General features: G+C 44.9%; 3 protein-coding genes across 3 annotated transcripts in view; 2 read left to right on the plus strand and 1 right to left on the minus strand.

Moving 5' to 3' along the window:
* Positions 1–3258, plus strand: part of LOC308135036 (hypoxanthine-guanine phosphoribosyltransferase-like) — a 9544-nt gene extending 6286 nt beyond the window's left edge. Inside the window, exons 5-9 of the mRNA XM_080502910.1 lie at positions 8–25; positions 1225–1307; positions 1395–1441; positions 1551–1627; positions 2799–3258. Coding sequence (XP_080359036.1) covers positions 8–25; positions 1225–1307; positions 1395–1441; positions 1551–1627; positions 2799–2846 — 273 coding nt within the window. The 3' untranslated portion in view covers positions 2847–3258. The remainder of the gene's footprint in view (positions 1–7; positions 26–1224; positions 1308–1394; positions 1442–1550; positions 1628–2798) is intronic.
* Positions 3259–10097: 6839 nt separating this feature from the next.
* arhgap21b (Rho GTPase activating protein 21b) lies at positions 10098–50811 on the plus strand. Its single transcript, XM_080503904.1, has 24 exons — positions 10098–10184; positions 20049–20231; positions 20386–20407; positions 27438–27530; positions 28376–28454; positions 28540–28594; positions 32705–32731; positions 33913–35467; positions 39123–39269; positions 39923–40025; positions 40102–40150; positions 40700–40825; positions 40960–41259; positions 42407–42468; positions 42558–42700; positions 42781–42923; positions 43004–43162; positions 43251–43329; positions 43779–43852; positions 43940–44029; positions 44125–44292; positions 44444–44549; positions 47006–47037; positions 47597–50811. The coding sequence occupies exons 1-24, from the start codon at positions 10113–10115 to the stop codon at positions 49106–49108; spliced, it is 5379 nt and encodes a 1792-aa protein (XP_080360030.1). The 5' UTR covers positions 10098–10112; the 3' UTR covers positions 49109–50811.
* A 2086-nt stretch (positions 50812–52897) lies between these two features.
* LOC308135557 (nuclear factor 7, brain-like) lies at positions 52898–54325 on the minus strand (the record flags this gene model as incomplete). The annotated part of the gene is made up of 1 exon (XM_080503609.1): positions 52898–54325. The coding sequence occupies one exon, from the start codon at positions 54323–54325 to the stop codon at positions 52898–52900; it is 1428 nt and encodes a 475-aa protein (XP_080359735.1).
* Between the last annotated feature and the right edge of the window lie 17046 nt (positions 54326–71371).

The raw sequence follows: 71371 nt of genomic DNA on the forward strand, positions 1-71371 counted from the left end.
TCGTAAGAACGTCCTGATTGTGGAGGTGAGTCAAACATGTAGCGGCTTCCCTGTTTTTCCTCTTAACTACCGGTACACGGCCCTTTTGTTTTCCAGGATGCGTTTGGTGATCCAGGCCCAAAAAAGAAAAAAGAAAAGAGCCATTTAAAAGTTTTGTTTCCTTCCCCAAGAGTTCAACATGAGGAAACTTTTTTAATTGTCTGACCTACATTCAAGAAACCAGACTGTTGGGGATTTCATACATGATGTCAAGCTTCTTTGTGAGCATAATCACCGGGTCGTCTGACACTTTCAAAAAAGGGCGTGCAAACGAAAGACAATGAACAGTTTGAAGTTGTGGCCGTGAGTCAGTGCACAACTATTTCAAAACACTTTTTTGCATTACCATAACTCAAATTAAAAAAAAAATTAAAAAAATCATTATGACTCATGTTTTTCAAATAACTCAAAAGATTTTCTTGTTTCCAATGAGATTTTTTTATTTTATTTTTTTTAATAATTGTTACTTTTTGAAAGGCTACAATTATATGAACTTTAAAGGGCTTTAAATAATATATATATATATATATATACGTGTGTGTGTGTGTGTGTGTGTGTGTGTGTGTGTGTGTGTGTGTGTGTGTGTGTGTGTGTGTGTGTGTGTATATATGAAAATAATATACTGTAAGCTAACTGACAACTATGTAAAAAGAGGTCTTGTAATACCAATTTTCACCACAAGGTGGTGTCGTGAGTCACCTTAGAATCTCATTTATTATACATATTATTGGTTATATTTATTATTATTATTTTCGCACTTCATGCTTTGATGGATTTTATTAGTAGAATTATGAATAAAGGTTTCTATCATCATAACGGCAGAGTGTGTTCAAGGCTAAAAAGGGGATGGAAGAGTGGTAATAGTGTAAGATGTTGTACACTTTGTGAAAACACAGGACTTCATATTTTAGTAAAAGAAAATATAAAACAAAACAAATGCAATCCAAAGAAAATAGAAATATTGTATAATGACAAAGATGATCCTACGGAAACTAGTGCAGCTTTTACTCTCAAAGTAAGCGTAAGTCAGCAGGAGGTGGTGGGATCTGGACAAGCGGGAGCTCCGTCCTGACTCCTTCCCACCCTGAGAGACGGTGACTCAGTGTGGAGTTTCACTTCTGCCTTCATGTCGATACTGTCCCACTTCTCACTCCCCCCCCCCCCCCCTTACTCTCCGCCTCGCAGGCCATCGTGGGCACCGGGAAGACGATGAAGACTCTGCTGAAGCACGTCGAGTCTTTCAGGCCCAAAATGATCAAAGTCGCCGGGTAACGTCAGTTTCTGGTCTCGGGAGGAAGCGGAGTGAAACATTCCGACTGTAACTGAATCCCCCTGACGGTGTGTGTTCTATGCAGGTTGCTGGTGAAGAGAGTGCCTCACAGCTCGGCCTGCCTCCCCGACTGTACGTACCCAGGAAATCTGACATGGCCCACCGGTGAGTCAGCAGACGGAGGAAATACTTAAAACGGCTCTCTTTTGTTTTGTTTTTTTTCTTCATTTCATCCTTTCAGACATCGGCTTTGAGATTCCCGACCGCTTTGTGGTGGGATATGCCCTCGACTACAACGAGTACTTCAGAGACCTGAATGTAAGTCACAGCGAGTGCAGACGGCAGCATCACTGGCAGATTTCAACACAACCTTTATTCTTGCGTGTTCTAAATAAATAAAGGGATCTTTATTAAGTTAGACAGTTATTTGGAAGAAAGATCCTCATTAATGTAGGTCAAGGTGATGTGAGTGTTATTTCAGGTGTAAACAGACCATTAAAGTGTAACTTATTATTACATCTGTAGATTAAAGGTCCAAGTAGCGTCCCGCCTACATATTCCCTCTTTGACTGAATGACTTTTACAATTTATCTCTGCCTCATTGCGATTAAAATATTCACATCGGACAAAATGGACCAATTAAATGTATTTAAAATCGAAAGGTAGATAGGTTTATTTTATTTATTTTATCATGACCCCCATTGCACTTTTATTAATTTTTTTACTAAAACATAAAGATGTTATTTTTGTTCAATATATGAGATTGAGGAGAAGGAGGATTATAAAATGTGATTGAAGAAAGGAGAAGGGGTAGGAGTAATTAAGTTTTACTTCTTACATCCCCTCTTCAGACATGTTGAATTAGATCTACAACTTTTGTGTTTAAGTACATAAATAAGTACAGGTGTGTGTTTATATATATTTTTTCCCTTTATGTTTATATTTGTATTTTGCATGTCTGGGATGAATTGATAATACGTTATTTTTGTTCTGATAATGGCTCTTACTATTTTTAAACTACATTTCTTGATTTCTTTTCCTGTGAGGCCCCAGGACTGAGCCCTGAGGAACGCCACAACTTCAGCGTTGAACTCAGTGATCACAAACTCGAGAATGACAAGAAAATACACATTTGTTTCTCAATGTGTGTTCTTTCATTTCAAATGTTGCATCATGATAAACTAAATTTGAACAAATCACAGTTTGTAGCTTTAAAATGAGGTTAATTTCCCCCTGAACTCCAGTGGAATTCCCTCCATAGCAGTCCTATAGCGGGCACACATCCGTTAATGCCCCTGGGCTAATGTATAGATGTTTCAAAATTCACTTGTGAAAGTCTTTGAGTGAAATTTCAGTCACTTGAAAGATGCTCTATAATTAAAAGTTGACTGATTTACGAAAAAAAAGCATTAATAATCTTAATACTTTTTGTCCTCTATAAATACTGTCATGTTCTTATATCGTGGCTGTTTTCTTTCTTCTGTTGTAGCACATCTGTGTGATCAGTGAAAAAGGGAAGACAAAGTACAAGGTTTAATCGGAGGCTGGTAAAAGAGTGGAGCTTCGCACGGACGTCACGGACACTTCCATTCAACTCCAACTCCGCTCTTACTCTGACATCGCTCTGACGGCTCATGCCAGCATGGGACAGCTGATAGTTTGAGCCAAACGCCTCGCGGCACTGGTTCACCGGGAAAATGTTTGAGCAAGGAAACCTGCTAGGAAGCTGTTACTAAAACACAATTGTCTCTACAACCTTCTGTGTGAGTGTTTTGTCATGTTGGTGAGTGATGATGAAATGAAAAGGAGATGTTTCATGCAGGAAGTCCCCCATACCCCCACAATGTTACTAGAGGTGCTTTGTCTCTTTTAAAGCTCGACTTTTGATCAATGTCTGTGCTAACTACCTCCTGTGTGTTGTTTTTATCACCATTTCACTTTTTATAGTTTCATGTACAATAAAATTCCTTGATAACCATGAATTGTGACGTTTCCATTGTGAGTGCAGCTGCCTCGCCTCCACTCTTCCATAGAGCCACCTGGAGGCAGGATTAATATGTAATAAGGCTCATTATATAAACATACCATATGTTGTAAAGCTTCAAATAAAACTAAATTTAATTGGTATAAATAAGCACATGAATATATCTTTTTGTCATTATTAAATGCATTTGTAATAACGTCAATTTAAAGCGCAATTCAGGTATAAATATTGCACATTTTCAGTATTCTGTTCTTTGTAGTTGTAATCTGTGGTTTGTTTTTCCTTAAACCTTGTTTTAAAGAGTGCTACGTGCACAAATGAGTGATATTGAGGTTATAAACTGAGAAAGGGGCCATGTTTTTCCTGTTACGGTGAAAAATTGTGTCACACAAAAAGCAGCTTGGGAGTCCTTTCCAAACTCCATGGTTGATGGCGCTGCACTGCTTTTGTTAATCTGGATTCCAGCCGTTAGCCGGTGGACGATCGCCGCCCTGTGATCCTCAGACAAACCGGAGTCGGAACCATTGGGTTACTTTACCGTGTGCTTAAAAAAGGAAAAAAAGGGGGTTCAAATGAGTGAGTCTTGGGAACAAAAGCGAGTCTGTTGTGTTGAGCTGTTGTCCTCTTTGTGTACACCTGACATCCGACTCCCAGCCGTTAAGCAGGGAACACAAAGTACCACCAAGATAAGACTGTTTTCTTTCTCCCCTCTCTGGACTCCCAGGTCTTCAGGGGATTACAGTGAAATGACTCTGACCTTCTAAGTACAATTAACTCTTACAATAATGGATCCGATACAACATGAGTTGCAACGTTAAGATCTACTGAAGTCAAAATATCAATGGAACCCTGTGAATGTATTTTATATGGGTCAAGGTACTTCATGAAAAGGTTCAAAAGCGACGCGGCTTCTGTGAAATGTGCTATTATCACACAATACTCGTTTATAGGTTAGTTTGTAAAGGTACTGTACTTTTTTGTTCAATATGGCTTTATTCGATTTAGTCTGCAGGAGGCAATCCGAGCTAATTACCTGTGATAAACCCAGAACAACTGTGATATACATCAGTATTTAAAAAAATTAAAAATAAAAAATTGGCCGGCGATGGAATATTTTCCAGTGCATTAAGCATTCATGCTCTGAAAATCCTAATGACAGTTGTAAACATAAAAGAAAATAGCAAATAATCATGATTAATTCACAAAAGCAGTGCATTTACCTAATAAACACGTTTTATTGGAATAACAACTGTTATTAATTTATACCTGGTGACCACAGGACGGAATTTACAAGCCTATATGTTTATAATATGTACAGACCCCAGTCTATGTGTCCATGTCAAAACATTGACACTGTTTTAAAAGAAACCAGAAACCAGCAGTTCAAACAATGCTTGAAAGAAGTCAAAATATAGTTCCAGGATAGTTCAAAACTAGCATCAACTGTATTTTGGAACACAGTTCACACAGCTTAAAGAAGTGAGGTAACTGTACACAGTCAGATATCATTCCAATACTATTCATGGATCTGTTTCCATAAGTGTCCACTTAAAACTTTGAATACAAGTTAGAACCCAGTCTAAAAAGTAGTTAGAAAACTGACTTTAAAGTAGCCGAAACAGAATTTAAAGCAAGTCCATACACAAGATAAAAACCAAGGTCAAACAAAGATTCAAAACCAGTGTGATACCAGTTTGTTATCAGTGAGAAAGCAGACCAAACAACAGCTGTATTCCATATTGACTATTAGAGACTAGTCTGAAAACTGAAAGAAAAGATATTTCTTTCAAATAGGACTTATGGAATCTTATCACACTTACATATAAATGGTTTTTTTTGTGTTCTTATAAATTTTATCTGTGAAAAGTGCTATAGAGATGACATGTACTTACATTTATCAAAACAAGATGTACTCCAAAAACTGGTCTGAAGGCAATTCAAAACTAGTTAAAGCCCAGTTTTACCAAAAAAATATAGAATGAACCAGTGTGATACTTGTTTTAAGATGTAAAATCCACCAGAAACCACTGTACTATGTAAGTCATTAAACAAAATTTTTTTTGAGGTAGACCTGGATTAAAAAGTCAGAATTGGTTCAAACTGAATGTAAAATCAGTCATTAAACAGATTAAGTAACAGCTGTATTTGAGTCTGTCTATTAAAAACCAGTCTAACAAGTGCAAAAAGTTATTTCTTTCTCATGGGAGTTATCTAAATAATCTTATCGTACTTGCATATCATTGCTTTGTGACTTATTGTGAAGTTCTTTGTGATATTGATCTGTGAAAAGTGCTTTACAAATGAAATGTTCTTCCTTACGTGTGCATTCACACTCAAAAGATGATACAATGAATAACTGGCCGGAGATCAATCTTCAATAGTGTGGAAGGAGTCATTAAGCAGATCAACTAACAGCTGTATTCCAGCTCAGACACAATCCAAAGAGTGGAGCCCGTGGAGGTAGAATTGTCTGGACAGGACATCTTTGTGAAAGTGTCCTCCCTGGACTGACCTCTGCAACAAAGACATGCCAACCCCAAGAACAGGTGGCCCCTTATGTTGGGGAGGCATAAAGGGGGGGTATTTGTCAGGGTCCTGAGAACCGGGGGCATTTCATTTTAGGGTAGTCGGCCGGGTCAATAACAGAAATTTGCAGCATTAAACGCTAAGTATCAGCAGCGGCAGCACCACGAGAGAGCGGAGATGATCTGCTGTGTGAACATTCCTGCAGCACGCAGCTCGACCTCACGCTGAACCGGGACATGTGACTCCCGGTTCGCCACCAAAAAAAAAATAAAACACGAAGAAGAGCCGCATAACACACAGTTGAAGACATTAGTGACTTTAAAACACACCCTGCGTGTACAACATTTGGACAGTTAAAAACAACAACAAGCAAACAAAACCACCTTTTTCTCTTTTTCCCGAGCGCTGTGGTGACTTTTTGAAAGCTGGTTCCTGATTGGTTGGATCAAATACAAGGCCGCTTGTGATTGGCTGAGAGTGTCCTGTTGACTGAAGGTGGACACACGCACAGTCACAGAGGGAGAGAGAGAGAGAGAGAGAGAGAGAGCGAGAGAGAGAGAGAGAGAGAGAGAGAGAGAGAGAGAGAGAGAGAGAGAGAGAGAGAGAGAGAGAGAGAGAGAGAGAGAGAGAGAGAGAGAGAGAGAGAGAGAGAGCGAGCGAGAGAGAGAGAGCGAGCACAGGGAACAACGCTGGGAGCGACAATAAACCATCCAGCCTCTAAAAAGCGCACCATGCGCCTCGCCTCCGCGGCTTGACCATGAGCGGTTTTGGGATTTATTGACCGGGATGTTTTTTCAAACTTTAAACCGAACGATGAGAGCGCCCGTGTTTACGCCGTGTGTGAAGCCGTGTTTTGTGGATAGCCGCCGCCCGCCCGGAACGACGCTCCTCTCCACCAACACAGGTAACTTTGGCTCAACTTTTAGCATGGAAGCTAACGCGGCTCGCCTCTCCTCACGGTGGCTGCTACCGACTTTCACCGAGTCCCCCCCCCTCCCTCCTCCCCCGGCGGCCGGTGTGAGTTTACTTCCACCGTGGCGGCGGTGTTTTCAGGAGGAAAAACGCCGAAGCTCGAGCTCCTGTCGTCGGGGCGAGTTGAGAGCAACAGCCCGACACGCTGCGCCCCGGAGGAGCAGGACCACCAGACAAAGCAGCCGCTTTAAAGCACCGAGCCTCGGCTCACTTTTCCCAAAGACTCACCGTGCCCCCCCCCCCCCCCCCCTCCTCCTGCCCCCCCTCCCTCCCTTTGTGTCTCTCGTTTGAATGTCCCCCCACTTGTTGCTGCTCCATTCATTATGCAGTGTTGTTGAAGCTGTCAGGTCTTTAAACCTCTGACGTTTAAGGTTCAGGGTCTAAAAACTTGCAGGACTTCACATTTTCTTTAAAAAAAAACAAAAAAATGTTTGGGGGAAAAATAAGCCAGAAAGTAGTTTGAATTGATTTTTTTTTTTTAAATAAACAAACTACTTAATACAGTTTATAACATGATAGAAATGGTTTGAAAGTGTCAGAAATAAGTCAGCCAATGTCAGGTTGAAAAGAATAAATACAATACAACAATGTTCGTGTACTAAAACTGGTCAAAATTAGTAGATGTTCAACTATTTACACTCTACATGTCTAAAACTGCAGGGGAAAGATAAAGATTTAAAAACAAAAGAGAACATCGGTCTGAAGACGCTTGATAAACAGACTGGGGTTAAAAAAAAACCTCATTCCTGGTGGTTACAAGGCAGCTTAAACACAATCTCAACCCATTAATCCACACAGAAACCAGTCCAAACACTTAAAACAAAGTTAGTTAAAAAGCAGTGGGAAGGAAAAAAACAAGTAGCAGTCTAATATACATTAAAAAAAAAACTTTTCATTGACCTCATCCACAAGTGGGATGTATATACAGTATATCAAATGTGTCCACCATGCTTTAAATAACAAACCAAAAAAGTTTAATTACAACCCATTAACAAAACAGTCAGAAACCAGTATAAATGTCGGTTTTTTTTCACCAGTCACAGTGAATGAAGTCACTTTATTCTCAGTAATCACTGACACCTCCTAACCCGAGTCTAAACTACTATTACTATGACTGGAATCCAAACATGGGTTGGAAACGACTATACGCTGTTACAATAGTGAGACACCGGTTACAAATGCCGTTAAAGGCCAGCTAAATCTCGAAGTAAACACAATTTATCAACAATAGTGGACCAGATTTAATATAGTAAAAGTTAGGAATCAGTACAAATTGTAATTCCTCTCAGCGGTCACCTATAACCCCTCAACCACAGGAGGTCGAACCGCTCTTAAAAACTCAGACTGCAGTCTTAATATTGTTAAAAACAAAACAAAGGAGGAAGTACCGGTAGGTACAGACGCCAGACCAAATACAGTGACAGAGCAGATGGATTGGAGTTCAATCGCTGATAACAAATCAGTCAATCTTAAAAAATAGACAGAAATTGGTGTAAATGATCTTTAAAAAAGCGATCTGCCGTGCCTTTCAGAGTCACTCAGTAACTGCGCTTTACAAGCAGTCTGAAGCAGAAGCAATTTCATTATAACTGATGTGAAAACACTTTTTAAAAAAAAGTCATGAGTGCGTCCAAGTTCTGGTCAGTCCCCAGTCGAAACCCCTTAATCCTCGTCTGATCAAAGGGCTGAAGCCAGAGCAGATCTAACCCAGAAACAAGTCTATACAGCCGTCGCCATTAGACTAGAAAGCACCTGTAAAAACCTGTAAGAAACCCGTCTCAACATCAGTCCAAACGATAGTCAACCACCAGTCAGAAAACGGCAACAAAGCCAGTGTAAACTAGTCATAACCAGTGTAAACATAATTGGAGTCAGTCAAAAACCACCCTGAAGCGAGCTCAAACACCCTTCAGAAACCTGTCTCAGCACAGTTTAAAAAAAAAAAAAAAAACTAGCGAGAAAGTAGTTTGAAGAGAAACCTGTGATGTGATAATCAGATTGGAAAGCGATGGAAACCCGTGGCCTGGAGTTTCTTTTACGTTCCATCAGGATCAGGCGAATGTAAGGAGTTCTAATGTGGCAAAGGCCAACAAAGAGGAATATGTCGAACAGTAATGGATGGTATCTCAGACAGAAACAAGCTTTTTTCTGTTTGTTTGGGCTTCAATGGTAAAGGCAGGCTGCTGGTGCTCCTGGTTCTGCAAATATGGTTCGTTTCCTAAGATTGGATTAAAAATAACAAAATGTTGCTTTGTTCAAATGATCAGAATGTTTCACAACTCGAGAGTTTTTTCCTCTTTTTCCTAAATAAAGTTCTCGTTCCTCTTAATGAAGTGAATCTTTCACATTCTCAGCTTGTTTGAAGGTGGAAAAAGTGACAATCTGGATACGATCAATTCTCGATCTGTTTATTTGAACTTTGAATGAGTTGATGAGCCTCTAGCTATCAAACTTTAGTCAAACGTGGCCATTAAAGGGGTTATTATCCCATAAAATGTAATGTAACTAAAGGTAAAAGTAGAAAGGCTTAAAAAAAACATTAAGAGGAAGAAGTTGCATCATTCTTATCAAAAAACAAACTTTGAAAGCTTCTAAAGTTAATATAATTAAACCTGTTTCAGGAGTTTGATAGGAGTGTTTTGTTGTTTTTCCTTCTCGGTAACAGATCATTGACTCATTACAATACATGTCACATTTATTCTCATCCAACTCTTCTAAAGGAAACGCATCAGGGAAACTTGTGTGAAATGTTCAAACTCCAGTTTTGGGTGGTGCTTCTGATGAAGCAGGACAATGTGGACAAGGACCTTGTCCTCGCATACGTATGGCCGCTGTCACACAAATCACTTCAAATCTGCAGGCCGGAACTTTTACAATCAGTTTTCTGCAGCTGCTGTTGTTGTTGTTGTTGTTGTTGCTGTTTGTGGGTCTTTAAAAGAGCTCAGTGTCGCGAGGTGGAAACTGGAGGTTGTTCGTGACCCCGTTACATAATACTGATTGTCCATGATTGAGCACGGATGGTCCACTGTTCCCCCCCCCCCCCCCCCCCCGACCTCATGGATTCATGTTTTACAGATTCTTGGTTGTTTTTCAGTCCAGTCATCAACTGGTTTGACAAAAGTCAATCTATTGCACTGATAATCAACTGGTTTGAACTCGTCTCTCCCACAGATGGACTAAGAAATCCTGCAGCCATGGAGGTCTGAAGTCAAAAGTCTGAACGTCTCTCCTTTTTTTTTTTTTTTTTTTTTTCTTTTTTTGCGTTCTGCCCGAGCTTCATTTTTCGATGCCGGCAGACGACGGGATTTTAACCGGACTCGAATGATGGCGTCTCGCTGGGTTCCTCCCTCGGAGGATGACGAGCGGCAGCGAGCGAGGTCGTCCTACTGCGAGGTAAACAAGGAACAAATGTGAATCTCAGCCTGGGTCAGGAATGTTGTCCTGTCGAGTGGCACTTTCATGTAATGCCACTGCTTCTACTGGGAAAATAGTAACTCCTCAGCGTCTGACAGCATCGAGCAAAGCTGTTGTCTTTACGGCTACTAGTTCATGAAGCTTCCTCAAATTCATTTTACTCTTCGTATTCGGGGTTTTTTTCTTCGGGAAGCACACATGCTGGGAAAATACAAGGCCCTCTTACTGCAGTTTTGTCCGATCGCACCCTAAACACAGCGACGTGCTCATCATTAAGGCGTCCTAATTGAGACCCGATACTGAAAGGAACACATGAGTTGTTTTTACAAACAGCTAATTACTTTTAAACTGCTCACTCAGTCCTTTTGAAAGCGCGGACTGTAATCAAACTCTAGTGTTCAGTAACTTACACAACATTTAGCTTGATTACGTTTTGCTCTTTTTTGTTTGAAATCGGAAGGTTTTTTTTGTTTCCTTTCCCTCTGTCCTTTGTGTTCACGTTTTAAGTTTGTATTAAAAAAACCCAACAGGTTGTGTTGCACTGGGAATATGTCTAATTTGATGTCAGGGCTGGGAGTGGGGGGGGGGCAATGACCCTGCAAAGACCCGTCTTTCAGATTTTTTTTAAGCTGTGACCCCGGTAACACCAGACAGGACGCCATCTGCTCCTCGCAGGGCCTCCAAGTTTCACTGAGGACCGTCGGGAGTAAAGCGTCTCTTTACAGCCACCGTAGATGTCTTATCAGCTCTAATCAAATATTCAGCGTGCCGCTGAAGCCTCTTGGTTTCTATCGGATCTGCTGTGAATGAGAGACCTAAAGCTCATTATGTTGTTACTTTTAACAGGCTGGAATTGGATTCTTTCTTTTTTTTTTAATCACTGGCCAGAGCTCAGCGAGCAAATAATACCTCAACTGGACAGTAAATCAATGACAGAGTAGTAGAGTCTGGTTGATAAAGTGTTTTTTTTACCTCCACATTAAAATGAGTGGGACAACCTGGACGTGCCGCCACAAGCGTCAGCTGGTAGCGTCAGGCGATGCCTGCAGGAAAGCGACTGCAGCCACCGCGTACACTGGATATGACAAAGCAACGCTTCTGGAGAGGATACACAAATATGCCGTTGCATAACTTTCAATCACATGACAGAAACAGGAAAGGTCATTTGCATAGTACACTAAAAACAAACTCCTGTGTGTGTGTGTGTGTGTATAAAGCCTCAGTACAGTGGAAATCCTCCCGTCAGCAAGCCCACTAATAAGTCTTCTGGGAAGGATCACTTATTTTTATTTTTTCTTGTTGTCGTCTCACCTTAAAATATGTGCAAGCAAATTCAGAGTCCGTGTGTATATTTCCAATGCTTAAATAACGTGAACAGACTGTGATCTATTGCCCCTCATGAAACATGATGTTGGGTTGTTAAAAAGTTTCTTTGTTTCACCGTCTCAGGTTTTTTCTTTCTTTAAAGACTGTAACACAGGGATCATGACGCTCCTGCAGTCATATCCTCAAATTCCATCTAAAAGCCAGATGGCCTCTTTATCCTCCCTCCATATGAAGAGCTGCAGAACGAGGTTGGGTTGAAGCCGCTCGCTCACTCGGGTCGGACACTTTCTCATTTCGCCATCTTTTTTCCCCCCCACAAGCTACACTTTGACATTTTACAACGCTTTGTTTTTTTTTGCATTTCCTGTGGATTTGTGCTATTTAGCATTTAACGTTGGCAAACGCCAGCTACATTTATTTATTTTTTTATTTTTTAACTTGCCATTTTGTGATTAACGGAGGCCATCTGGGTAAAAGAACACTTCATCCGCTTTTGACCTTTTGGGCTGATTCCAGGTAGTTTTCTAAGAATTTCTTGCGTCTCTTTATTCAATCAAGGAATTAGTTGTTTGTTTTTTTTTAATGATCCTAAACCGTGTCAAGTCCGTGTCGCCTCTCTATTTTCTACTGTTTTACCTGCTGGTCAAAGAAAACCAGCAATTCTTCCATTGTGAGATCATTAAAAAAAACAACATTGTTCATGCAGCAATGGAGGCCAATCAGTGTTTCTAAAATGTCCATACTACACGAATAATGAATCTCTGATCAATTCAATCTGAGGTTTTCTTTCTAAAACCTGATGAAATTAGATTCTTTACTATAGTGTAATGGTTATTGTAGCCTAAAACCTCCATGCCGTTGTTAAATTGTGTTTTCACTGTGCAGTTTGTGTTGGTTGGCCTCCAGTGCTTGACGGTTCAAACAAGGTTTTGTTTCAGAGAAAAGAGACATTACGGACTTCTCTGTCTGGGATGTCAAAGATGTTGTTTTCTCTGACCATGAGTGGCACAGCGAGGAAAGACTCAATCACACAGCCCATCTCTGGTGTTTTCTCCTGAGACACTGCAGACACGACCCCGACGCTACAGGAAGTCACGGACGTCTTCTATCCAATTGAAGGTCAATTTTCTCTTTCCGATTGCCATCAGTTGGCCGCACGCAGGCTTCTGTCAAAGGCAGCCGGGCTAAACGAGATGAGCACTGAGCTTTAATGAAGCGGAGCTCGTGGGGGCAGGAGGCAGCCTGTTTGTCAGGAGCCCCCCAACAGGGCTAAATATGGATCATGCTCCATTATCCCAAACAATAACCTCCTTCACCGTCTTGTTGTTCGGCCGGAGCGTCAAATGTGACGTTTATCCAGAGCCAACAAGCCAGTAATTGAAATCCTCATTCCTACAAAACAAAACAAAACAGAACAAGAGAAAGAGGACTCCAAGAGCAGACTCTTCTCATCCAGAATAGTTTACACACAGAAGACATTAACCCTTGTGTGGCGTTCAAAAAAACTTCCTGATGTGGCGTTCGTGGCTGTTTTCATCCACTAACTTTGACAGCCGTCAAATTATATCAGAAGAATATTTTTTTCAACTTTCTTTTGCATAAATCTGTTAATCAACCTCAGTCCTGATCAAAACTACCAAATATAAAAAAAATAATTGTTTTAATTAACCCTTTAAATGCCCATTTAGAAGATGAAGTCACTGATTTTGGGAGGGAAAAAACACAAAATTACCTCTTTTCAATGTAATAAATGATCAGAGACAAGAAATTTATTACGTGTTATTACGGTCTTGGATATGTCCAAGATTAGTAATGTAACTGACTTTGAAGCATATTTAGTTTTTGTGCAGCATCAGCTTTTCAAAAAAAACTCCCTTTGGTGGCGTTGGTGGCTGTTTTCATCCACTAACTGACTGCTGGAAAAAAATATTGGTAAAAAATTTTTAGCAAATGTTTTTGCATAAATCTGTTAATCGACCTCAGTCCTAATCAAAACTACCAAATTTCTTTTTAAAAAAATAGTAAAAATGAACCCTTTAAATGCCAATTTAGAAAAGAAAGGCACTGATACGGGAAAAAATACACGCAGAATCATCTATTTTTTTATATAAAATGTGATCGGACATCGAAATTCTTTTACATGTTATTACAGTCTTGGCTATGTCAAAGGTTAGTAATGTAGACTTTGAAGCATGTTTAGTTTTTGTGCAAAATCAGATTTTCCAAAAAAACTCCCTTTGGTGGCGGTTTTCAGCCACTCACTTTACAGCTGTAAAAATACATCAGATAAATATTTTTTTAATTGAATCATTATTTAATAGAAATAGTTGTTGAGGATTGTTGAATAAAGTATTTTTGAACACCGATATTTGAAGAATGCACGAGGCCACTATAAGTACACCGTTAGAATCAGGTCAGCTGGTCAGGCTCCTGAAATGAAGTCCTGAAGAGTGACTGAATAAATGATTGGTTGGCTGTACTGTATAGATTCGTGTCTCATGTGAGTTCCACCAGTGGACAGATCTGGACATGTTGGAATGTCTAAACAGTGATACGGCGCCAGTAACCGGGTCATTGTTACCGTCTCTGGCCACAGGCATCGTCAGAATCTTTATTGTGAAAGGATGTTGTCGTAGGACATGAAATAAAGCTGAATTGAGGTGAGAACGTCTGTCTCGGGAAGACGATTTGTGACTTTGTCCATTCACGTTGTTCCTCATTCCTCATGAGAACCTGCATAGAAAAGGGAATAAACGTTGCAAGTTCAGAAAAAACTTGTATAAGCTTCTGGAATATCACCTTTTTGTTTGTTTCCAGGTAGCTTCTATTGCTACTTGATACGTTCACATCTCTGATAACTGCAAAGGTGTCGCTCTCATTCTACCCAACTCCAGAGCAAACTCAGCATTTCCCTTCATTCTGTCTTTATTTCTGTGAGCAATCTTTGCCATCTTCTGCGATCATTCAGCATTAGTAGCAGTGAGTTTACGGTCTTACAGGCAGGAACAGCTGAGGGTCTCTCCGTGGCTTTGAAAAGCTCTCATGACGTCTTTATTCAAATTTTAGATTCAGATAAGTAGATGAAATTGGGAGTAAAAGAACCTGGACTGGACAGCGACAGGTCATTTGGAGATCTTGGGTGTTAATTATGAATATTTAGCTTTTTAAGAAGCTTTTTTTTTCTAATTGTTTCACTCAACTTTTTTTATATTTATTTCCAGCTGTGTTTTGTTTTGTAGCTGATCCCAGCCTCGTACTGCCTCCCATGGTCCCGTCCTCATCCCACTTGTCCTTCCTCGTCTCTCTCTCTCCCTCTCCCCCTCCCTCTCATTACCGAAGGCTTTTCACAGCTAAGTGCTCGGTGTGGACGGGATGTGGTGTAGAATTTGGCGTCCCGCAGGGAACTGGGTTTTCAGAGCTGATGTCTTGTGCTGTGTGCGATGTGTGTGATGTCAACAGAAGTCCTCTTAAAGCAGGCGCTGTGTGAACAGCTGGGATTCTCCGGGACGTTTCCTGTGTGGCCTCTCGTGCAGGGTTGGGTAGTAACGGTTTACTTGTAACGGCGTTACCTAATTAGGATACACTTTTTTTTTTAACTGTGATCCGTTATGGTACTTAAAAAAAAATTTGTAATTTCGTTGCAGGTATATTCGGGGGGAAAAGCTGAGCGGGATTACAATAGAAAATCAGATGAATAAACTAGGCTGGCTTTGCGACACTTCCTGACTCTTTCGGGCTGGCCGGCACTGACGCGTTGCCATGGATACTGCAGCCAGCAGCTCTTGTCACTATGTTTTATAGTGGAGAAAAACATCTGGTGAGATAAAACCTCACGTTACTGAAACACACCTGGACTCTGTCAACTAGTTTTATTAGCTCATAACCTGCCAGTAACCTGCCATTACAGTACTGGTGCTGACGGTAGGAAGACTTTCTCAATACGTTTAGACGATCTCAGGGTTTAGGGATTAATTGGGGCGACACACGCCATAAGTCTGCTCATTGACTCAGTAGCGGTTGTTCAGTTATTATCAATCAGTGATTCATGCTGCCAGATACAGCCTCTCATCAAATATTCATATTTAGTCCGGGGGAAAAACCATTAAAACCAACGGGGAGGAGAGTTTTGGAAAAGATGGGCACATCTTCTTGAATAGAAATTGAAAGCTTTATTCGTATTGGACTTTTGATGCTTTGAAAAATATAAATCAGTGTTGGACACCTGATTGGTTACTGAGTTTTGATAGTTAAAACTTGTTAAGTACAATTTGTGTCTAAGACGTGTCAACACACTGAGCAGACGACACATTCTAATCTTTCTTGTCTTTATTTTTTTTATGTTTGCTGGTGAAGTAATCCAAAAGTAACTCAAAGTACTCGGGTATGTTACTATTTTATTTTAGTACTTGGAGTAAGTTACTGATTAAATTTTTTTGAGAAGTAACTTGTAATTGTAACGGATTAGAGTTTTCAAGTAACTTTCCCAACCCTGATCACATGCACATGTGATGATGCAATGAAATTAATGCGTTAACGACAATAATTCTCTACAACAAGGTGAAACCAAATTGCTTTTGAATGAACTTTACAGAGATACACAGACAAGTGGCTGGAAACCAGGGTGCTGATTGTAAAAACCTATATGAAGAACCAGAGAGAAACTTAGTTTCGAGCTTAGAAAAGAAGTTCTCAGTCAGCTGGCCTCAGCCTGGACCAAGATCTGGGATCATTTAATCCTCTGGATTGATGGCTGAACCTCATCCATCTGCTCCGTGGTGTGATTTGCACTCGGGCTACGTCAGAGCTGCACGGCAGTAATTGTAGCAGAAATGTAGTGGAGGTGGAAGCAGCATGTGGAGAATGTCCAGCCGGGCTCTTTGTGTGTATTTTTAGTGGTTTTGCAGACACGTCCCCGTGACACCGGGCCTGGCTGCCCTCTCTTCCCCAGCCTGAAGAGCACATGTGCTGGAGGCTGTCTCCCCGCTGCCTCACCCACTGTAAATATCAGCCTGGCATGCTGGTGATTCATAAATAGGTGAGAGGCATTCATTTGTGGGCAGCAAAAGGGGGCGGGGCCAAGTTTGATGTCTCTCCTTCCTTTCGCTACAAAGCTTTTTGCTTTGTAGCGTCTCTCTCTCTCTCTCTCTCTCTCTCCTTTGCCACGAGTCCTCTTTGACTCCACTTCACTTAAAAGTTGGTTTTAATCCAGACTGTCGGGTTTCCGCCAGAGTGTGTCTGGTCCTCGGAACAACTGCAGATGAGTTGGCGACGAAAGGAAACCGGGGCTTCATGAGGGGAATGCGGGTCTGGAATGTATTGAGCTGGAATGTCACAAGAGTATTAACCACGCTAGTGGCAATAACAACACTGCATGGCATGTGTCTACCAGGAGCCCCCCCCCCCCCCCCCCCCTCCTCTCTTTTTCTGTTTGCCCACGTCCAAAGATCAGAGGGCTGGAAATCGCCCCCGTCTGCAGGAGGCTGAATCAGATCCAGCAGTACTGGGATTGGCGGCGGCAGAGCCGGCATCTCAAACATCCCGTGGTTCTGCACTGGTGTCGGCAGCCGCCCTCCGTGGTCGCCGGCCCAACGCTTCCCAGCGAGGCTGCCCAGGTGCCCCTCGCAGACAGGGCAGGGGGTGATTGGCTCCCTGCAGGACGAGAACCCGTTCCTCCAGTTTTCCTGGAACTGCATTAAGTGCGCACTGCACCTGCAGCCAGGAGTGCTTTATACCTGCGCCGCGCGCTCGCTGCAGGTATGCACACCTGAGCTGGCCCTGCCGGGGTTCCCACGCTCGCCAGGGAAAGTCACGTCTCTCTGAATTTAATCAACAAAAACTGGAAACCCTGGTATGAACTTTGAAATATCATGACATACCACCAAAATGTATGATGATTCCTGTGTATGAAACCTGGATTCTGCTCACATTTTGGCAAGTTTGGTGAAACTATAGAGTGATGTATAGAACCCTTTCACAGGGTTTGATGTACAGCCGTTCCCGTGGCCTTGTTTTTTTTAATATTCAAATTGAGAGCAGTATTGCACCCCAAAGATGAGTTGAGTGCTACGTTGAAGAATAAAGCTCTTTTATAACTCGCACGCCCATATTTTCATCGGAACGCAGAAAAGTGTGGAGTTCCGTGGATTGTTTTGTGTGTAAAGGGCTTTGATATGGTGAATGATGTGATGGCGTCCGTTCCCGGGGAGCTCTGAAGCTCAGGTTCGCGGTGTTCAATAAGTTTTGAAAGCCATCATGGGATCTGTGGTTATGAAGCTTTAGAAAGCCGGCTTTAACTTGGTACCGACCTCCGGGCAAACACTGCATCTCTAACATTGAACCTGTGACACGCTCACGATGGTCCAGAGGATTCTGGTGTGTCCTGTCCTGCTCTGATCTCCATTTTGATCCGTTTATTTAAAAAAAAAAAAGGAGGTTGCTTTGCATTCATGAAAATAGAAAAATGTTTCAGTGCATTTTCTAAAGGGGGATTTACATCCACTCCTGCTTTCTTTTCTTGCCTCCCCCAGTGGTTTGGGGTCTGTGTTAGCACATTATTTCTGGTGTTTGTGTTTTCCCCATGTGGTTTGGCTCATTTTGTTCCTCCCTGCAGCAGCTGAACGTGAGCTGCTCTTGATTTATTTCCGTGTCCTTCGCTGAAACATGTCGACTGTGCCGAGTTTTTTTACCTCCACAAACCTCTCTCCCCGACGCCCCGCCCCCCCCCCACACTTTTTTTTCTTTTTCTTTTTTCTTCCTCCGCGCTGCTTTAAACGCATGTAATTCATTCATTTCGCTCAACATGTCGACCCCGGCGGAGACGGCCCCGAGTGCAAACTCATCAAATTCCACACATTGTGGGTGGGTGGGGGGGGGGGTCTGTGTGGAGGGGAGGTGGGGGTGGGTTTGTTTGAGAATGGGTGAGGAGGGCCGGTGGTTTGAATGTGAACGGAGCCGTTCAGAAAGCTTCACCGCAGCAGTGGAATGTGATTTGTGGAGATCTCAGAGACGTGGGTGTAGCTGCACAAAGGTGTGAGGCTATAAATAGACCGTAAACACAGGAGAGAGTGTGTGTGTGTATGTGTGTGTGTTGTGTAAATGGAGAATTTGAGTGCAGTGAAATAACCTAAGTGTAAACACAACCTGATGTAGAAGTAAACCTTGGTTGAGATGAAAGCCACTAATAGATTAATATAATCCAGTTTAGGGCTTTACAGCTTTGATCATGGTTTTCGCCACAGCGGCGCTTCAGAGTTTATTGTGAAGAACGAAGTGGACGGTTGTGGCGAGAAGTTGTTGAATCGAAATACACGCAGTTGATATTTGTTTCATTTATGGCTGGTTGACCTACTTTCTTGCATCGTTGCCTTTGGAAGTGAAGTCGTAGGCCACGAAGGAGGCAGACGAGTGAGTCCTGCCTGTGGCCCACCGGCTGCCTGTCGGCCGTGTCTCATCAAGTTCTATAGAAAGTCTCATTACTCTTGTCAGATGTGCACCTCGGAGCTGATGAAGTAAAAAGTATTATACATCAATAAGTAGAGAATACCTTGCAGTTCAGTGTGAACAACAAGCTCTTGTACAAAATATTAACATATATATATATAAAAAAACTAAAACTTTTGTAACACGTGGTTGGGAAAATATGGAGGTATGGGGTCCGAATAAAGTAACTGTATTTTGTCGACAGATATTCGTTATGCCTGACTATCCTCAGGATCAAAGGGTTTAGATTTGGATCAAAGCGTCTCGTATTGGGGGCTAATTTTCATTTCTAACAACAGATTCCACAAATCACTAGTCCTTCCTTATTTCCATTTTCCTGCTACTTTTAACTGTAGTCATCTCCAATTTCTTCAAACCGAAAAGATGATTTCATGACCACATGTAATTAAACATTTAAATCAGAGAAACTCTTTAACTTTTAGGCTTGAGTTGTTTTTCATGGCTACTTCCGTGCCAATTTAACATATTATTCTTTAGCAAATCGTTATATTTTGGAGTGTTGGTATCATTTTACTGGCATCTTGTTCAGGTTTCTTAGCAAAATAATGAACATTTTTATGCAATAATTAACGTCTCCTGCATTTTTCTTTCGCTGACTCAGCATTTGATAAATTAAAAGCATGACTGACATCTTAGATCTTGTTGCGTTGTGACTGAAAATCACAACCACGTTGTTATTGAAGATTGTGATGTAAGCTACAAACACACACAATATATTTTGGGATGTTTAAAATCTACTAATGCTTTGAATTTCAGCGAGAGTCCTACCGTCAGACCCTGACGGTGCGGCACCCAGGTTCGAACCCTGGTGGAGGCAGAGTTGAGAAGTGAAGCTTTTCGTGGAGTACAACATCAAGTTCACATGGTCAGGGTTCAGGCGGAAGCTCTCACAGATGACCTGCAATAACAGCGTCATCGCGTTCGCGCTCAGTCCTTTGTAGCCAAACCTGATAAGTGCGGCCACACCCGGAGCAACGCCTACTTTAAATTCTTTCTCTCATCTCCCTCTTTGTTCAGAGCGACTCTCCGGAGTGGAGGAGCTCGGCCGACTCTCCCGGAGCGCAGTACCTGACGGAGGACGAGCCCTTCTCATGGCCGAGGCCCAAGACCGTACGTCTGAGTCGCACCGCCCAAGGCTTCGGCTTCACCCTCCGCCACTTCATCGTGTACCCGCCGGAGTCCACCATGCACTGCTTCCCGGTAACACTTCACCACGGATTACCTGCCGTCACATGGCTTTTCACATTCAGCTCTTACCGCTATAGATAACCTGAGTCATCAAAATTCTGAATTCTGTGATTCACTGGAGTCACCTGAGTTGTTTTTTGTTTTTTTTGTGTGTGTGTTTTTGCAGGAGGAAGATCACGGCCGCAGAGGTAAGCAGAAAAACTGGGCTGAGTCAGAGCACTGCCTCAGATGACGGATAATGACTTCTAATCTGTCCCCTCATTGGCTCGTTCTCCTTCCTGATGTGAGCGGAACAATGCTTCTTATGTGTGTCACGGACCTTTGTGGAGCCGTGAAAGGTTTGGTCAGCACCCCCCCCCCCCCTCCGTTTTGTTTCACGGGGCCGTTTTCTTCTTTCTTTTGTTTTTGCTCCCCTGTCAAACGGCCGTCAGAAAGGGAGACGGCCTCGAGGTCAACACTGCGTTCAGGTCTCTTACTTTTGGATTTACATCATGAATATTGCCTGATTTAAAAAACAAAGGACCAAATGGTCTTGCGGTCACTCTTTAAATTCCCGTTTCAATTGATAAAGGGTGTGTACGGCGTGACGTGGCCTCAGTCTAACGTTGAACTGAACAACGCAGATCTTTCAAAAATTGCAGACAACAACGTGGCACCCCGTTAAAAACCAGGAGTGGCTCCGTCGTGTAGCATCTCCTCTGTCTGCAACTCCCCATCATTTTATCGTTCGTTTGTTTTCCTAGTTTGTCTCTTTCTCTGTGAGTCCTCAGAGGTTTTCGATAACCTGCCTGATGTGGGACACTGTGTAAATGTAAGGTTTTAAGTGTATGATATAGATGTCTTGTACTTAAAGAGAACGGACCCAATTTTCACCAAATGCAATTGGGTTCCATTAGTTTTGCCTGTCCCACCTGACACGACTGAGCTTTGCTTCAGAAGGAGGTCAGTTTGTTGTTTTTTATTTATTTTTAGTTCATTGTTGTGCTTTTGACCTGTGAGTGTGGGTCTGCTGTCGACACGACGCTGGGCTCCTTCTGATGGGTAGAGTATGTGGATGTGCAACGTGGAGAATGTCTTTTGTGTCTTATATTGCGTTTGTTGGTGTTGTGATGATGATCAAATGTCCTCATCGCGTGCTGAGGGTGATGTAAGAGCCTTGAAAAGCTCCTGGGTGCCCGTTGACGTTCAGGAGAGCCGCAGAACGTCAACTCAAAAGTATTGAGTAGGTCATCTCTGAATGACTTTTTCCACCACAGGTGTGTGTTCAGGGATTCTTTACAAAGCCCGTCTGAAGACAGAACCAGAACAACGCAATCAATGAATCTCTTTTTTTTCTTTTTCCGTCATGTCTCACGCAGGAGAAATACGACAGCCGTCTGATTACGTGTATGTCTGTGACGCTCTCATTCACCACAATGAGCTATTTGTCTCTTACTTTTTTTTCTCTCTCTCTTTTAATTCTCACATTTCCATCTCTATGTGGCTTCCTGGAAACCAATATGAAGCTCTAAGATATGTTACATCAGGGGTCGGCAACTGCATGCGGCTCTTTGGTCCCTCCACTGTGGCTCCACTGCAGTTCAGCCCGGAGCGGGGGGGGGGGGGGGGGGGGGTATGGGAGGTAAGGCAAAGGGTGGTATGGGAGGCAAAGCGCACCCAGAGTCAATTGCGTTGCGCAGTCCCGCTACAAAGAGTGGGGTAAAATGTAGGCGGAGCGATGTAACGTCATTACGCAACAATAATGGCACGAAGCATCTTGGAGCTTCCTGTATCTTTAGAAGTAAAACTGCTGCGCTGCGGAGCGCCGACAATTCCGGGAGGTTCATTCCAGACTTGTTGAGAGTGACGGCAAATTCTAGTGAATTACACAACAACTACAGGACATTAAAGCCACAACACTCACACTCATGGTTCTAAAAAACCCAGATCTCCCACGTTTATCTTCCATTTGAATAATGTGTAGCAATAAAGGAGCTGAGAGCTGCAATGCATTATGGGAGTTTCTGTTTGTCGTGTTTTAAATGTAGTTATTGGGGGTTATGTTAGGTTTGTAGTGTTGGTATTGATTGTGTTTTTGTTGCTTAGTTCATGGAGTTCAGTTTATTAGTTGTAAGTTGTCGACCAGCAGTGAAGGAGGTTTTGTGTGTCGTGTCCTCCTGACATGGTCTTCCTGTGGGACTGTCAAAATAAAAGGCTGATGTGCACGTCTGTTGTAAAATATAAGCTTATTCTAGTGTTCTTCTTTGACGTTACTCACCATGATATCACAGTGATACTGTGAGTGACAGTGTAGGCGTGTGCGTATGGGTGAGTGTGTGTGTGTGTGTGTGTCTCTGGGTGTTGAGTTCAGTGGGAAACGGGACCGACTGGCTCTTTGACCATTAAAGGTCGCCGACCCCTGTGTTAGACAAAGTACTTTATTTAAAATGAACGCATCGTCATCTCATCCTCCAAATGAGTTTCCAACCTCACAGTTGCTCACCCTGAACACGTCGAGGAAGTGAATTGTTGTCGCCACACGTAATCTCTGTTATGATTACACAAGGGAACAGCCCAGAAATTCCTCCGAGCGAAGAGTGACTTCATGTTACAGTTAAGTCCGTATTAATGTCTCTTAAACGTCTTTTAAAATCACACAATGTGTACATTTGATATATATAATCGGTCTACTTTATGTCTAAATGTGTGTATGTTTAAAACTTATTTGAGTGCCACCTGAGGAAAAGGTTCATTAGAATTGTTTTACAAATTACGTAAATTATGACGAACAGATTATTGACAGCAAAGCCAGTTCATATTTGGCGTATTTCTACAGCAGCATTCAGACACGGCAGTTCAATGCTTTACAGGGAAATAAAAGAATTGCATCAAAACAAAGCGACTAAGAAAGGCTTGGAAAAAGAGAAGAAGTCAGTTTTATTAAGATAAAGGCATTAGAATAGGTACAATCTATGGTTTAATGGAAAAGCAGAGCAAATATGTGTTTTAAGGTCTGATATACAAAAAGTGTGAGTCAGGAGGTTTGTTCCACAGGGGACGGGGGTAGGAACTAAAGCCAAGTGCTCAAGTTTCCCAAGACGTGCACGAGGTGTTCCACGGATATGAACGCTTTCAAAGTGCCACCGTCACCTTCTTGTGGCGTTTGGCCCGCTCAATACAGCTCCTCCTCAACCTCAACATGTTACTGAAGATTGATGGACTATTGTAGGATCGTGGAGGAAGTTTTATTTTCTTCTGAACAAGTTCAGTTATTGGGTAATTTGACGTTTGGACATTTAGACACGTTCATTCTCAACGTTCCTATCAGTAATTCATGAAAACCAGAATTTCAGCTACTGTCTTCAGACCCAAAATGATGCAAACAAAGTACGAGTTAATGTTTGAGTTTGGGCCTTTTTAATTCTGGAAGAAACACAGAAACACTGTTTACTGATATCAGTTTTTCAATTTATTTTTTATATTCAGTGTCAATGTGAGGGAGCAAGAGGACAGAAGAGCCCTTCATAGCACTGAAGCGTTGTGAATGTACTTTATGAGTGGCCAGTTTTACTGTCAAAACCCTTAAAATAGTCTTTCTGAAATTTGTGAATCAAATCTTATTTATGAAATATGAAGTCTCTACAATGCTGCTTTACTACCAGTTAAAGATTATGATGACAGCTTTCAAATGCCTCTTTGGTCGTTTCCACCAAAAATAATTGTGTGCCCTCACCATAGATAGAGCTAATTTATAACTATATTCCATTTTATTCAGTTTCCTTCTTCACGAGTCTCATTCTGGCATTTCAGTTTTCAGGAACATTCCTAATTTGTGGTGAAACTCTGGAGAAGTAATGAGGGTCTGCGTTTCAGATTAGATGGATCATTTCAGGAGGAGTTCCTGATGTGCTGCTGCAGACGATGAGGCCACAAAGCTGCCCCCTTCCATCTGCCTCCATACCTGGAGGACACACACACACACACACACACACACATACAGAGAACATGCAAACTCCAAACAGAAAGGTCTGGCCCACACTTGAACTTCAGGACTTTGTCCCAAAGTGCTCCTATTTTGACGGCTCTGCTGTCACAGTGGATTTCTAGCATGCATGGCCGGTGCAGTGATTCGTGTGCAGCGCCGCGGCATCATCAATGCTCCCATTGTGTCGGACTCCACTGCCGCCACACACAAAGCCGCCACTCTGGTCTTAGGTCGGAGTCTCTCTCTCTCTCTCTCTCTCTCTCTTTCCGCCACATCACGTCCGTCCCGTGCCTCGCAGAAGGCCAACTGTCTCTTTGGTCTGCAGGGAGGACACTGGCCGCGAAGGCTTCCAGTCAATAGTACCAGGGTCACCGTTAGTGGGTGGTGGAGTGCGGCGAGCGCCGGGTCAGGATTTAACATTACCTCGCTGCTTTAACGTGAACTCGTCTCCGATACAGGCCGTCGGCTTTGGAGCGCGCCAGCGTCATGCCTCGATCTGCCCCGTGAGCGCATGACTCCACAGCCACCTCGGCTCCTCTGGTGCTCTACAGCGCTCCACTGCCTTATTGCTTCACAGCGGCCCCCTCTTCTCGGAGCTCTACCTCTGTGTCTCTGTTCCCACCGGTTTTCTTTGCGTTTTTCAGGCACAAGTAACACGGGAAGGGCTGCAGCTTCTTAATTATACAGAAACAATTAAATGCGCCAATTAGAACGCATAACTGCTTGAATATTTCAAAGACCCACCCGCACTTGGTGTTAGTAGCATGCTATAAACGGTAATCATGATCTAAGGAAGCGGTTGTAGGGCCTCGCATTGTGTAGGATTTCTTTTCAGTTTTTTTTTTCATTGAATATTTCATGCGACTGCTTTACAGTTCAGTAGAGTGATACTCCACAGTGTATTTAAGTCTTTATAGTGCTTTTTATTTATTCATGCACAACTTCATTGAGGAAAACAGAAAAGCGGTCCTGCGTGTTGCCACCAGGGGGAGCTGTTCCTCCAGTAGGGTGTTACATAATGATCCTGCAGGAGCGATTGTGTGTGTGAGGGAGAAGAGGGAGTGTTTGAGAGCTGCTGGGTTTACAGGCGAGTTACAAAAGAAGTTTTCTCAACCAAGATATAATACGATTGATATTATTGATCATGCTAATAATAATTGAAAGGAAAAAGGTGCAATGATTCAAATAAAATATTTTGGATTAGAGTGAAGCTGTAATATCTGATTACGTTTGAATAATATCCATTGCATGCGAATTAAAGAACACAAAATATGTAAAGGCAAATGCAAACAAAATGACTACAGTAAACTTTAAAACTTAATTTGTTTACAAGAAAAAAACCTACATTAATAAAATTGTATGACTTTCTAGATTCACAATGAAATAAATAAGTCTTGTAATCATTTTATTACATTGAGATCTTAATAATATTCCTGTATCGGCCATGTCTTCCTTCTGCTATGAAACACTTTCAACGTGTGTTTTGGTCTTGAAATGTGCCATGATGTAAATTAGTTTTTTTGGGTTGTTTTTTTAGGATTTCATATCTGAGCTGATAACTTTTTCTCTGCATCGTAAAGACAACTTGTGCGTGTCTCAGCACTTTTAACAATTTAACGATAGTTAAATGATCCCGGCTGCAGATTTGTTAGAAGTGCAACCCATTCCTGCTCTCACTTTGCCCCCCCCCCCCCCCCCCGCCTCCTCTAGTCTAAAACCACCGCATGAATATTAACGACCCGGCAGGATTTTAGCCACTGTTGGTACCATTAAGCTGTGCCCAAAGCAAGTTCTCTTAGTTTATAAGGAAAGAGTCTGCATCTCTTCACCGTCACCTTATTTCTCTCTCTCTCTCTTTCTTTCTTTATTTATTTCCTTCTTTCTTTATTTTCTTTTTCTCTTTTATTCTTCTGTGGCCATGCAGCTGCTAGGGGACCAGAAGAGCGTAAACAAGCACGGGTTTATTTTCTCTATTTAGACACATTTATCTCCTTAAAGCTGCACAGTTGCACTCTGCTGAGATGTTGTTGTTTTTTTTCTATCAACCCGGCTAATTAGCAGGGCTGCTTTAAACTTGGTAAACAGCGCTCGGATCACAGCTCTCTTCTGAAGCCGTTTACTCCTTTTTCACATATTTATACTGCACATCCTAATAAATGTGAATATCACAGAATTTATTGGTTTTTTCTCAGTTGTTCCCACACCAATACCAGCTGTTCTTCTCTGCTTCAGTCTGATTTCCGTCAATATTTAAGGCGTATTAACAATTGGCTGCGTGGCTCTTGGATTAATACTCACAACCAATAGATATAGATACGCACGTGTGAAAAGGCAGCGCTTTGATTTTATAGCGTTCAAGAGAGAGAGAGAGAAATACTGAATGAGTTTGTTTAAAAGATGCGTTTTAGTGAAAAGCTAGCGCGAACTGCAAGTGTCTTGAGGAGTTCGTTCAAATAGTTGTAGAATAAAAACTAAAAGCCGCCTGCGTGGTGTTTGGTTCCGACTCTGAACAAGAGTACTAGTTTGACCTCGAAAAGACTGAGACGTGTGGATGGTTCAGAACGTCTCGGAAGATCCGAGATGTACACCACACCTGAACCACCTCCGAGATTTGCTCACCGGTATTTCGAAGACAGCACTGCAGTTCTCGGGTCTCTGGACCGACTGGACCGCAGTTCTCTGGACGGTATTTAGAAGACAGTGCCCTGAGTGACGGGGAAGTAGGTCCAGAGACCCGAGAACTGCACTGACGTGCAGTTCTCGGGTCTCTGGACCTACTTCCCCGTCACTCAAGAGACCCGAGAACCGTACTGACGTGGTCGATCTTCTTGGCGTTTGTGAGGATTGTGGCAGCAGGATCGACTGTCGATGCTCGACAGATTTCCGATGGAAGACCAGTAGAGACGGTGTGACCAGAGTCCAGTCTACCAGTATATAGACGCTCACTGAAAAGACTTACGTGGACGTGAAGTGAATGACTCTTTTGTGTGGCGTAGTGAACATTTTTCTTGTCGATATTTCCGAACGCCTTTCATCTGCTTTACTGAAGAAAACGTGGGAGTTCGCCTGTCATGGAATTGTAGCGTTGATCATATATCCTGATCGCTTGCAGGAGTTTTTTTTTTTTTTTTTTTAGGCCATACGATGCATCTTGTTAAAACTGGTTTGGACTCATTCAAACGTGTGTTTTGAATTGTATGCAGGCTCTTTTTTTTTTTTTTTTTTTTTGAATGGTTCCTCTTCCTTGTCTTCAGGGAGGCAGAGGAATCGCCTGGAACCGATGGACACCATCTTTGTGAAGCAAGTCAAAGAGGGCGGCCCGGCTCACGGGGCTGGACTCTGCACGGGTAATCAATCTCTGCACTCCTTTCAGGACACACTCCTTCACTTTCAAGTCACAATTCCATCCAATAGATGCGACAGCAAACAAGTTTCTCAGTACCTTCAACCAACACCAGAACACCGTGTGTTACGAAAGTCCTATTGCGAAATGATAGCAGTAGGAATGACTGTATAAATCAGCTTATGATAAACATGAACAATTTTAGATATTTGCAGAGGTGGCACAAAGTATTTCCTGGTTAAGTGTAAAAAAAAAAAAAAAAAATAGGACTACTGATCCCTAATGACATGCAAGAAGGAAGGTTAAAAGGAGGTGAAGGAAAAGTGCAATGTGTCAGGACAGAAAAATGATGATTCCTGTTTTGCTGTTTCTATCTAAAAAAAGGTTTTGGCAAAATCAAGATCAAATTTTACATTATTTATTGTTTGGGCTGTGAGAATCTCCGAATATGTTTGTCAAGTGTATATATGGGGGAAAAAAAAAAAAAATATATATATGCAGACAAATGCACCAGAGGCCATGAATGTGCTTGGAAAGAAAACTAAAGAGGGTCAAGGACGGAGCCTTGCGCAACACCACAAGTCATCTCGGTGGAAGAATAACTACAGGAAACCTCCTTTCTGTCAGTCCTGCCTCACCGCCTTCACTCTGGAGCCAAACATTAGCTACAGCGAGCAGGAAGTGCTTATTTCCCAACGTTCTTCCCCTGGCTGTAAAGTGTTAACAAGCTGTGCAACTATAAAGACGCATCATCGTTGTTTTTCTAACTCTGTCCGGTGTTTTGGAACTTGGAGTCGCGCCATGTATCTGATGATTGTTTTTTTAAAAATGATTATTATTTCTTCTTAGGTGACCGAATAGTGAAGGTGAATGGAGCAAGTATCATTGGAAAAGCCTACTGTGAGGTTATTTCCTTGATCCAGGACAGGTACGCTCAGGTTCAGTGTGTGTTGTGTGGTCGGTCGTTTCGGGTCCCATTTTCATGTCTGAAACTTCTCTTCTCTTCTCTGCAGTGAGAGCTTTCTTGAACTTTGTGTGATGCCAAAAGATGAGGACATACTGCAGCTGGTGAGTTCTGCTCCTCAAGCTCTTTTCATTTCATTTCAAAGCCCCGAAAAGCCTTGGTTTTATTTTTTTCTCCACCCCGCTTCAGTCCATCTCAGAGCTGCTCCAGTTTACGGTGTTCATGGCCGATCCCATCAGAGCTCGCTATCTAGGCCTCCTAATCAGGCCACGGTTGCAGTTTGTGTCCACACAGCTGCTGCTGAAAAGACGTCTGACCAAATGTACAAAGATACGATAATATTGACTGCAACACGCAACGTGGAACAACATCAAAATGTTTTTGGCCTAGAGAAACTCTATTTTCCTTAGCGAAACACACCCTCGGGCAAATAGAAACTCAAATGGGGAATTCTTTCTCAGAAATGTCTTCAGGTGATTGTGTTATGGTTAAACAAGTTTGTTTGTTTTTTTGTTTTTTTCCATGACTGTGTTAAGTTGTAGCAGCTGAGACGTGCAGTGAGTCGTTTGTAACAGTGACAAATATTTTTAGAGAGTTGAAATGTGAAATAAGTCTACATCTACGTCTAAATACAACGCCAGGAAGATAATTTAAATAATCAACCAGTGAGTGAAAGTTAGCTAGTTGAGACGTGTTTCTTCACAGGTCAGCAAGTCACTCGAAAGCATCAGAATCAGGCTGATGGCAAAATAAATCACAACAGTCTCATCTTGCATTCATTTTTATTAAAAACTAAATATAGATTCATTCAGTCTTATTTACATTTTTAAAATGGATTGATTTTTGCTGGAAACATTCATTCATTCAGTTTAATTAGAATAAATGCAGGCTAAAAAAAAACAACTTTTCTTTACAATTTTTCTCTATATCAATATTTAAGTTATTTTTCCTTTGATTTTTTTTACGAAGTATCTTTTCGTTTTTGGGATTTTATTTGGCTTCTCAAATGAATTTGGTACACTTATTGAGACTTTGACTATTATTTATGCGATACAGCGCAGTTATTCAGAGCAACTGCAATTTGGTGCAAAAACAAATAAGAGTAAATATTAAGCTTGATATAAAATACTTTAAAATAAAGGTTATTTTGTTTTATAATGTATATTGCTACTTTGACCAGTAGAAATATTTTAAACTCATGTATGAAGCGGTCTCAAGGTGCAAATATGTTTTCTTTATACACATAAACTGGCTCGTGTGTTTCAGACGTTGCCGTTGTAGTTAAACAGTACAACCAGTAGAGGGCAGTGCATGTTGTTGGCTTCACGCGGAAAAACATTTCAAATCAAACATTGATGAAACTGGTGCTGATGATTAAAACAATTATTCTTGTCCTATTGACCTGTCTGGTCTGTGCAGGGAAATTGTGTTGCCTTGTGTTTTGAACTTTGCTTCTGAAGACGTTTCTAAACTGTGGACACATCTGGAGCGTCTTTGTCTTGGTGCCCACCTGAGGACATGCCGGGGATTTGCTTGTGTTCGCACGGTCTTTCCATCAAGGTTCCTTATTTCTATTTCTTCCTTGTTCTTTTCTCTGGTCACGCATGAGCTCTGCTGCTCCACACTGCCCCCATAGGTCGTCGTTGGTATCACTGTTTGACAGCCAGTGGTGGAGGTGAGTGTGTAGTCACGCTTGTGCCTTTATTAAAAAGTTCAAAAACACTTCTGGTTCTTAATATGGCCTCAAGGATGTACTGTATTCTGAATTTAAATCTTTCAGATTAAATATTTTGGACTTAATGCTCATGTAGGACTTGATAAAATGGTGTTTGGAGCAGTTTGTATTAATACTCTGAGCAAAACCTGGGTTTTATAAAAGTGTCATTTCTGGTAAATGGCTTGCTTTAAACAAAGTTTGCAGTCGATGTAAACAAACCGGTGTTCAGAAGAATGTGTAGCTTTTACAGCGTCTCTCTGGTCTCGGTGTTTTACCTGGTCCTGAAGGTTGCGTGGCCCCTGGGCTATTTTTAGCAGCGAGATGAGTCGTCCTACCTGTGCATAGCCCAGATCTCCTCATTAACGTTTGATGCACGCTGCAGGGAGCCGCTGGTCTCGACCACCCATCAAAGCCGAGGTGCACTCGGCTGGTCCATATCTATAGCAAATCACTGAGTGCCTCGTCAGGATGCAGACAACCTTTCTCCCAGGGGCCGGCTGTTCTCTGAAAGCCTGTTTGTGAATTAAATCATGGAAGTGCTCAGCTCTTTGCTTCACCTGCATCTTCCTCCAGGGGCCGTTTATGGACAAACTGACCTCTCGTAATTATCTAGACAATTAATTCAATTATCATTTATTTAGCTTCTCGAAGTGGAATATCAATATAGATCTGAATTACATATAGTCATGACTCGGTAAGCAAGTGTACACCAGTCATTGATCCCAGGCAGTTACAGCAGGCAGCATTTAAATACAAGATCCGTGAGTGTTCTTGTTTGTCAGGGCGAAGCTCATTTTAACCTTAAAAGAGACTCAGAAACACTGTCAGCATGCCAGGGAGACCAAAACAACCACAATAAAAGAGTGTCCTGCAGGAAAAACTACCTTCAGCATGAGAAACAAACTGTGTCAGAGACTTTGAACTCATTTACAGTCTTTACTGGGGATTATGTGGGACATTTGAACAGGAGAGAAAGAGACTGATATCTCTGCTCTCTTTTGCTTTTGTCAAAACTGTCTTATTGTCATCAAAACAAATGAAACTACCAGGAAACTGCATTTATTCTTGGTCTAATTTGATTTTTAATCCCAAATTCCTGGCACTACACAGCAGCAAAGCAGTTAAATCACGAATCCATTTCAACATACGTCCAAGAAAAACCGAAAGAATCAAATTTGACCATTTAATTGTTATTCCGCTCACGTCCTATCTGCCCTTTGACGCTCATCCCCTCTCTAATGCAGAATACACATTTACTTCATTTATACTAATTCTATTCAATTCCCTTTTCACATTTGATTTTTCAATATAACTTATATATATATATATATATATATATATATATATATATATATATATATAATTTATTGTATTAAACGCCATAAATAAAATGGGATGAATGCCCATTTTATATTTGATTAAAGTTTATTTTTTTAAATTAATTAATCTTAAGAGTCTTCTATTTAAAATACTTTTGATATCTTTTACTTGTATTTAATATAATTTGCTGTAGTTAATGTCCCTTAAAGGTATTACACCTTTCACCCTTATCCTTGTTTAGTGTCCTTGCCTTTGCTGGTGTTGTTTAACCGTCTTCATCAGTAAAAGCACCCGGGCTGAAACTGACCTGGATGCTTTCCTGATTGTAGAATTGATGGATTCACGTGATGCCGCTCGCCCCAGCATTGCTCTGCTCCAAGCAGACGGCTCCGTGAAAATGTGATGAGAGGATTATCAGAGGCGTTGCTGTCGGAGGCGGCGCACGCCGACTGCCTGGAGACGGGCAGCAGTTGCTTAGCAAAGAGGAGGAGAGACTGAACATTCAAGGAGCAGAAAGGAGGAAAAAAGAAAAAAAGGGAGGGAGCTGTACACCATGAAAGAAGCCCAGGAAACACTGAACTGGGGGGGGGGGGGCATGAATGATGAGCTGAAACCGGCAGATGAAATCAGCTGACTGCTCCTGGTGTGTCGAACAGGTTGACGCTGAGGGAGGAGGAGGAGGAGGAGGAGGAAGGAGGGAGTGGGAGGGGGAGAGCTGTACCATCAGAGCTGAATGTATAATCAGCAGCTGCTGCTTCTGTCATGTGAGCAATAGCACACGGGAGGGGAGGGAGAGGGAGAGGGAGAGGGAGGCTGGAGACACCTTGTTCAGTTAGCGTAATATTCCGGCTGAAGATGGATACAACCGTGACGAGAGGCGAGTTTCTGCCGCCGCCGCCGCCGCCTCGCCCAGGACCGGCTGGCACAGGCAGGTCGTAACATGGCAAAGCCCCGCCACTTCTCCTCAGCGCTGCTTTACTGCCACTGTGTATTTTTAGCATTTCTGACCGCGCTCGGGCTTTGGCTACGGCTGTTTCATGTTCTCTGCTCTCTGACTCTCTCTCTCTCTCTGACTCTCTCTGACTCTCTCTCTCTCGCTCCCTCTCTCCCTCACAACAATGTGTCCTTTTTCCCTCACTGGCATCTCCGCTCTGTCTCGTTTCCTCTGTAACGGCAGCCTTTTCCCCGGGAAACAACTGATCCGGTAAGGAGACTGCCCAACAGGACCGCCACTTGATGTTGACATGTTGTCCTCGGCGTGTGTGCTTGTGCATGTCACCTCCCAGCCGGGAGGTTTTCACGTCAGCGCTGTGCCTGATGTACGGCCAGCTCTCACTATGTGTAGAAATGGCCGATGGACGAGCGCCTGCGGTACCTGTTAGATCGAGCGCCTCCAGTTGGCACCCAGCTGGCATCTTTAGCAAAGCCTCGCCCTGTTTCCATCTTCATGCCAGATGTCATTAGCATGATGCGGGCCAGTGACCTCTGAACCCGCCCATACAGTCATGCTTGTGAAGGGAGGAGCACAGCCTGGCACTGATTGCCGTGTTTCTCACACACAGCTGTACGTAACACTGTGATATGACTCCAGGTTGTACTCGGATCAAAGTCCTCATACCTTCACACGTCTGTTGCTTGTCACAAATACCCGGAGCCTCAGAGGCACACTGTTTTATATAGCGGGAGAAGCTGTTGCTGTAACAATATATATATATTTCTTTTTAAAAACAACATTTTTATTGGAATAGACTCCCCAAGCTTGGACGATAATCAGGCAGGCTAAATATAGCACTCTCTACGAGGGATGGGCGACCTGCAGTCTATCTGAGGTTACAGGCTGTCAGTCCGAGGTGGGTGATCGGAGGCAATCATTACCTATTTGCATTTGTCTATTTATGTCTGTTTTTCTTTTTCAAAGATATATTGTGCAAAACATTACAGTTATGCTGGTTGTATGTGTAGTAGTTTTAGGTGATCGATTTTCCTCGTTATTGTGAAAATCACAGCTGTTTAGAAATGTTTTTTGGAGGGATACTGGAGACAATTGGCTCTACCCTGAAAATATCTTGTGTGAATCACCATTTTAAGTCCTTTCCTGGTGGAAAAAACTGTAATTCTCCTTGGGTTATGTACTGTACTATCTTCATCTATCATCATGAGATTTCTAAATAAGGAGCAGATGAAGACCAGCGACACCCCTGAACTGCCTGAAACGCCTCCGCTCACTCATGCTGCAACTTGCACTGCCCACACACATGCATCCAGCAACATTTGTAATATCACGCTTGACTTCTCTGTGAGATTCTAGCGCCTCACTGTTAAATACTGCTGCAAATGCTTCCTGTGCCTATCTGTCGTAACGCTGCTCTGTTGTTCTGTCTCCAGGCCTACTCCCAGGATGCCTACCTCCGAGGCCACAGCAGCTACAGCGGAAATGCCCGTCACATTCCTGAGCCACCGCCAATATGCTACCCCAGAGTAGACTGTAAGCCCACGGGCATGGCCCAGGCGATGGACTCGGCTGGGCAGGTGTGCCGAGAGCCAGCAGCACCTCCGGACCACGGGTACCGCAAGGAGATTTCTGTTCCTCCGTCTCCGCCTCAGTCGTATCCGAAAAGCCAAACGGCAGTGTGCATGCGTAATGATGGAGTGAGGACCGTGGTGGTTCCTCCAAATCCTGCCAATATGGGACGCATGGGTCCAACACACCGGATGGATTTCATGGATCCGGTCTTTGGTGGGGGGCGGCCCAGTTCACTGGCCCAGTATCCTCACCCTCGAAAGGTGGACGTCTACCCTGGAGGTCCAGGAATGGTTCCCTACGGAGGTCAGGTACCTCACTATCCGGGCAACCATCAAAATATTGATTGGCGTACTTATCAAACGTACAGAGAGTACATAGACAACAAAGGAATTCATTCCCACGGGAGTCGGACTATCCAGGAAAGACTGGACAATCTGCGAGGTGCCGGTCAAGCCTCATTCGGTGCCCCTCATCACATTCCCAGAGGAGACTGGGGCCCCAAAGTTGTGCGACGGCGGAGTACTTCCCACGATCGCTCTTACCATGGACCTCCACCTCACTTTCAGATTGCACCACGCAGTGCCTCGCAGGACCGCATGATCAGTGCGGAGAAGATGAGCCATGCGAGGAACTGGCCCCCTCGTAGTGTGTCCCAGGATGGCCTTGTGCACAAAGCCCGGGCACGCTCCATGGACTATGTCGACCCTGTAGAGCTGAGCCGGCCGAGTGATCGGAGAAGAGATTATGGGAGGACAGAACAAGGTGCAAGGCCCAGCAGACAGTCAATGCCAAGACAGGCCATGCTTTACAGGCCTTCTGTGGGATATAGCGGCGGTATGAGGGGAGGTCCGAACTTTTCCCTTTACTCTAAAGGACCAGATTCCTTTCAGGCTCGCTCCTCACCCATGCTTTCTGAAAGACCCTCACGATTTGGGAAGAGCACAAGCGCAGACCATTCATTTGCTAACCAAAGAGTTCCAATCAAGGCTACTCAACAAAGCCAGAACAGGATGCGGGCGGAGACCATGCAGCCCATCGAGGCAACCAGAGAAGGACCGCTGGTTGCTCAGCGGGCGCCTTCGTGCTCTACACCCAAAGAGACGCCTCAACGACCAAGCATCCTCAAGCCACCGCCTCCTCAAGATGCCGAGAACCAGGTGAACGGTCGGAGCCCCACAGAATCTGGGGTCGTGATGAGAGAAAAGCCACCGTCTGGAAAGCATCCCAGCCCCCTCCGGCAGCCCTCATACATCCTGGCTGTGAACGACGACGGTGCCGACTCCTCGGCGGACGTGGTCGCCTGCTGGCTTCCTAATGATGCTCGTCGGGAGATACATATACGCCGCCTTGGGGACCAACGTCACACCTCCTGCTCCAGCAATCTGGACGAATCTCTGGACCTAATCCCATTCATTGGTAAGAGATTAAGAACAATTTGTACCTGTAGACAGAATCGTTTTGTCATATTGATTTTTTTTTAACTCTAATAACATCTGTGGATGAGTATTTGTCCACATGGGCCAGAGGTGTCGAGCACATTTCAGTTGAGGGGCCACGTCTTGAGTGATCTGAAACGGTAAAACAGTTCCACCTTAATTAAATAATATTTAAACTTTAAAGTTTTCCTTTATTGTAGTGCATATATAGTATAGGTGAAGAAAAGGTGTGATTTAGCAAATACTAAACAATTTCTAACAAAAATGATGGAAATGTTACTGATGAAAAATACTGTGAAATGTCCACAAAGCTTCGCCTATACCTTCTGCATTATGCATGTTTTTACAAACTCACCCTTAAGGCATGGCTTGGAGGATGATGCCAGTTTGCTCGCAATGAGGGAGCAGTATCTCAGTTCAGGTCTCACTGTTGTGTCGTGTCCACTACTCTTCGGATACTTGAAGAAAAAAAAAACCTTGTCTTTGAAATCTTGACTTTTTGGTTGAGGGTTCGTGAGCCAGATCGGAGCCTCTTGAGAGCCAGTTTTGGCCCACGGGACTGATAAAGTTAAATTGAGCACACAAGTGAAAGTAAAAATACACTAAATGTGTCAATGTTGATTTTGCTTATGTATTGAATAGCAACGTAATGTTTCCCATGTAAGTGGGCGGGCCATATCTCAAGCAAGGACTATTTTCACTGCATCGAAGCCGATGCAAATACATGCAGATTTTGAATTTGGCAATTGGCAAGGTTGAAAGTGTTGACATATTACCACAAAAACATTTTTTTTTAAATCCTTATTATAAGGCTCCTTTACGTCATAACATATTTGCTGAAAATCTTCAATTACTGGGTGTGTTTCCCTGTTATCAGTGGTTCAATGGAAGGTTATGATGATGATCCGGATTCAGAAATATGGATGGATCGTCATCTGAATTTGAACTTGCTCATCTGGTCACGTTTGAAGGCAGCTCCTTAAAAATCCATATTGTGCATCACCAGTCGTCGGGCAGACGTACCAGGAGGGAGACGCTCGTGTGTGGTAGTGATGTGTTGTGGAGCTGAAGTTGCAAAGCATTGATGAATGGAGGGGAAACGGCCTGAACGGACGTCTCGTGTTTCACTGTTAATCAGATTTTTGGTGTGTGTAAATACAGCGGCAGGAAGATGCTTGCAGAGAAATTAATTTCCCTGGGAAGAGGGTATTGATCAGATTTCGTGGCATTCAGGGAGGGCTTGTGGCTTGGAGAGTTTGAGCCCTTTGGAAAACGTTGAGTTTCTCTTGGTAATACTCTGTCTTGCTTGGACATCCCGTCTTCAGAACAGGTGGTCTCAGAATTCACTGGTCGCGTAACAGATTTGGGAGCGGATTCAGTTATAAATAGGGCAAAAACATCCCCTCCATGATCACTTCAGACGTTCGTAGCGGTTTCCAGAAATGCTTTTGGCTGCAGTTTGTCAGGTTTTCGAAAGAGCTCTTGACATCCACATAAATAGCTAGATCTTTCGAGCTCAAGTCTCATTGTGGTCACTTCACTGGGCACTGAGAAAATATGTCCAATTAAAGGGGGCTCTCTGTGTTTTCAGTGCTGATGTGAAGATAGAAAATACTAAATATTTCCTAAATGTTCCCTGGAGATTGAGCATCAGATTTAAACTGAACCTTATCATTTCAGATATGGTGCTTGTTTATTTTTCTGCCTCTATCAGATGTAATATTTATGTTCAGGGATCCAGTAATCCATATGTCCCACTTCTACAATCTGATGTTTCCACATAATGACGTAAAATGGAGTTAAGCAGCTCTGTGGCGCTTTATTATTTCACCACTGATCCTTGAAAAGTTGATTTTAGAATTTTTTTTACATGAAAAAAAAAACCCTGAAACTGCAGAAGGATAAATTCGTTTTATTGTAATAAATTGTCTGAGTTCTGGATCTCAACTTTGTTGGTGAAATATCAAAAGGCTGCACTGAGCTGTAATTGTCAGTCAGAAAGCAACACTGCCAGAGATGTAAGTGTTCACGGCTGCTGTACAGATATCTGGAGCAGCAAAGAAGTGGTTAATGGAGTGAATCCTACTTTTTAATAACTGTAACTTCCAGATTGTTTATAATATCTAAGAAATTCAACATTACCGAAAAAGCAAAGAAGTAAAGCTTTGTGTGCCACACACTGGCAACATAGAGAAATACAAGCACGTTTTCACTCAGAGTGCATTTTTGATCAATTCTATAACCACAGAAAGAGATTAAATGGAGGCGGCCTGAGATATAATTGCGGTCACAAGAGTGTGGCAGAGTTTTTGTGTCGCTATGTCCTGTGTTTTAACTCGAACGGCACAAGGTGTGTTTGCCTTTCAAAAGGCAGGGAGCCTGATGAGCTTGTGCAGGTGTAGTGTTCTCTGGTGCGTTGCTTTCTTTTCTGCCTCCCAACACAGCATGATAGTCGTGAGTTTAAACTGAGGCAACACAACTGTTGGATATACAGTTTTCTTTGCCGCTCGCCGTCGCGTTCCTTTTTTTAAAGAGGCCGTCAGGTCCAGGTGCAGACAAAGCAGCCAGTGACCATGATGATGCCGCCGCCATTATTCTGGGGTTGGCGCCCCGGGCCAGGAGAACAGGGCTCTGATTGAGGAAACCTCTGGGTCTCCTTCAATGGGCCGTTTGAAACGCCACGAGTTGAGTGAGGTCAACCCACATACACTCTTAGAGCGCATCTTCTTCTCATGGCCATGGCGAGTGTTTTCTCTCTATTGTATGTGTTAATGGACGATTATTTATTACTTCTTGTAAATAGAAATACACTGGTAGAAAAGCATTTTCGCTGTTTCAACTCCCCAAACCTGGGAATGTAATTGTATTTTTTTGATTGACATAACTTACGAGTTAAATTATTAAGAATGAATATATGTTTGAAGTTTTATTGATGGAATTACAACATGCATTTTCCCATTTTATTGATTTTCATTTGATATCTTTAGTCCTGAACTGTTGAAAAGTTCAGGTGCAGGTTGATGAATCCAGGTTGTTTTTAAAGTGTGGCTCTTGTTTGGTCTCTGACTTTAAACCAGTCAAAATCCAGCTTGGAGAGTTTACACATCAGCCCGGGACTGCGTTCTGCTTTTTTCAACGATTTCCGTGAAGTACAGCGACACGAAGGATGCTCCTGGCTGCAGGCGTACCTGTGAAGGAGCCTGAGAGGCCGTGTTGAGTTGTCGGCCACGTCTTTTCCTTCTTCCCGGTTGCCCTGTTTCAAAGTTGGGTGCAGGCTGGGATCTGGGACAGCTGCTTTAAATTTAGCTCCAAATGCCCCCTTGGCTGCAGAGAGCAGCTTTGCAGTCCGTTGCAGGCTGGGTAGTGCCAGGAGTGGGCGGTTCTCCAGAGTCCAGAACTTCCTTCCCTCTCTGTATATACAGAAGAAAAAAGAAAAGAAAAGTAAGATGATGATGATGCGTGTCCACTCTCAGCTGTGCTGCAGCACGTTGGCCCTGGGACTCACAAAGAGGCTGATTTAATTTCCCCTCAATGCCACAGACGATGATGGTTAATGAAATTGCGTGCGGCTCGGCGGGGACAGGATGTGGGGCGCGGAGCTGAGTCTCTGAGCTCGTGTTTTCTTGTGTGCACAGACGAGCCCGTCAGCCCCAGCGTGGACCGGGAGGCCGCTCCCATCCCCCCCTCCGCCGTCATATCTGTGGCTCCGTCTATAGCCACTGGACCCTCCAGTCAGGGCTCTCCGTGCCCTCCAATTCGCCGACAGCTGTCACATGACCAAGGTGAGTACTTGGTGAAGTCCTCTGAGAGGAAAACAAAACAAAAACCAAGATGGTGATGGTTGTTCTCCGTGTGGGACAGGCCTCCCCTCGGGGGCACCAGACAGCTTCAATCGAACTTTATTGATAAATCACTTTTCATTCAGTGAAAGACACAAAACAATGAAGTGCTTAACTATGACTTCAGTTAAATTGTAAAACACCATACATGTATGCCACAAACACACTTCGCAACGGACCAGGGTCAAATCTGCACGAACCCTAACCCCATTGCCTCAAACGATACTCTGCTGAGCCCCAAAAATAGACGCTGTGTTTACAGACCTGACCGACACGATCATTGTCATGTGACGCCTCCTCATATTTTGTCCAATTTTGTACAAATTCTATAATTCTGCTTCAGTATTTATCAGAACTATGAGGAAGTTGCCATTGTTCTGTGGTGCCGTAGCAGCTTTCTGCTGTCGTACAGTGCCAACTAGTGGTCACAGTACTGCTATATTGTCCTACAAGTCACATGACCCCACAGGGAACTTTTGAAAATTCGGCTTGTCGTCCAGGGAATACGGTAAATGTTTGCCCCCTTGTTAAGACCCCCGATGAGAGTTTGGATTTCTGAAAGCGGTGTGACATCTGATCTTCTACTGTCCTCCCAGAGTCTCTCCAAAGTGCTTTGCTGGAGTCTGATTCAACCAGTAAAACCGAGCGGTCCAAGTCTTACGACGAGGGTCTGGATAACTACCAGGAGGAGGGCAGAGGGTGAGTGTCCCCACTCCGATTACTTCCTCTCGCTTGTTGCTCTCGCTGACGCTGGCGTTTCTTCTGTCACGTACAGGAGGTCTTCCAGTAAGCACATGCCGAGCCTCAAAGGCCTGCGGAGAAAGGTGAGGAGCTCCGGCGTTAAAGACATTGTGGAGAGGCTTTCACGCAGCTGAGTTAGATTTTTTTTTTAAAGTCCCTATGTTTCTGAAATAGGTCGTTTTCCAAGGTTCCTTCTTTGTGATGTGACGGGGAGAGAATCCTCATTCCCAGACTCTGTCTTACTCTCCAGCTGGAGAATTTGCCAATTCCATTAGTTTTGATGTTATTTTTGTGACCCTCTGGAGTATATGGAGTTCAAAAGGTTGACATGCTGGTCATCACGTTGTGAAAATATAGAAATGATGCCTGTTAAATGCATGTCTTGTAAAGTTTTCTAATCCCTTCACGTCTTGATTTTCTGACCTCGTCTTCACGTGAGTAAGTCAGGACTCGATGCTCTCCGCTTTCCTTCTTTGGATGAAGTATTATCAGATCTGGGGCTGTCCATGTAACGGTCACATCCTCAGAGCTGAGTCCATCTGGAGATCTTTGCACGCGATCCTTCACAAGCCCTCGGCTCACGTTTCGCCTCGACTGTCGGTCAGTAACACCAGACACGTTTACACTCGCAGGCTCTGGATGGACACAAGTCCTCCGGAGACTCCGGCTCTCGAAGGGACTCGTCTTCAGACGTCTTCACGGATTCTTCCAAAGAAGGGCCGCTGAACTTCAGGCAGCTCAGCACGGATAAAAACAAGGTTCGGCTTCACGCACAGGCCTCCACCTATCCCGCACCTGTGTGACCGACGCCATGGCCGACCATTTTGTTGTTTTCTCTCTCTCTCTCTCTCTCTCTCTCTCTCTCTCTCTCTCTCTCTCTCTCTCTCCGCAGCGCGTCGGAGGAGGGATGAGATCATGGAAGCAGATGTACGCCGTTCTGCAAGGACACACTCTGACCCTGTACAGAGACAGGAAAGACGCTCTGTCTCACGCCTCGATGCAGTCGGACGAGGAGCCGCTGCACATCAGCGTCACGGCCTGCCTCATCGACATCTCCTACAGCGACACGCGGCGCAAGAACGTGCTGCGACTGACCACCTCGGACTGCGAGTATCTGTTTCAGGCTGAAGGCCGGCTGGAGATGCTGTCCTGGATCAAAGTCATCCAGGAAAACGGCAACCCGGACGAAGAGGTGTGGTGGAAAGACTCGTGGCGTGTACTGTACTGATGCTTTAGTTGGTTATGTACGATTGGATCTGTTAACTTTAAAGAAACGAGAAGATTCACAGGACATCACATTAGAAACAAGAGTCTGTGTAACGTCACTGAGTCACATTAATCAATTTCTCCATAGAGAATGAATGAATGAATGAATGTTGTTCAAGTGAAACACACAGTGGTCTTCTGTAAGTCGAGAACACTTTTACATTTTGTAGGTCTGAACTGAACTGAATTGAGTCAGACTCAAAAAGAGAGCGAGCTACATTTCTTTCATGTGATGTGATTCTTCAGCCTCGGGCACAAAAAGGTAAACACGTCTGTGTTTGAATTTTTCCACGTACCAAATAGAAAGCTTAGCTTCTTCCTCGTGTCTGAAATTGTAACTTCAGTGCTCACACTGCTGATCCCGGGCTGCTCTCTCCACTACAGCTCTTTTATGCACACAGCACAAGAGCCAAGTTACTCTAGTAACCCCCTTCATTCTTCTCTTTACGCCTCTAAAACACTTGCAAGCATTTAAATCTCTTTGCTTGTTGTCTTCAAATTAAAATTTACAACCAGAAGAAGCTCAATGTAAAAGTTCACCGCTATTAAATAGTAAGTAACTAGCTCATGTTATTTGCGTCGATGTGCTGTATTAGTGAAGCTTGGTGGGGAAAAATTGTATTCAAACAATATTAGTATTGTAGGTTAACAAGCATATAAGAAGGTTACCAATTCAACAAAAACAGGATAAATAATGTAATGAAATATAGTGTATCGGGTTAAAATTAACATGCAGAAGGAGAAACATGCACCATGCTGACTCGGTTTATTTTACAATAGCGAACATTTGAATGGCTTTGTAACAAGTATTGAGATAAGGAGTAAAACGTTTCTGTTTCCCTTCTCACTGAGCATCAAACACTGTCCATTATTAAAAGTAATCTCAAAACCCATTTTAATTCCTCAGTTTTTATTTATCAATACTATCAAATTGCTTCATTGATTCCTTCTCATTATAAATTCATATTTTTGTTGAGTTTAACTATTAAAATTGCTCACAGTTGGAGTAGAAATCTGACTTTACCCTTTTTTTGCATTTTTATTTAAGGCATTTTTCTGTGTGTTTCCCTCAGAATGCTGCTGTAGCGAGTCAGGAGCTGATCAGTCGGAAGATCAGGGAGTACAACATGATGAGGTGAGCGAGACTCGCCGTCGCCCCCTGCTGGCCACTCGCAGCACCCCACCGCCGTTAATGCTGGTCTCCCGTGTGCCCGTGTTGCTCAGCGCTCCCAGCAGCAGGTCGGAGCCCTCCCCGAAACCCTCGCGCCAGTCCCTCAGCATCAAACAGGCCTTCCTGGGTAAAGCGGACGGGAAGGCGCACAGTCCACACTCCCCCAGACCGGGAGAGGAGCGCAGGGCGCCGAGAGGTGGGAAGGATCGCCGAAAAGGAAGCGGTGGTGTCGGGAGTAGTCTGAGTGAAGTGACTGATGTGCGTTCGCCTCCTCAGACGACTCCAGTCCGCCGCGGGACCGAGGCGCCTGGAAGATTGGCATCGCGGGCATCATGAGGAAGCCGTTCGAGAAGAAGGCTCCTGCCGGGATCACTTTTGGTGTTCGGCTCGATGACTGCCCGCCGGCTCAGGCCAACAGGGTGCGTCCCCCCCTCTTCCCTGACCCTTGGAAACCGCCGGTGGACAAACGTAAGCGAAACTGTTTTGTCCTGTGCCGTAGTTCGTTCCCCTCATCGTGGAGGTGTGCTGCACCGTGGTGGAGGAGCGAGGGCTGGAGTACACGGGCATCTACAGAGTCCCCGGCAACAACGCCGCCATCTCCAGCATGCAGGAGGAGCTCAACAGCAAGGGCATGAGCGACCTCGACGTCCAGGAGGACGTGAGTGACCCGCCCGGCAGCTCGGGAGTCTGTCGGCGCCGTGAGCTCCGCTCTTAACACCGCCGCTCTGTCTGTCACCTCTCCGCAGAAATGGAGGGACCTCAACGTCATCAGCAGTTTATTAAAATTGTTTTTCCGGAAGCTTCCAGAGCCGCTGTTCACAAACGGTAAGAGGCGGAGCCAAGAGCAGGCTGAGGAGGGACAGGGAATGAGATAAAGAGTCTCGAAGAAATACATCCAATGAATGATCAGAAGTGTTTGGGGGGGAAAAAAGAGAAGACGATCACGTTGAGGTGTCTAAAGACTTCTTGCTCAAAGAATATCTGTACTGTCTTCTTGGTTTTGACCAGTATGGTGATTTTGATAAGGGCGCCCTCTGCTGGATGAACTGATAATCGCTCAGTCTTCAGAAGACTGAAGTGTGTGAAGCACTTTGAGCCTCCGGTAATAAAGTGAAACAAACGAGTCAAGTTTAGCATTCAGAGCTCCGTGATAAACGGCATCCAGCGTGCGTAAAGAGCAAGCGGATGCTCTGATATTAACGTCACAGTCCAGCAGAGGCGAAAAGAGGCCTTGTGCACAGCGGAAAGCCAGATTTGTTTAATTGTGTTTGCAGAGAAATATGCCGACTTCATCGAAGCCAACAGAACAGAAGATTCAGTGGAACGATTAAAAGAGCTGAAGAGGCTGGTGAGTTACGCCTCCGACATAAGGAAGATGTATTCCATTACCATTTGATGACACATTCAACGCTGTCCGTTCTGTCACGTCCCACAGATTTACGAGTTACCGGATCATCACTACGAAACCCTGAAATTCCTCTGCGCTCACCTCAAGAGGGTCTCTGACAACTGTGAACAGAACAAGGTGCGTAGTGAGCGGGGCCCCTGGGGTCCCACACCGCCGCCTGCGTGAGGATTGACTCATTCAACCGGGTTTGTCTTCGCCTCCCACCTGCTCAGATGGAGCCGCGTAACCTGGCCATCGTTTTCGGCCCGACGCTGGTCCGCACCTCCGAGGACAACATGACCAACATGGTCAACCACATGCCGGACCAGTGCAAGATAGTGGAGAACCTCATCCAGCAGTACGACTGGTTCTTCACAGACGACGGCGACGAGGAGCCTGTGGTACGGACAGGGGGGGAGGGGGAGGGGGGGAGGGGGGGGTCATTTTAAACAAGACACTGACCATTTCAGTCCTGGAGGTTAAAGGGAAGCACCGGCTGTTGCTTCCCACTTGTTGCACCGCGCTGAGTGTCTCTCCCCGCTGTCGCCGCAGACCGCCGCCGAGCAGGAGAGCACGGTGCAGTCTCAGCCCGTGCCCAACATCGACCACCTGCTCTCCAACATCGGACGAACCGCCGCCTCGCCGGGCGAAGTCTCAGGTAACTTAGCAGCAGGATCCGTCTGCGGCAGAGCGGCAGTTCGTTAATGCTAATGCAGAGAGTAGCAGGTGTGTAGACTAATGTTGACGCTAAATGAACCAGCGGCATCCGTTTTGCAGTATTCTGAATGCTTTGGCCTAGCAAGGAAATGCCTTTTATTTCTGTTCGAGCAAGTTGTTTTTTTTCAGTAATTTTTCATGAGAGATTCAATTATTGAAAAATTGTTGAAAAAAACACCTTGCATGTCCAAATTATTATAATTTTTTTTAATTATTATTCATTTTTTGGAATAGAAGTTTTGTTTTGTCCTGAAGTTTTATTTCCCTTCATTTCTTTTCCAATTCTCTGACTTTCTTTCTTTCTTTATTGCTCAATTCATTTATTTTCCTCTCCCTGTGCTTTACCTGTGTTGAGACGACGACTCCTTTTCTTTCAGTTCTTTTTCCCCCTCTCCTCCTCGTCTTGCGTTAATCCTGGCATGTTCGTTCCCAAAAGAAAAGAAAAGAAAAAAAAACCCCACAAACAAGAAAGAAAGGATGGAAAGTTTTAACCCTTCTGTGTGCAGTGTGTTGTTTCTCTTCCCTTTATCCCTGTCCAGCACTCACACATTACCCAATCTTGACACAGGCCAAGTGGGCGGCGTCTATCACTCGATGGTGTCACTGATGGACTCTGTTTTGTCAGTGATGGACAGCTGGGACTGTAGGAAGAAGGACGAGTGTTGTGCCCAGTGTAGCTGCCTAGTCTGCAGAAACCCGCAGCTCTTTTAAATTTGGGCCAAAAGGAGGAAAAAAGATAAAAAAGAAAGAAAGAGAAGTCGATGTTTGTCATATTTTCCTGTGGTGTGCACGTCTCATATTTCAAACCAATACCCTGAATGGAGGGGATACAGAGCCATGCTGCTGCACTCTCTCTGAAAAGCCCTTTTGCTGTCTCTTGTTGTCTCTTAAGCTGATCGCAAGGACAAGTAGCATGGTACGGTCAACCTCAGGTTCTCTCCCCGAGTCATGTCATGGTGTCTGAGGGTGGGGTCGTAGTGTCGGGACACAGGCGGACAGCAGACCCGCACACACCACCGCACCCCAGACCCGCCCGTGCTCCGTGTCGCCGGCGCCGCCAGGCTCTGCAGCAGCAGCCGACTGCGCCTCCTGACGGCTTCTGTGCTGCGACATGTGTCGTTTTATAGTTTCAAGGGGCCGCATCTTGTGTCTTTTCGTTGGGTTTTTGGTGTCCGATGGCTTTTCTTTTCTGTAGTTTTGTGTGTTTATGTCGGTACACACAACCGTCACCGCAGACGTCCCCTCGTCTCCGACTGCTCTATTTATGGCCGTACTGGCCCTCGCGCACTCAACATAACAGCGACACGGCGAACGCTGAGATGGCGCAGGAGAAGACTCAGACCCCTCTGTCGTTTAAGACCACGGGTTTGAAACAAAAAAACAAAAAAAGCAAGAAGAATTTATCAGAGTTTCAGACTAGACTAGATCAAATTACCGTATTCTCTGGACTATAAATTGCACTTATTTAACGCAATCCTCTCGAGGCAGTTTTGCTGCGAAAGACCCGACACGGAGGAGACGGTGGGAAAGAAAGAGTTTAAACAGGGAGGAACCAGAACATCCAGACTCGGAGGTGGAGACGTTCCGACGTCCTGGTTAGAAGATGGAAAAAGAGAAAAGGAGAGCAACAAGCTGACCTGATTGGAGGCTCAGATTAGGAGCTCTCGGAGGTACTGGTGTGGTCCTTCGTGCTCGTTCCTGTCAATATTCTCGCCGCAGCATTTTGAATCAGTTGAGCAGATGTTCAGACGCCCTGTTCAAAGGGACTGACAATTAAAATTCTCAGCGTCACTCTGAGTCGACATGCTTCTGATTTCTAAACCAAATATGGCTGATATCTATAGTCATTGCTTCCACCGTCACGCTTTCTCTCCTCCACTGCGACTTATAGTCCAGAGCGCGCAGCCGGTGGAACCAGTGGCATCCCGGGTCGGGACCCGCTGGTTTCGTGAGCTCTTGGTTTGGTTGACAGGGAAGTGTGAGGTGTTGTTAGAGTAGAGCGTGGCCCAGCACACTCTCTCAGGTCGGCCGGCGGCTCTGTGACTGACGTGTTTGTCCGTGATGTGCCGTCGTCCCATTCAGACATGAGCATGAGCTGCTTCTCTTGTGTGTCCCTGCCGGGTTCTCGATTTTCTTTCCTCTCATCCTTCATCCTTTTTCCTCCACGTTTCCACGTTCAGCTTCTCAGTGTCGTCACTCGTCCTCCTCTCTCACTCTGTCTTCAACCCTTCCAAAAAAAAACAAAAAAGTGTCATCTGCTTTCATGGAGCTGCACATCGTCTCTGTCTCGTTTCTCTCCGAGCAAACCTTTTCAAAAATCTGCCTCCTTCTCTGCTTTTGTCTGTCATGTTCACGGATGCCAGATTTGTGCTAATGACTCTTTTCTTTTCGATGCAGACTCAGCATGTAGTGACTCCTCCAAATCTAAGGTAACATATCCTCTCATCTCATTTCCTCACAAACACAAACTCGGTGCCTAAAGTTGGACAAATGTGTAAATAAACGGTGAAGATTCAAAGCCTGGATCTAATGAATGCGTCCCTTGTTGGAGCTGGAAATGTTTCATTAGAGCAGCTTGTTCCAATAAAGTCTGGACAGAAGCAGCCGGAGCCCAACGGCATGTTGAAATGACAGCAGGTGGAAATAACGTGAAGGTCAACAGGTCAGTGGGATGATTGAGTTTAGAAAGTCCCTCCGAACAAGAAAGTACAGACGAGGTCAGCAGCAGTGATTAAAAAAAAAAAGAAAAGAAAAGAAAAGAGACTGAAAGTCACTGCATGAGCTCAGAGACGCTTCAGAAAATCTGTGAGCAGCTTCCATAGAGAGATGACGATCCGCTCTGATATCTCAGGTATGCGGCCTCTGTCCCAACTTTACTGGAACTTGATGCTTCCGGATTCTAAACCGGTGCGAAACCTAGACGGCGTGGTGTTTCTACATCAGCTCGTGGTGTTTCCGCCCTGAAAGGTGTGTGATGTGTCTCAGCAGGGCTTGTGGGGGTCCGGGAAGGACCAGTGTAGCAAAGAGATGCTGCGCTCCTCCTTCTTCGTCAACCGCAAACGCAAGAAGCCCAAAGACAAAGCTCAGCCCAGCAGCTCAGACGACGACCTGGACTCTGTGTTCGGCAAGGCGGAGCTCCCGGACGGGGGCCGCGAGCAGCAGCGGGAGCCCCCGTGGTCCCCGGAGAGCCGGGCCCGGGAGGAGGAGGCGGCGGGGGAGGGGCGGGATGAAGAAGAGCAGGGGAGCGGCCCGGGGGATGGGCCGGACGCCGGCGGGAAGGAGTCGCTCGCCGGCGGCTGGCCGCCGTCTCCCCCGCTGCCGCCGGGGCTCGTCTCCGCCCCCGCGCACGCCGACTCCCCCGACGCCTCGCCCCCCCGCTCCCCCGACCTGGGCTACCGCGTGCCCATGGTCCACCAGGCCTCCCTGTCCGACCCCCCCTCCACCTGCGACGACACGGTGTCCGACCTGGGCACCTTGAACAGCACCAGCTCGCAGGCGTCGGGGCCGCGGGCGCGGCGCGGCCGGGCGCCCACCCCCGGCGCGGAGGCGTGCCCCGGCGGGCCGGGCGCCGAGGTGTGCTCCATCACCTCCGACTACTCCACCACCTCCTCCACCACCTTCCTGACGGCGGGCGCCGAGGTGCGCTCCGCGTCCGAGAGCCGGGGCGGAGACGACGACGCCGACGACGAGCGCAGCGAGCTGGTGAGCGAGGGCCGGCCGATGGAGACGGACAGCGAGAGCGACCTGTCGGTGTTCGCCGCGGGCCAGAGGGACGCCCCTCGCCCGCTGCCCTCGCACAGACTCATAGAGTGCGACACGCTCTCCCGGAAGAAAGCCGCGCAGCAGAAGACCGACAGCGAGTCGTCGCTGGACGGCGGCGCGCGGAGCGAGCGGGACTCCGGCCGGCTGTCCCGAGCGGCGGGCTCCAGCAAGGGCCGCTCCACCGGCAGCCTCAGCTCCTCGTCGCGCGGCGAGCCGGACAAGGCGGAGCCGGCGTGGAAGCTGAAGATCACGGACCGACTGAAGGTGCGTCTGCGGATGTCGGTGGACGACATGTTTGGCGTGGGCAGCCAGAGGTCGCCGGAGGGCCGCGCCAAGAAGAAGAACATCCGGCGGCGCCACACCATGGGCGGCCAGCGGGACTTCGCGGCGCTGTCCGTCCTGGGCGACTGGTCGCAGCCGGTGGGCTCCGGCGCCCGGTCGGAGCTGTCGGCCGTCGACCGGCTCAGACCCAAGTGCAGCTCTCAGGACTTCTCCATCGGCGACTGGATCGCCCGCGAGCGCCACCGCACCAGCAACCCCGAGGTCAGCCTGGACCTCCCCGACGCGCCGGGCGGCCGCCTCGGAGCCTCGTCCTCCTCAGAACTGTCGCGGCGTGCGGCCGAGGCGTCCAACGGCGACGTAGCCCCCAGTAAAGACCTGAGCCTGTCGGCCACCGCGCACCCCCACAAACTGACCGGCTCCCAGGTCGTCCATTCACGCTTCTATCAGTACCTGTGAGGGGGAGGGGGGGGGGTGTGTGTGTGTGTGTGTGTGTGTGTGTGTGTGTGTGTGTGTGTGTGTGTGTGTGTGTGTGAGAAAGTAGAACCTTACTGCACACAGGGATCATTGCTCGTGTTTACGGCATGGAACAAAATGTAGTTTATATCTTTTTTTCTTTCATTGTGTGTTTTTTTTAACGAGAGATGAGCCGTGTGTCTCGTTCCAACGGACCTGTCCTCCACGTTTCCTCCACGTTTCCTCCAGGAAGGTTTTAGCGACGTGGCTTTAAGGATGATGAGACTCAGAAGGAATAGGAAATAGATGAAAAGAGAGTTTTAGTCTTGCAGAAGAACTATTTTTGTGTAAAGAGAGTTTCCATGTTTAAAGTGAGTGTGTCGGTCACCAAATGAAGAATGTACAGACATGCTTGCTGTATGCTGACTAAAAGCTTTACACGCTTGTGTTCCACTTGAAAGTGTACATATTCCTATTTTTCTGTGTACTTGAAGTGTTTTTTTTTTTTTTTTGGGTCCCGCCTGTGTGTGACTGCCTACAAGCTCTCTGCCGTCGGATACGGAGACCCCAAGCAGCCAAAATCCCACCAAAAAACTAAAAGATCAAAAGAGGAAAAACCTTCCACTGTGTCGTCAACCGACCTGTAGAAAAACACTGCAGAGCCTCTTCAAACCTCTTTGATCTCGTCACGTAGATCAAATCCTCGACTGCCCGTGTAGAAAAGTCAAAGGTCGTGAGGAATAATACAGAAATGTATACATTTCAAGGCAAACCTCCAATTTGGTTCATTTAATATAAATTGTTATAGTTTACTCTGAAAGTTTGATTTCAGATTAATTAATGCCCAAAACATTTTGATTTAATTTGATATTAATTTTTTTTTACAGGAATTGAGGTGAAGAAATACTGAAGTTAATATTTAAATGAAATACATCAACACATTATTCATGTCCCTAAACAGTTTGCTTTTAATTCCATTTTAAAGAGTGACTCTCTTCTTTTCCATCAATTTGATTCATTACATCATTCATGAAAACACATTTGGTTTTGGCTTTGTGTGCGTTCATTTTGGCAGTTTGGGGCTTTTCAAAGGTACAAAGGCGACGAGGAGACGCTGGACTTATGCAAATGGAGATGATCTTTTCTCTGCCGGGAGGATTTGAAGAGACGAGAAGGAAAGTGGAAGCGGTGGAATCAGTAACTCATAAAGAAAGTGCCTCACTATGAAACGCAAAAGGTGCCATACGTGCTCTCTGTGGAGAAACACCAAGATGTTACTGTGAAGGACTTTTGTTGTTGTTGTTTTGTTGTTCTTTTCTTCTTGAATCGTCGCCTTTCAGTCGTTCTGCAGGTCCTGAAAAACGCCGAGCTTCCATTCCTGAGGCGTCCCACTCCGGTCTTAATCTGTTTTATACATTTTAATTCTCTCTTCTTTTTTTTTCATTAGTTTTTTTTAACAGAACTTGAATTTTAACTGTTGTTTTAAAAAAAAAAAGAATCAGCAAGTTAAATGTACATACCAATGTCATGTTTTTAGCTGCTTTACTCTTGGTTTCCATCAGACGTTAGGATTCAGCTCAGTATTGTGAGGCGAGGGCGAGGAGGCCTGATGTGGTACTTCTCTGTGGAGGGACGGTTCGTCCTCCTGCGTATCCACGCCGCCGCGCTTGGATTGTGAGGACGGGCACAGAAACACTGGAAATAAAACTGTCAACGGCGAAAAACCATCTGTTTTTACTTCATTATGTTCTTACTTTACATCTGCAGAACCAAACTCTGGAGAGTTTCTCTTCTGGTTGGAGGATAGAAAGACAGAGACGAAGAGCAACAAGCAAGAAAACATAAATAAAACAATACATATACGTTTGTGTAAACTTGCAGATTACAAACAAAATTGACTTTTCAAAATAAAGTATAGATACGTAAACTTAATTGGGATTTGGACACTGACAAATTTGTTTATGTCGGCATCTTTTAATCAGCGTCAAGTTTCCAGATCTTCCTCAATATCACCATTTTTAGAAAGTCCAAAAATATCTCCCAAATATTTGCAGATTTCCACAACTTTAGTGTTTCAGATCTCCTGAAGAGCTTTGCCCCAAATCTTTCCTGATCTATTACTACTACTACTACTACTACTACTAATAATAATAATAATAATGATAATAATGATAAAACCAGAAGTAAAGGAAAAGCATCCAGATTCAGCACATCGTGTATCTGAGTTCTTTATAAAGTAACTGGCCATGTCATTACTTTACTTCAGATCAATACTAAGTTTTGAGGTTTCACACTCAGTCTCACCTTTTAGTTGAATCTCAGAGGATGAATATAATTCTACTGTTACTTTTTTGAATTTGATCTGTAAATGTGTTAGCAGATAATAAAGAAAGAGCAGATAGTGGAACCACAAAATCTCACAAGCAGTAGAGTTTTTTCACTCGCTCATTCTTTGAAGTGTGAAAAGATTTTGAGTGTTTTGAGGTGAAGTCTCTTCGGCTGGAGCGTCCAGATCATTCTTTAAAGTTTGACTGTTTTTGTTCCAAACATTTATTGAGACCCAAACATAACACATACAATCATATAATATTCACATTTGTTTGTATGTTAAAATTATAACATGTAAAGAAGAAGTGTAAAGTGGAAAACAGCTAAAATTCAGAAAAGAATCCTTAAAACAAGGTGAGTGCTGTAAAACCAGAAAGAACGTTTCTTTTAAAAACAAGTAATAAAGATGAATATTTTATATTTGTAAAATTCCAGGTAAAATAAACAGAAAACAAGTGAAGACATGAAATCCTCTCATTTAAAACAAACAACACTTCAACACAGCAGCAAAGATACAAACTGTGGATCACAATCACTTCTGTTGTTGGAAGAAAAGAGCTTGTGACGAGGCTCCTCTATTAAAAATACCTCTTAAAAACTCTTGAAGCATTTAAATCACAATATATTTCAAATTGATCATTATCATGACATCAACATGGACAATATGCAACCAGCAGAAGACTGAACTGTGATAAATGCATGATGTCAGCATTAAATCTGATTAATGTATTGAGATCCTTTTTCTTCATTTTCATCTGGAATTTAAACATTTTTGCTTTTTTTAAATCAAATAACAGGCTAATTTAATATGAAAAATATTTATTGACTGAGTTATTGACACAAATATGTTTAGATATTTTTACTATGTTTTACTAACAAGACAAATGTAAATGTTTGAAATATTGTTTATAAGAATCAGCATGAATTTTCACTTTAAAAAATCAAACTCATTAATTTTTTCTATTTAATAAAGCACAATGTTCCCTTTAAACCCACAAAATTAAAAACATTAAACATTAAAATGCATTTAACCTTTAAAATCATGAACTTTTTGGCACACATAAATATATATCAAACGTTTTTTTTATTTCTAGTAATTTAAGCCCATTAGTTCTGAAAATTATTTTAAAAAAATCCTCATCCCTCAATATTACAATATATCATGATATCACGTGATTCAATTCTATTTTATAACCAGATAATAATATAAAGTGTGTAGAAATAAAACAATTAACTTTTCAATATTATCGTTTTTGATGTACTTTTATCAGATTTGTATGTACTATAAAACAGTTTGCCTTTTTTTTTAACTATTAGGAGTCTGCATGAAGTGATAAATTAACATTTGATGACATTTAGTCCATATTTAAACTGTAAAATGATTGTCATTATTTCAAACAGAACAAACTTTCTTCCTCTTCCTGCACTTTAGTTTGGTTTGATATAAACTTGTGAACCTGAACATCACAGAGGAACCTCAGTCTGACAGATGGTGACACTTTGGGTTTTGCCTCCAGCAGCTTGTCCAACATTGAAAAAAGGAAAGAGTTTCTCAGTGAAAGTGTCTTTGTGAGTGTAGATGTGACTCAGGTCTCCAGAGTCGTAGAAGGAAACCTCCCCCTTGTCGTAGTCCAGCTGGACTCTGATCCTCTGGAGACTCTCCTTCACACTGACTGGTTCTCCACCACCATTAGTGTATCTTCCATCATGAAGGAATAAACACCAGAATCCATGTTTGGGGGAAGGAAATATCTCTCCCTTCCTGTCAACAGACTCTTTAGTCAATCCAACAACCCAGAATGGAAGATCTCCCACCTCCACCTCCCAGATGTGTTTCCCTGAGCTGAAGCCCTCAGAGCCCAGAACATCACAATACTTAGTGAATCTCTCTGGATTATCAGGAAGTTGCTGCAGTTTGTCTCCACGTCTCACACTGGTCAGATCATCAGACAGGTAGAGGTGGTACTCTGCAGTGTTTGGGTCCAGAATGACAGGAGTGAAGTGGACCTGGTCCTTCATCTTGCTCCAGACTGAGAAGGCCAGGTTTCCCAGGTGTTTGGCCACATCTATGAGCAGTCCTGAGGGCAGCTGTGGATCTGACAGTGAGCCCTGGGCTCTGGCTCGGCTCTGAACGTCTCTGTAGCTGCTGAGGAACGCCACGCTGGCTTTCTGCAGCTCTGCTTCAACAGCACCTATGCAGTCTGAGAGGGAGGAGATCTGCTCCTCAATCGTCTTCATCTCTCTGCTCACACGCTCTGCCTTCTGCTCCTCTTCCTCCCTCAGAGCTGCCAGTCTGGACTCCTCTTCCTCTCTCAGGAACTGGTGCAGCTTGTTGAACTGGGCTCTGATCTGCCTCTCTGTGGACTCCAGCTGCTTCTTGGACTCTCGGACCAGGTCATTGTATGTTTCCTGTATGTTTTGGTGTTTGTTCCTCTGGTCCTGCAGAGACTTGAAGTCACATCTCAGCTGCTCCTTCAGATCGTCCACTGCTTCTCCTAAAGGAAGCACTTTGTGGCTGCTGTCATGAGGAAAATGGCAGACGGTACATAAAACTCTCTGCTCATCCAGACAGAACAGTTTGGGCTCTTCTTGGTGTTCACGACACACCAGCTCCCCCTGCTGGTCGTTCTCTTCTCCCTCAGATGATCCAGATGTGTGTCTGCCAGCAAAACAGTCTGCCAGCTCCTTCAGACCAAAGTTCACAACTGTACAGTCTTTGGAGGATTTTCTTTTACAAGCAGGACAGTTTTGGTTTCCAGCTTTTCCCCAGAATTGCTGCAGGCAGCTTGAACAGAAGCTGTGGTGACAGCTCAGAGACACGGGTTCTAGGAATGTTTCATCACACACATAGCAGCTCAGGAGCTTCTCGACAGCAGTAATTCTTCCTGCCATTTCTTCTTCAACTGTCAGCAGGACTCACCAGTTCAGTCTCTTCAGGGTTCCACTTAAAATCCTCCAATTGTGTGTTTTTCAGCAGAAATCTCAGCCTAAGGTGGAGTCGCTGCTCCATTCAGCAGGATACTTTCATTTCCTCAAAAGAGCTTTGACCTGTTAGACCTGTTTTCCTCTCACAGGAACGACAAGTGCCTCAGGACAAAAACAGACATCAAAAGAGAACCATACTGACCCTGACGTCAAACATTGATCACTATATTACCAACTCTACCAGAGGTACAATAGCTTCTCAGAACTGTGGATGATTTTATTGTATCGTTGTCCTTTTCAGGGCATTGCCACTTGGGGCCCAGACCCCGTGGGTTTCCTCACCCAGGTCTGGCCCCTGGGGTTCTGTGGTCCATCCGGGTTGGCCTGGTAGCTGTTGTTGTGTCCTGGGACCCTTTGTCCCTTCTTTTTCGGGCTCCTCCTGGCTGGGGGTGCTCTGAGTGGCTGGGGGTCTGGCCTCTCAGAGATGATTTGCTGGAGTCTCCTCAGGTCTGGTGGGGTGTGGGGTGACAGGTGTGCACTTTCCAGGTCTGTAGGCACCGGGTGCCCGGGGTGTTGCGGAGTACCCCCCCCCCCCCCCCCCCCCCATATAAAGTTCCAGCCACACCCAGTGGGCAAACATACACATGCATGCAAACAGTCTTCCATCTATCAAGAATGAGATGTGCTGCTGCTTTTGCTTGTTTCCTAGAAATATCAAAATCATCAACTTTGGTATCAAGCTGCCTGAAACAGCAAAATGATGGTGTTTCCAAGTGCTCGGAAGAACATTGATTCTTCTCCCATCATTAAAACTCAGCAGGGCTCTCAGATTGAGCTAATGACACACTACATGTTATTAGAGATACTGGTTGTGTATCAGGACAACATTGCATGGTATGGGCAGTTTGGCCATTGATAATGATTAATAAGTATCAACGATAGTTGTTAATTATTAACAAAGACAATGGAATCTGATAGGCATTCCATAACCTCTGGGGCACCACCGGTTTAACAGGAAATGATAGCCACTTTTTTATATCAGTCGCATACATTATGCTGGGACCATTATGTAGGGCTTTACTACGTCATATGGATCACTATTTATGTTTTGGTTGGCTATCGATAATGATTAATAATTATCAAAGATAGTTATTAATAATGTTATTGAAATTTAATCTGATGTGTATCAGATACCTCGGAGCACCACCTGTCGTAACAGGAAATCATAGCCAATTCAGTTATATCAGTCTCATAAGATATACTAAACAGTTAATCAGGAATTTGAATTAATTGTTAAATTAATTACAATTACCAGAATTAACAGTCAAGGTTGAAGGATTTTGGAGTTCTTGACACAGAAGAGGTCGACATTTCATTCACCTTTGTGCACATTAATAAAACAGCAAGTATGATTCCAAAAATTATATTTATTAACAATGAAAACAAATAAAACACAGATTCTAGCTACCTATATACAGCTGGGTGTGTGTAGGTGCGTGTGTGTGTGGAGAGAGAAAGAGAGAGAGAGAGAGTTGGAGGGAGAGTGTGTGTGTGAGACGTGTGATGGAACTACAAAACAAGATGGCGGATCACAAGAAACTACATTCCAGATGGAGGTTGTCAGAGAGCAGGAGGTCTGTCCTGGGTCTCCACCATGTGTTGGGAAGCAATCGAACAATAGAAGCTAGCCGCAGCATCTGCTTCTGGTGTGTCTCTGCTAAAGGACCATTTCTAGAATGAGTTGATGTGAATGAGACTTGTTTTGTAAAACGTCAGGAGTCGTCAGATGGTGTTCAGTTACTGTGTGATGTTGTCTTTGATGTGATATGTGTAGGATTGTGAGTTAACAAGTTAGTAAAGCAGATTAGCATGCAGACCCTGTGTCTGTGGCAGAGCTAACAGTGGTTTACAGGTTGATAACGGCTCCTAGTATCATAATCAAAAGAACGCAATCACTGTAACAGAATCAACACATCTTCATGAAAGTTAAACAGTTCTATCATAGCATCAGGTTTAACTAATCTCAAGTAATGCCCAGTTGTTACCACTTCCTTGAAGTAGTTCAGTTGTTGTCCTGCTGGAGGGAAGCTGGTGTCTTCTCCTGTAGTTAGCACCTCCTGCTAACTGTGGTTGCTGGTTCTGCAGGCTGAGGAGAAGAAGATGAAGTTGATGTTTCAGGAGCTGTCCTTCTTTGCAGCTCCTGGTTGTCCCTTTGTTCAGACTGAGGAGCTGGTCGCTCAGGTCTGTGATGGTTTTCCTGCTTGTTCAGGAAAAACACAAAGAAGTTCTATGAGGGTCCCTGGTCCCGTCCTGGAGAAACCGGTTGGTTTTCCTGGAGAGCAGACCCTGGGTGCTGGTCCCTGGATCAGGGGAAGGTCTGACCCTCCTGGTTGGGTCAGCAGAAGAGTTGAGGAGTGAAGGCCTCTGGTTGCAAGAGTGTCTGGTGTTAGCGGTGTGCTAACGCTAGGTGAGTTGAGCTGCTGGGAGCAGCTCGTCAGCAACCCACCTACCGGATTTTCCGCACTATAAGCCACACCGGATTATAAGGTGCACCTACAGTGATTGACATAATTTACAACTTTATTCATTTATAAGGCACACCACACTATAAGGCGCATGGAATAGACCAGTGGTCAGCAACCTTTATAGCTCAAAGCCATTAGGTTACATTTTCCACTGATTCTAACATCCAGAGAGGTGCACACACTTTATTTTGATAGTCCTACCTGCAGCCTATGCCAGGATGACACTATACACAACATCTTCTTCACTGCTGGTTGACAACTTACAACTACCGGTAATAAACTAAACTACATGAACTAAGCAACAAAAACACAACACAACACAATTATTACCGACATCACAAACCAAATATAACCCCCAATAATTGCATTTAAAACACCACAAACAGAAACTCCCATAATTCATTGCAGCTATCGGCTGCACTAAGGAGCTCAGGATGCAAGGCATGATGGGAATTCATGTTTTGTGTTGTTGGAGGTTATTGTGGGTTGTTGTTGGGCTTGGTGTTGTGTTGATTGTGTTTGTGCTGTGTTTTTGTTCCCCAGTTTAGGGAGTCATTATTTCATCTAGTTTATTTTGGTTTGTTACAATGTTGGTGTGCAACCATGAGTGATGAATGTGTTGTGTGGAGTGTCGTCCGCTCTGAAGATCCAGTTGTGAAGTTAGAGTTGTCAAAATAAAAGCTTCTGGTTGTTCAGCTGTCAAATAGCAGTCTCGAGTAGAGCAATTGTTCCATATATAAGGGGCACCGGGTTATAAGGCGCACTGGCAGCTTTTGAGAAAATTTGAGGTATTTAGGTGCGCCTTATAGTGCGGAAAATAGGGTACTTGAAGTTTGCTTTGCAAGAGAGCGAGTGGAGGCCCCTGCTTGCAGGCCTCTGGTGTTAGCTGTGTGCTAACACTGGATGAGCTGCTCCTCTAGCAACTCACCTACTCGGAGTGTAGTCTTGCAAGAGAGCGAGTGGAGGCTGGCTGAAGCCTTTTGTTGAACGTGTGAATTCAGAGGTGTCAGCGCCTGAGAGCTTCAACCAATCAGTGACTGGCTGATTGCATGGGGGAGAGTCTTGTGAGCAGAAAGGGGGGGAGGAAGGTCCTGGAGAATGTCCCCCCCTTCCCCACTCTAGGTGCGAAAGGCCATCACATTCCTGGGTCTGAATTCATGTCATGACTGCGTCTCATGACAAATGAATATTGTCTCTCCCCAGAAATGAACAAACTTTCTGTGGTCCTGCAGATCCCAACAAATATATTGAACAAAAACTTAAGTAATATTTAAATGATTAACAATTACAAATTAATAGTAAAGCCTGAAGAATTGTGGAGTTCTTGACACAGAATTGGTTGATATTTCATTCCACGTTTGTGTACATTAATAAGCCAGCACATATTATTTCAAAAATTCTATTTATTCAAAAAGTACAGATTCTAACAAACAATGTAGCTTTGTTTGTATGTGATGGAGAGAGAGAGAGAGAGAGAGCGAGAGAGAGGGGGGGGGGGGGAGGAAGTGTTTTTGAAAATACAAATCAAAAAGGCCTATCTCCCCCTTGAACTGCAACCTTATCGTGGTGGGGGAGTTTGAGCACCCGAATGACCCTCGGAGCTATGTTGCCGGGGGGCTTGCCCCCCCAGTAGGGTCTCCCAAGGCAAACAGGTCCGAGGCGACGGGTCAGACTAAAAGCAGTTCAAACCACCCCTATGGATACACACACGAGGAGCACGGAGACGTCGCCCGGTTTGGCGCAGCCGGGGCCTCACCCTGGAGCCAGGCCCGGGGTGGAGGCTCGCACGCGAGCACCTGGTGGCCGCGTTCTTGCCCGCGGGACTCGGCCGGGCTCAGCCCGAAGGGACGACGCGGGCCCCTCCTCCTCATCCTCCTGTGGACCCACCACCCACAGAGGCTGCCGTAGGGGTCGGGTGCAGTGTGGATTGGGTGGCGGTCGACGGCAGGGGCCTCGACGACCCGATCCCTGGACACAGACTCTGGCTTTGGGGACATGGAATGTGACCTCGCTGGGGGGGAAGGAGCCCGAGCTTGTGAGGGAGGTTGAGAGATACCGTCTAGATATAGTCGGGCTCACCTCCACTCACAGCTTGGACTCTGGAACCCAGCTCCTCGACAGGGGCTGGATACTCCACTTCTCTGGAGTTGCCCGCGGTGTAAGGCGGCGGGCTGGAGTGGGCTTGCTTATTGCCCCACAGCTCAGCCGCCATGTGTTGGAGTTCACCCCGGTGAACGAGAGGGTTGCGTCCCTACGCCTACAAGTAGGGGACAGGTCTCTGACTGTTGTCTCGGCCTATGCACCGAACAGCAGTTCAGAGTACCCAACCTTCTTGGAGTCCCTGGGAGGGGTGCTGGATAGTGCCCCAACTGGGGACTCCATTGTTCTCCTGGGGGACTTCAACGCCCACGTGGGCAATGACAGCGAGACTTGGAAGGGGGTGATTGGGAGGAACGGCCTCCCCGATCTGAACCCGAGTGGTGTTCTGTTATTGGACTTCTGTGCTAGTCACAGTTTGACGATAACGAACACCATGTTCGAGCACAGGGGTGTCCATAAGTGCACATGGCACCAGGACACCCTAGGCCGGAGGTCAATGATAGACTTTGTGGTCGTGTCATCTGATCTCTGGCCGCGTGTCTTGGACACTCGGGTAAAGAGAGGGGCAGAGCTGTCAACTGATCACCACCTGGTGGTGAGTTGGATGCGCTGGACTGGGAGGAGGCCGGATAGACTCGGCAGGCCCAAACGTGTTGTGAGGGTCTGCTGGGAACATCTGGCCGAGCCCTCCATCCGCGCAGCCTTCAACTCCCACCTCCGGGAGAGCTTCTCACAGATCCCGAGGGAGGTTGGAGACATTGAGTCCGAGTGGACCATGTTCTCCACTTCCATTGTCGAAGCTGCTGCTCGGAGCTGTGGCCGCAGGGTCTCTGGCGCCTGTCGTGGCGGCAATCCCCGAACCCGGTGGTGGACACCGGAAGTAAGGGATGCCGTCAAGCTGAAGAAGGAGTCCTACCGGGCACTGTTAGCTCATAGGACTCCCGAGGCAATCGACAGGTACTGGCAGGCCAAGCGAGCTGCAGCCCGGGCTGTGGTGGAGGCAAAAACTCGGGTCTGGGAGGAGTTCGGAGAGGCCATGGAGGAGGACTTTCGGTCGGCCTCGAGGAAATTCTGGCAAACCGTCCGGCGCCTCAGGCGGGGGAAGCAGTTCTCCACCAACACTGTTTACAGTGGAAGTGGGGAGCTGTTGACCTCAACTGGGGACATTGTTGGGTGGTGGAAGGAATACTTCGAGGACCTCCTCAATCCCGCCACCACATCTTCCATTGAGGAAGCAGAAACTGGGTTCTCAGAGGTGGACTCGTCCATTTCCCAAGCTGAAGTCACCGAGGTTGTTGTGAAGCTCCTCGGTGGCAAGGCACCGGGAGTGGATGAGATTCGCCCAGAGTTCCTTAAGTCTCTGGATGTGCAGGGACTGTCGTGGCTGACTCGTCTCTGCAACATCGCGTGGCGGGCGGGGACAGTACCTCTGGACTGGCAGACCGGGGTGGTGGTCCCTCTCTTTAAGAAGGGGGATCGGAGGGTGTGTTCCAACTACAGAGGGATCACACTCCTCAGCCTCCCCGGGAAAGTCTATTCCAGGGTACTGGAGAGGAGGGTCCGGCCGTTAGTCGAACCTCGGATTCAAGAGGAACAATGCGGTTTTCGTCCTGGTCGTGGAACACTGGACCAGCTCTATACCCTCCACCAGGTGCTTGAGGGTTCGTGGGAGTTCGCCCAACCAGTCCACATGTGTTTTGTGGATCTGGAGAAGGCGTTCAACCGCGTCCCCCAAGATGTCCTGTGGGGGGTGCTCCGGGAGTACGGAGTCTGGGGTCCCTTGTTGAGGGCTGTTCGGTCCTTGTATTCCCGGAGCAGGAGTCTGGTTCGCATTGCCGGCAGTAAGTCGGACCTGTTCCCTGTGCACGTTGGCCTCCGGCAGGGGTGTCCTTTATCACCGGTTCTGTTCATCATATACATGGACAGAATTTCTAGGCACAGCCGGGGGCCGGAGGGGGTCCGGCTTGGGGACCACAGAATCTCATCTCTGCTATTTGCGGATGATGTGGTTCTGTTGGCCCCATCAAGCCTGGACCTTCAGCGTGCACTGACACGGTTCGCAGCCGAGTGGGAAGCAGCTGGGATGAGGATCAGCACCTCTAAATCCGAGGCCATGGTTCTCGACCGGAAAAAGGTGGCTTGCGCCCTCCAGGTCGGTGGAGTGCCCTTGTCCCAAGTGGAGGAGTTTAAGTATCTTGGGGTCTTGTTCACGGGTGGGGGAAAGATGGAGCGTGAGATCGACAGGCGGATCGGTGCAGCGTCTGCAGTTATGCGGACGTTGTATCGGTCCGTCGTGGTGAAGAAGGAGCTGAGCCAAAAAGCGAAGCTCTCGATTTACCGGTCGATTTTCGTTCCTACCCTCACCTATGGTCATGAACTATGGGTCATGACCGAAAGAACGAGATCCCAGATACAAGCGGCTGAAATGAGCTTCCTCCGTAGGGTGGCTGGGCGTACCCTTAGAGATAGGGTGAGGAGCTCAGTCACCAGGGAGGAGCTCGGAGTAGAGCCGCTGCTCCTCCACATCGAGAGGAGCCAGCTGAGGTGGCTCGGGCATCTATTTCGGATGCCCCCCGGACGCCTCCCGAGGGAGGTGTTCCGGGCATGTCCCTCCGGTAGGAGGCCTCGGGGCAGACCCAGGACACGCTGGAGAGACTATGTCTCTCGGCTGGCCTGGGAACGCCTTGGGGTGCCACTGGAGGAGCTGGAGGAAGTGTCTGGGGTGAGGGAAGTCTGGGCAACTCTGCTTGGACTGCTGCCTCCGCGACCCGGCCCCGGATAAAGCGGTAGCCAATGGATGGATGGATGGAAAAACGCCTATCACAAAAAGCTACATTCCAAAATGGCAGCAAAAAGATGGCCGACATCTGTGTTTTCAATAACAAAAACAACCTGTAAAGACGACGAACTCCCTGTTTAAACTGCTGCTACCATCCTCTTCATTAATGTTTAGAATATCTTCAGTACACCCACATACTTTAAATTCACCCCTGAAAAGCAGTTTAATCAATGAGATTTATGAACTTTGGATTTCATCATTCTCCTGGTGCAGTCAATGTTTGCAGTGTGACATGGTGAAGCAGTTTCACAGCATGATGGTTCCTCCACCTTGTTTTACAATTCAAGGCTGGATTGTTCTTTCTGGGTTGTTTTTAACTTTCAAACACTTAATTGAGTATTTTTATTTCTTTTTATCTCCAAGTCTAGAAAGCATTGTGATACTTTCATGGAGGTAAAACTTGTTGACGATTACAAATTGTTAACATACTGAGCCAATCAGAGGTTGAGGGAGGAGCTGAGCTGCTGAAAAAGTGAAGAGAAGGAAACTTTTACAGTCACATGTTAGATCACAAACCATCAGTGATCCTGAAACAGAAACCACATTTCATCTTTTAAAATGAAGCACTAGAGGGTCACATGATGAAGTAGGTGCTGCACTGCTTCTGCACTGTGTTCAACCATTGTGTCAATAAGAAGTGCTGCTGTGAAGACAACTATTGTCACACTGAGTGTTGAACATCAGCTACTTTCTCCTGTTGATTGAAACCTTGTTGGACACATGGAACATTGGCTGTGGATTCTTCTTGCTGCTCTTTTCTTTGGTAAGATACAAAACTCTACATGTTTCCTCTTCAAACACTTGAACACATTACTGAACTCTACATGAAGAACTTTGAATGTTCAGGATCCAGAAAATCACTGTCCTTCATTTCTGCTGCTGTTTGTTTCCTTGTAGAAACACATTTGATTTCTCTAAATTATTTATTATGAACTCTTCTAAGCTACTGACTCATCTCCTTTAATCAATCATCTATTCAATAATTTCTTTCTCTTTATGTTCTCTTCTTCTCCAGAGTGTAAAGGAGAAGACAAAGTGATGCAGCCACCAGATGTTATTGAAACTAAAGGAAACAGAGTTATACTGAAATGCACTTTTGAGACAAGTGATCAATTTCCAAAGTTGTTCTGGTACAAACAAGAAGTAAACAGTTTTCCAGAGTTCATGTTAAAGGTTTACTCAACAACAGTGGATAATGCTGCAGGGTTCCCTGAAGACAGATTTGGTGCTGAGCTCAAAGAGAAATCATTTCCTCTGGAGATCCAGAATGTTGAGCTGTGTGACTCTGCTGTGTACTACTGTGCTCTGCAGCCCACAGTGACAGGAAACAGTACAACTGTGGCCTCAAACCTTTGGAGCAAAGACAATGCAATACTCCACTACATCCACTAGAGGGCCTCACTCTCTGCTGCACTGCTGTGGTTTGTTGAGATGCAGTGAGGATGAGTTTCACTCTGAGACATTGTGACAGTGAACTGAATCATGAAGACATCAAGGTTCTTCAACAAGCTACAAAGAAAGTTGCAATAGTCTAAATGAATGTACAGAACCAATAAATAATAGTTTGACAACAATGAACTATTCTCTTTGTGTACATGTTTAATAACATCAAACAACAGAGGCTGCAAGAAACATTGTTGTGAAGAAACAGACATTAAAGAACTACAAAATAGTCATCAAAGATAAAGAAATACCAGTTTTAACAGTTTGTCATGTTCAAGCTTACAGTCATCAAAGATGATTTCTAGAGTTCAGATGAAACTCTGAGTCTGTATACTTTAAAAAAGCCTTTAATGTTTCATACAAAAACCAAGAGTGAAGTTAAAACAGGAACCTCATTTCCACCTTGGAGTTAATAAAAGTTAGATATGATAGATTTCATTTCATGGTGATTGGAGTCGGACCATCTTAAGACAGACCAAAGAAATGAGTCAACAGAGTCCATTCACTCAAACCTGCCTGTTTTCGTCCAAGCAGTAGAAATGTGTTCATCAATCCTTTCAGTTTTGTAAAACTGATGATTCTACAAAATGGGCCCCGGTGAGCCGGTCTGGTGTTGGACTCCAGGGTGCCGGGGTGCGGGGGTGGTGGACCTGCTGTGTCCTCTGGGACCCTGATGTGCTGGGGATGCATCCTACACTGACATTTGGAGCTGACCCGACCGGAGCTTGGGCTCCAGCCAGGTCTGGGTGGGGCCGGAGTGTGTGCTCTGTCCCATGTTGGCCAACCCTTGACTGGGCTTGCTCCCCGGGGATCCAACCTGCTGCTCTCACATACGTCAGTGTGACATGAGGAGGAGGCGGGACTTCCTGTCCAAACAGAGAAACCTGGCTGTCACCATGAGAAACCACACAGACTTTACAAAGTTGACTTTGAGGATCACTGAGCAGTTTTAGTTGAACATGATGCTTTTAGTGTCACTGCTGCTCCTCCATACATTCACTGGTAAGTCTACAATTCATCTCTTCCTCTTCTAGTCACTGACAGCTGCATTCACATCTCATCATTTAGTCACTGATGCTTCAATATTGATTCACAAGAAGACAAAATAAAATGTCTTTATTTCCCTGAAGACATGAGCTGTGAAGACCTCAAACCAATCAACAATGAAGAGCACAGTTTGGCAGGCAGCTCTGTTTCTCTGTCCTATGAGAACCAAGAACCTTCATCTTCAGATCAATTCTTCTGGTATCGACAATATCCAGGAAAACCTCCACAGTCTCTCATCTCTCACTTAGGATCAGGATCAGTGATCAATAATCCAGTTCCAGGACTGAAGATCAACGTGACACAAAAACAAATCCATGTGATCATCTCCTCTGCTGCAGTGACTGACTCTGCTGTGTACTACTGTGCTGTGAGGCCACAGTGACAGGAAACAGTACAACTGTGTACTAAAACCTTTGGAGCAAAGACACAACTCTCCACTAGAGGGAGCCCCACTCCATCACTGCTGGACTTTGTTTTCATACATGTTGGATTTGCTTGTGACGATCAGGAGGAAGAACACAGAGCTGTGAATGAGTCCTGTCACTGTGATCAGGCTCCTCCTTCTAATCCACCAACTCAGTGTTGATGAAGACTAAACAGAGAGATCACAGCCTTCTTTCTACTTGCTGGAGCTCACAGTTCCTCATCACTGCAGATATGAGGCCTCTGTTCATCTCAGTGCTGCTGGCTGCTATGTGCCTTGGTATGAACACAACTGTGTTTCTTTCATCTCAATCCAACATTGACATGATTCTTTACCAGCACACTCACACTGTTTGTTGCTGTTTTACAGGATGCAGAGCACAAACAGACAACGTGCAACAACCAAGAGGAGAAGTGACTGTTGATGAAGGACACACAGTGACTCTTGACTGTCTGTATAACAGCAGTTCTTCAAATCATTATCTCTTCTGGTACAAACAAGATGGAAACAAAAACCTCAAATTCATCCTGAGCCGCTTTAAGATCGGTCAGGGGAAAACAGAGGATGAAGAGAAATATTCCTCCACACTGAATTCCAGCTTAAGATCAGTTCCTCTGAACATCCAGAATGTTGAGCTGTGTGACTCTGCTGTGTACTACTGTGCTCTGCAGCCCACAGTGACAGGAAACAGTACAACTGTGTACTCAAACCTTTAAAGCAGGGGTGTCAAACTCATTTCAGTTGAGGGGCCACATCCACCCTAATCTGACCTCTGGAGGGCCGAACAAGTCAAACGTAACATATTAAACTGCAAATATGGACAAATGCAAAGTCTTTCCTTCTTTTGATCATTTTGTAACTGCAAGAATTTGCCAGTCTATTCTGAAATATACATATTAAAGTTAATCAGATATTACATTTGCAACAAAAAAAAAAAAAAACCCCACAATATCTGGATGTGGATATCGTATTTTTATTCAGGATTAAAACAATTTGTCATTATCTGGAAAACATTTTTGAGTTTACGTGTCTAAAGTATCACTTCACATAAATTGGACACCTTTATTGTGAAAGGTGTTGCGTTATGTGACCTCCACAGATGCATTAATGTCGGGGGTCAAATTCTGACCAATGTCATTTTTGCCAATCTAGTGTTTTTACATCAGCCTCTTTCAGTTTTCATGTTTATACTTAAAAAAAAAATAAAAAATCACATGGCGGGCCGGATTAGATCCTCTGGCGGGCCGCTTCTGGCCCCCGGGCCGCATGTTTGACACCCCTGCTTTAAAGTAAAGACAATGCAATACTCCACTACATCCACTAGAGGGCCTCACTCTCTGTTAAACTTTGTTTTGATGCAGTGTGAGATTGTTCAAGTCACAACAACAATATGATCTTTTCTGCTGCGGCTCCTTTCAGAGGTCAATTGTGGAAAAATCCCCCTCATGACACAACAATGATGAAGGTATCAAACAAGTATCTTCTTCCTCACTGCAGAGGAGGTTTGTCTTGAGTTATTTGATCTAAATGTATAAATAAAGACTGAATCAAAATGTTGTTTGTTCATCATGGAAAAGAGCAGAGAGCATCAGAAATGTTGTTAAAGCAAAATCAATAACAAAAACAACCTGTAAAGACGATGAACTCCCTGTTTAAACTGCTGCTACCATCCTCTTCATCAATGTTTAGAATATCTTCAGTACACCCACATACTTTAAATTCACCCCTGAAAAGCAGTTTAATCAATGAGATTGATGAACTTTGGATTTCATCATTCTCCTGGTGCAGTCAGTGTTTGCAGTGTGACATGGTGAAGCAGCTTCACAGCATGATGGTTCCTCCACCTTGTTTTACAATTCAAGGCTGGATTGTTCTTTCTGGGTTGTTTTTGACTTTCAAACACTTAATTGAGTATTTTTATTTCTTTTTATCTCCAAGTCTAGAAAGCATTGTGATACTTTCATGAAGGTAAAACTTGTTGACGATTACAAATTGTTAACATACTGAGCCAATCAGAGGTTGAGGGAGGAGCTGAGCTGCTGAAAAAGTGAAGAGAAGGAAACTTTTACAGTCACATGTTAGATCACAAACCATCAGTGATCCTGAAACAGAAACCACATTTCTTCTTTTAAAATGAAGCACTAGAGGGTCACATGATGAAGTAGGTGCTGCACTACTTCTGCACTGTGTTCAACCATTGTGTCAATAAGAAGTGCTGCTGTGAAGACAACTATTGTCACACTGAGTGTTGAACATCAGCTACTTTCTCCTGTTGATTGAAACCTTGTTGGACACATGGAACATTGGCTGTGGATTCTTCTTGCTGCTCTTTTCTTTGGTAAGATACAAAACTCTACATGTTTCCTCTTCAAACACTTGAACACATTACTGAGCTCTACATGAAGAACTTTGAATGTTCAGGATCCAGAAAATCACTGTCCTTCATTTCTGCTGCTGTTTGTTTCCTTGTAGAAACACATTCAATGTTTCATTGTGATATTAAGGAGTGAGAATGACGACTATACTCTATCTCATAGAAACATTTCAAAATGTGTTGTTCTCCTTCAATCAATCATTATCATTGATTAATTTCTTTCTCTGTATGTTCTCTTCTTCTCCAGAGTGTAAAGGAGAAGACAAAGTGATGCAGCCACCAGGAGACGTTATTGCTACTGAAGGAAGCAGAGTCACACTAAAATGTAGTTTTGAAACTAGTGATTCATATCCATATTTGTTTTGGTACAAACAAGAAGAAAACAGCTCTCTTGGTTACATTTTAAGACGAGACCGAACATCAAGACAAAACTCTCCAAAGTTCCCTGAAGACAGATTTGGTGCTGAGCTCAAAGAGAAATCAGTTCCTCTGGAGATCCAGAATGTTGAGCTGTGTGACTCTGCTGTGTACTACTGTGCTCTGCAGCCCACAGTGACAGGAAACAGTACAACTGTGTACTCAAACCTTTGGAGCAAAGACAATGCAATACTCCACTACATCCACTAGAGGGCCTCACTCTCTGCTGCACTGCTGTGGTTTGTTGAGATGCAGTGAGGATGAGTTTCACTCAGAGACATTGTGACAGTGAACTGAATCATGAAGACATCAAGGTTCTTCAACAAGCTACAAAGAAAGTTCAATCATTTAAATTAAAGTACAGAAACAATAAAAAATGACAAGTTTTTCTGTACATGTTTTACAAAGACGACTAACACATGGCTGTAAGAAATATTATGAAGAAACAGACATTATAAGACAACAAAATAGTCAACAAAGATACAGAATAGCAGTTTTGGAAAGGAGGGAAATATGCTAATCAACCTCAACACGATGTGGCATGTCATGTTCTGCAGGATGACCCATAGGGGGCGCTCCTTGAGGTCACTGGGTCACAACAAACAAGCTTGTCAACAGTGTTTGTCACACGTGACTGTTTACTTCATGTTTGAAAGCCTTTTTAAGTGTAACCCTCTGATTCATGAGTTATGAAAACCTTGATCAAGATTGTTTCTCTGAAGTGTTTTTATTCTTCTCAGGACCTGAAAAAGTTTGTTCAACTTTTATTTTTTCTTCACAAAGTTCAGAAATTTCCAGTCCAGTGGACTATGTGTGTCTGAACATTGAACATGAAACTATATGAACGTACTGTCAACTGAATAACTTGTGTTTTATTGTAAATATACAAACATTTAGACATTTCAACACTGTAAATGTGTAAAAACCTACAATGTTTCAGCCTGAAGAAGAAACTGATGACATTCATTGTAGTGAATCTGAAAGCTAAATGGTATGGTATGGTATGGTATGGTATGGTATGGTATAGTATGGTATGGTATGGTACGGTATGGACGGTATGGTATGGTATGGTATGGTACGGTACGGTATGGTATGGTATGGTTTATATCTGGACAGGGACAGTGTACAGTTTGACTAAAAGGAAAGCTGCATTGGACCAGGTTAAAGCAAAAATGCTCATTTCCACGTGTCGTCCCTGGGAAGGTTGATGATACAGAAGAAAAACTGATTTTAAATGTAAATGAAATGTACATGTGACCATGGATCTGTACATTTTAACATCACCATCAACATACATTTAATTTAAACAAGTTTGAAACATTATTACATCAATCCTTCCTCCAGGTGAACGGCCGTCCCTTTTTGATAAGCCATTTTTTTGTGAAATGTGCAAATGCTTTAAATGTACTATATATAATAATTAGGGATGCTTGATATTGGCTTTTCTACCGATATCCGATATTCCGATATTGTCCAACTCTTAATTTCAGATACCGATATATGTTGGCTGTTTACATCAAAACTGTTAGGTAACAACTGTCAGGGTGTAGGGTGAGGTCCCCTTTAAGAGTGGGCGGGCCAAGGTCTGGGCTGTCAGCACCTCACCTGTGGCCACTTCTGGTAATCACCCTGCCCTATATATGTCCTGTCTGTGTGTTTGTTCAGTGTTGGTTTGTTTGTTAGCGATGTCCCGTCCGTCCGGTCCAGTACTAGTCTTCCATGTCTCGTCTGTCCTGTCCAGTCGTTGGAGTCAAGTCTGCTGTGCTCCTCACGTCAAGGAGCAACCTGTGAATCATCGGTCTGTGCTGTCATTATAATAAAAGACTTGATTGAACCCAGCCTGCCTCCAGAGTCCTGCACTTGGGTCCTGTCCGTATCCGTGACAGAACAAACCAACCATCATGGACCCAGCGGACTCTGGTCACCAGCTGCTAAGAGCAGTTAGTCAGCAGGGAAGCCGGCTCACTCAACACGACGAGCAGTTGTCTGGTTTAACGGCGGGTCTCCACGACCTTTCACATCGACACACGTCAGTGGAAAGTCAACTGAACCAACTCACCGGTCACCTCCAGCAGCTCATCACTCGCCTCTCGGTCCCAGAGGTTCGGGCTGCCGCTGCCGCCGCAGTGCCGCCAGCTGCCGCCGCTGCCGCCGTCGTGGTGCCGCCATCACCGCTCTCAAGCCCAGTGCGCTTCTCGGGGAACTCCGGGGATTCGCGACCCTTCCTGGTCCAGTGTGGTCTCCACTTCGAGATGCAGCCGGGGGCGTTCCCAACAGAGAAGTCCAGGGTCGCGTACATCATCTCCCACCTGTCCGGCAGAGCGGAGGCTTGGGCCACCGCTGAGTGGAACCGCCAATCCCGGCTGTGTGACTCGGTGGACGAGTTCGCAGCCGCGCTGTCGAAGATCTTCGATCGGCGTCCCGGCGGACCGGAGGCGGCTCGAGCGCTGGCAGCGCTGCGTCAAGAAAGGAGGCCGGTAATCGACTACGCAATTGAGTTTCGCACCCTCTCCGCAGACTGCGCTTGGAACGATGCGTCACTGCGGGACACCTTCCTCTACGGCCTGGCCAGCCCGGTTCGCGACCAGCTCTTCCTGAGGGATCTCCCGGACGACTTGGACTCCCTCATTGCCCTGGCGGTCAAGATGGAGAATCGTCTGACGGTCCGTGATCGCCTGAGGCAGACTGATCAGCTGGGAGGAGAATCCAGGAGCGCACGGGAGGAGCACGCCCCTCTCCGTCCCGCTCCCCAGCAGGAGCGAGTCCCGAGTGTTGCACAACCTCCGGAGGAGCCGATGCAGGTTGGCCTCACCTGCATCTCCACGCAGGAGCGGCATCGGCGCCTGACCAGCGGCCTGTGTTTGTACTGTGGTCAGCACGGGCACAGAGCTGCCGCATGTCCTTTTAAAGGGACAGGCTCACCTGGGTTAAGGAGGGCCCCGGTGAGTCTTAAGAACTCCTCTACTGCGCCTTTAAGAAGACTCACGCCGGCTCAACTGAGGTATGCCGACAACACGTTGGACATTGAGGTTTTCATTGACTCTGGTGCAGATGAGAACTTTATGGACCTTAAGTGGGCTGAGAGACATAATATCCCCACTGAACTGTTATCATTGCCCTTGAAGGCTCTTGCGTTGGATGGACGTAAAATATTTTCTATTGATAAAAAGACTCTTTCTGTTCAGTTATTGTTTGGTCCCTCCCATGTTGAGGAGATTTCTTTTCATTTAGGGTTAAGTCCGTCCTACCCAGTTATCCTGGGCCTCCCTTGGTTATGTTTGCACAAACCCCATATTGACTGGGACTCGGGGGTTATTTTGAGTTGGGGAGGGGATTGTTCTGAGCATTGTCAGTCAGTGTCTGGGGTTAAGGTGGCAGCTGTGGAGGTGCCTGTGTATCCGGACCTCGAGCGAGTTCCCAGCTGCTACCACGATCTAAAGGAGGTGTTCAACAAAGGGAAGGCAACATCTCTGCCACCACATCGTCCTTATGACTGTGCCATTGAGTTATTGCCGGGTACCACTCCTCCCAAGGGTCGCATTTACTCTCTCTCACAACCCGAGAATCAGGCCATGAAAGAGTACATTGAGTCTGGCTTAGAGGCTGGGATAATCAGACCCTCGTCCTCCCCTGCAGGGGCGGGATTTTTCTTTGTGGCAAAGAAGGACAAGACTCTTCGGCCGTGCATTGACTACAGGGGCCTCAATGAGATAACCATTAAAAACCGCTACCCACTACCCCTCATGACTTCGGCCTTTGAACGCCTGCAGGGCGCCAAGGTCTTCACTAAGCTGGACTTGCGCAATGCTTACCACCTGGTCCGGATTAGGCAAGGGGACGAGTG

Source organism: Blennius ocellaris, assembly GCF_963422515.1.
Source record: "Blennius ocellaris genome assembly, chromosome: 10".
In the NCBI taxonomy this organism is placed as follows: Eukaryota; Metazoa; Chordata; class Actinopteri; order Blenniiformes; family Blenniidae; genus Blennius; species Blennius ocellaris.

Coding starts and splice junctions, on each gene's coding strand:
- arhgap21b (XM_080503904.1), top strand. CDS start 10,113: ATGATGGCGTCTCGCTGGGTTCCTCCCTCGGAGGATGACGAGCGGCAG. Junction 44,030..44,124: donor ACAACTGTGAACAGAACAAG/GTGCGTAGTGAG, acceptor CCACCTGCTCAG/ATGGAGCCGCGTAACCTGGC. Junction 47,038..47,596: donor GTGACTCCTCCAAATCTAAG/GTAACATATCCT, acceptor GTGTCTCAGCAG/GGCTTGTGGGGGTCCGGGAA.